Here is a 58,242-nt window from a genome sequence, read left to right on the forward strand (position 1 = left end):
TAGCGATACGCGCATATCGTGGACATTCTGCGAGAATGGGAAATCGTTTCTGTTTTGTTATTTTTTGTTATAGGGGTGAGAAGACATGAGCCCCCTGACCGCTGGCGTACTGATGGGGGGTGTATTTTTTATTCGATACCAGTGATTTACAAATGTTGCTGTTATGACATGATTTTCCGGTATTTTGTCTCCATTTTTATGTAAGTCATACCTTTTCATGCGTTTGTTGGAAAATAAGAAATTCCCAAATTACAGTCGGGCGGAAAATACGCTTATTTAGAAGCCTTTATGTCATGGTCTGCAAAGTGGCTTGGCTCGAGCCCCCCCCCCCCCCCTCACTTTTTGAAAAAGTATGTTAAAGAGAAAAAGAAAGAAAGATGGAGAGAAAAAAATAAGTTACCTGCCAATGTCACAAATAAGGTATAAAAAATGCTCATCTGACCGTAATTAAATGCCTAAAACCACAGAGCTTATGGGGGCTCCGCCCCCGAGCCCAACCAAGGGCCCTAAGGCGGTCCGCTGGATGCTCATCTGACCGTAATTAAATACCTAAAACCCCTGAGCTACCGGGGGCTCTGCCCCCTGGATGCTCATCTGACCGTAAATAAATACCTAAAACCCCTGAGCTTCCGAGGGCTCTGCCCCCTGGATGCTCATCTGACCGTTACTAAATACCTAAAACCCCTGAGCTTCCGGGGGCTCTGCCCCCTGGATGCTCATCTGACCGTAATTAAATACCTTAAACCCCTGAGCTCCCGGGGGCTCTGCCCCCTGGATGCTCATCTGACCGTAATTAAATACCTTAAAAAAACGAGCTTCCGGGGGTTATGCCCCCTGGAACCCCACCAAGGGCCCTAAGGCGGACCCTTGATGCTCATCTGACCGTAATTAAATACCCAAAACCCCTGAGCTTCCGGGGGCTCTGCCCCCTGGATGCTCATCTGACCGTAGTTAGGTATTAAAATCTCTGGCTTCTGGGGGCTCCCCCCTCTCCCCCCGGAACACGTTAATGACATTAAAGAGGGCCACTGGATGCTCATCTAACCGTTATTAAATACTTAAAACCCCAGAGCTTCGAGGGGCTCATGCCCTGGACCCCACGCCAATTTACGTTTTACCTGATCGTTAATACTCCACTTTGAAAAACGTTCCTCGGGACCTGCATGTAATGTGCAAGACTGGTGGTGATGCAGATTTTTCGTCTGCCCCCCCCCCCCGTTCCGAACGTTTTTTTCTCATTACGTCACTGTCCCTGGAAGGTGAACCCCTGGAATGTTTGCCCCCCCCCCCCCCTCTAATCCCAAACTGCTTCCGGCGCGCCTGATGACCATTACTGGTCTTTATCTTTAACGTGACATTGCTTCTTCTACCCCTGCAAACGAAAAAGAAAACAAGGTTATTGAATAAACAGATTTTGCGACAAAATAATCATTGTGATTCAAATTGATGCAAAGATTTTTTTTTTGGAATAAGCAATGCTTTTTACTAGAATCTTCTTTGTAAAAACGACTTTTACAAATCTCAGCCATGCAATTCTGCCACTGTGCTATTGCTGTAAGATCACTTTCAGATTAAGAGAAGTGTATTCTTTAATGAGTACTTTAAATTGAATGGAACGTCTCAACTCAGTAAGCATGGCTGAGATTTGTAAAAGTTGTTTTAACAAAGAAGATTCTGGTGAATAGCAGTGCGAATTAAAACGAAAAATATTTGCATCAATTTGAATCATTATTTGTCGCTTAGTCCCTTTTAATGATCTTGTTTTCTTTCTCGTTTGCAAGGGCAGAAGAAGCTATATGTCACGTTAAAGACATCATAAAGATCAGTGTTTTATGCGTATGTATTATACACAGGTCCCGCGAAACGTTTATCAAAATGGGAAGGCTGAAGTATTTACGATCAGGTAGAGGGTAGCGAGCGAAGCGTAAATTGGTGTGGGAAGTTCGGGGGCGGAGCCCCCTGAAGCTCAGGAGCTTTAGGTATTTAATTACGGTCAGAGAAGCACAAATATTTTGATGCCGCATTTGTGTCACTGGCAGTTCACAATATTTGTGTTGAATGACGTAAATCATGGCCTGAAGCAATATTTAATTCAATTGAGACACTTGCTAAAGGCTTTTGTTTTAAAAAGGTAACATTTACGTTACTATCCCATTTTTTAAACCGGTTGAAGGGGGCAAGGGGGGCCGGGCCGGTAGAATCGGCCCGTGGATCCGCGCCGGTGGTGTAGAGTGGGCTTACCCGGAAACGAAACCTTTCACATGGAACGCTTTGAAAATTCATCATCTTTAAACACATATTTATTTCTTAATCAGTGGGAGAAAAGCTAATTGTGATGCAAATCATATATTTGGCCCTAGCTGCCTATCTAGGAGTACTGCAGATACTGGGAAGCTTAACAGCGACACATAAAACGTGCTATTGGGAAAGAGAAGAGAAAACGGGGATGGGGGCAACGCAGGCATGTGAACATCTGATCCAAGTTATTGGTAATTTGCCGTCCACAACATTACAAATGAATATTACATAAAAATGGGCATCGTGGATGCCAATGGTTCTTTTGTCTTATCCAGCGTGCTCTTGCAGGTCTGTTAACTTGATAGAATCTAGCTAAAATCTGTTGTGAGGTCGGTAGCATATAATCTGGAAGCACATACTCAAATTAGACACTTTACCACAATTCTTAAAGCCTTGAACAGAGCCTAGATATGCCAGTCTCTTGCTGTGTCTAACAGCAGCTAAAGTACAGTGCCTAGTGTAGTCTCAGTTTGCAGACACTGCTACGTTGTGTAATGTTTAATAGATAATATAACAAAACAATACAATAAATACATATACAATTAGTATAATTCTTGTTATCATATCCATTCTACTTAAACTCATCAGATTATACGGTATCTATACTTCGAAGCCGAATGAAGATGGCAACGACGATGAATGAGAGATAAGATGAGACATAATATCATACAGATTATAATCAATTTATCGCGATTAATCATCATATTTCACCATTGGACCCAGTAGATTGTTCTGAAATCTTCTCTTCTAAGCATGTGAACCTGCTTCAGGAGAAAATTGTAAAAGAAACACTTAATCATTCATTTAAATGTGTAACTAAAGATTAAAAAGTCGAAAGGAAAATTGTCACAATATTTTCTCCTTCTTCTTCTTCTTCCGGCTCCTTTTATCCCTTATTGCTGATTTTTAGAATCCGTTAAAAGGGGATGGTAATTGTCGGATAGTTCAGAGCATCACGTCTATTAGATGAATGTGATGTAGTTAAAATACGTAGTTTTAGGACCTAGCCTTAAAGGCAGAGTATCCCTTTTGCAGCCAACATCAAATAGATAACTTTGCAGGAATTATGCATATGTCACGTGTGTCCTACCTGTGAAATCTAAATGTTCACATTCTCCTAGTATTCAAATTATGCAAGGAAACCCGTTCATTGTCTAGATTTCACTTTTAGACACTATATAGTGAGTGAGTGACTTCTTCTTTTCTTTGGTAATAACATACATAAAATGTGCTGTAAAAGATACATGAGCATTTGTACACAATCAATAACCCACTTCTTGTAATGGCCAAAATTAAGCTGATTGAATCTTTGCGCAGCACAAAACTGCAAAAGGGACCCACCACATTTAAAGAGAAGCTTAAGTTCCGGAAAGGAAATTAACAATTCATGAACTTTTTCATTCTTTTTACATTAGTGTGGAAAAGTATCACAGAAAATGTCCGCTGAAAAGGATGGCTCTTGTACTCGAGGTTGTGGAGCACACACGTGTTTTTTATAGTCCTCTATGCACATTTTTGTTTACAGCGAATATGGCTGTTAGCAAGATGGGGCTATTTTGTGTTATCATTTTGGTGTTTCAAAAACCTCACAGTATAAACCAATACGTATGTAATATATGGCCAACCCTTTTCCATCGCTTTTACAACGTTTCTTTCACGCTGCAATCGCCTGACCAGAACTGTATTTATCTTTAAGATGTAGGGACACTATACCCCCCCCCCCCCCCCCTCTTTCTTGTTTCATGTTTTACTGCATCTGGGAGTAATTTATTGTTATATTTTCGTTTAATTAATTGCAGCAAGCGTGTGATCAATCCACTTTAGAGTCTTTACTAATTGAAGTTAATAATATCACGTTTCGCTTTCAAATATTATACATGTCTGCACTATTATTCACTGTGAATGTGAAGTGATATTAATGATCTAATTGAACCAAAGAGTCAAGACGACTTTGGATTTCTTTGTTAAAGAACGAAACTCTGCCAGTTCACTTAACTATAATGAAGTGATAAAGAGTTCAATGCAATTTTAGGACTTCTCTGCAAGTGAAATGAATCATAAAAACAATAGTTTTCTCTGCTTCTTTAAATACAAATATATATGTATGCATAAACAATTGCCTATTAATACACATGTCAGACTTATACTTGAAAAACATATCGTACACAAAATAAAAGTTCAAAGAAGTGCACCTCGGTACAAGCTGGAAGTTTACTTCTTTCTAATCTCTGTCGGCACCACACATAATTATAAAGAGTATATTTATACACTGTATATATATATATATATATATATATATATAAGCAAGTTTATATATATATATAAAAGTGCGAGAATTCTCAACTCTGACATGACAACGGGTGGTTGACTATGATTGAGTGATATTAAGCATTAAGTTTGTACGCCGTGTATATTTGTTTATATACAATGTATTTGTTTTTGTATGTGTTTTTACTTCAGAACCTGAAGAAGGCCTCACAAGCCGAAAGCTCGTAATAAACTTGTAAAGTACAGCTACGCTTCACGTTCCTAGACAATTTTCTGCACGCCTATATGTTATATATATAGACGCATAGCATTTTTCAAAGTCAAATCAAATCATTATTGGACAAAGCCCTAAGAGCATAAATAGAGAGGGGAAATGAGAGAATAACGGTGTGATATATCAATGATCCTCCTTTACGGTAGTCCTATTGGGAAAACTGACAATATTGAAATATATGAAACGTAATGTTTGTACCTAACACAATATTGTTAAACATGAACCCCTTAGAAATCAATTTTCGATTGTGCACTGCTCCTTAATTACATAAAGTACAATCCTGCGCATCAGTGAAATATGGTTATCGTTATATCCTTGGACACGATGGAATAATAATGAAATTGAGTATACAAAAATGAAGGAGGCATGAGCCCCTTCCCTTCATTCTTTCAGTTTGTAGTACGAAGAATTCATGTTCAACTCTTCCTTTTATTACCAGGTGATACACATCAGCAGAGTTATGACGGTTATTTAGAGCACATCTTGCTGAATATCATGTTCTTGTATTTGATAAGTTCTTTCCTTGCACGTTGGTTCATGAAGGCGTAGATGACAGGATCGATGACTGTGATGCAATAGGCTAACCACATGGCGAACACATAGACAGAATCCTTAATGTCAGGTTGTAAGGTTCGAAGTATCACATACGGTGTCCAGCACAATGTTATTACCAGTACTAGAAGCCCTCCTGCAAATAAATCACAAAAATTGGCATATAAAGCATAGCAAACTAAATGATAGAATGAAAATAAAGTTCATTTACACCCCAAATAAATAGAAATAGTCGTTATGTAGTATTGTATTACTTTCCAGAGTCTGCATCTTGTGATGATGAATGTACACTTCCCAAAAAGTTGACGGTAATATTAATAATATTGATAATAATAAGAACAACAATAATAATAATAATAATCATTATTATAATTATAATGATAATAATAATAATAATGATAATTGTTTCTTATAAAGCGCTTCATCAGTTACAACGTAACCGACGAAAGCTCGTACATTACCCTTGTCACTGGATTATGTTAAGATCCTGTACTTTACAGGGCACACTCTCCACTCCCTGGAGAGCATTCCAGCCAGTCCCCTCTTACGAGAGTGCACATGCTTATCCAACCACTTTGATATTCGCATCCTACCGGGTACAAATCTAGGACCTCGGTGGAAAGGAGAAATGAAGATAGAATGCCTTGCTAAAAGACATAAGTCGCGTGTCTGGGATCGAACTCAAGACCTTTGCATTCCCAGTCGAGTAATTAGACCTCTTGACAAACGACACCCCTTATATTCTATTTTTTTAATTTAGATTCTGTGTTAAAGACATTTTTAAACGTAATTCCGTACACGATTTTTTAATTTATGGCAAGTACTATTAGAAATTTCTCTCAGTATAATTTCGATCTCATTGACTTAAAGATAAACCCAAATGACTAAACCCAGGTTTGTCGTGAAGAAATCTTACCCATAATTGAAACCCTTCTCTGGATGATGTAGTTCCTCTTCTTTACTCTCAACGAACGTTTTTCTTTCTTGGTCTGCTTAGCAAGGGCTTTCCTATCCGTCTGGTTGTATCGCTCTGGCTTTGACACTTCCAAGGAATTGCTGGCCAGAGATGTGGAGCTTTCTTTGCGATTATGGAACACCACCCGATCCTTATTCCCTGCTTCTCTAGGGAACGACACGTGCGGACGTTCTTTTTCACCTTTCTCAAAAGCATCATCATGAATGCCCTTGTCTAAAGCGTCAAGGGATTCGCCGTCAGACTGATCCAGGCTCTTGTCGTTGTATTCACCTGATAGATTACTAGCCGAGTTTGGTTTGCTTTCAGTGTACATACTGGTTTCAATCCCTTCACCCTTTGAATCACTGCATGCACTCCGCCCTCGTCTTCCGGATATCTGACACTCCTTCAGGTTCTGATTCTGCCTCCAAAGAGTGTAGACAACTACTGAGTAGCTTGCTACCAGCGTAGGAATCATGAAACCAAACAAAAAGATGCTGAAAACTACACGAAATTTCAACACTTCCAATTTAATTGTGCAATGCCGGATTTCACTGATGTAACCAATGCTAGATAGGACGTCTGTAGCGGGTGCAAGAGATATCAATGTCCCGATGAACCACGCTATGGCGACCATGACGTAGACCCTTAGGAGACCATCTGGGAGTGCCTTCGATGACGTCACAATGAGAACTCGATCAACAGCTATGGCGACTACTGTCATTAGGTGGGCGAAGGAGAATATGTTGGAAAAGAAACCAGTCACCTACAGAGAAGAAGAGTTGAAATTCAAATGATAAATGATAATGATATTGAATCTGGATTTATAATACGAAATACTGTCTCTAAGCGCTTTACAGATATAATCATTACCCCACTCATCCCATTTATTCACACGTAATGTGCACTTACTCTACTCCTTAAAGTGTTAAACTATTATTTCGCAAGCTTTTTTAAAATCAAATGTAGGAAAAATGAAAAGCGTTTCAATTTGTTTTGGGGTTGATCCTTTCGATCACATCTTGACTAGACTGACCCATTTACACCTGGGTGGAGAGTGAGAAATATGGATTAATGCCTACGCAAAAGACGTTAGTGCCAGGCTAGGATTCAAACCCTCAACCCTTGAATTAAGAGTCAAGTAAAATTAACCACTACACCACGACACATCCTCTTTCATTACTAGAGTTAATGGTAAACCTTTCTATCTGAATCGATGTATCCTTTGGGTTTCTTCATTGTTCAAATGCTGTTGTTTATGATGTTGTTGTAGTTGTTGTTGCCGCTGCTTGATTGGTTAGATCATGTGGTTGTTTGTTTGTTTGTTTTAGGGTGGGTTTTCTTTTTTGTTTTGTCTTCTCGTTAAAGCTATCTCTATCTATCTATGTATCTTCTCCCGGTTCGGAGGTTGATTGAACATCTCTCCATTTCACTCTATCTTCTGCCATTCTGGTGCACTCTTGCAGTTTTAGTCCACTCCAGTTCTTTACATTCTCTTCGAAAGTTCGAAGTTGATTATGGGTCTCCCTCTCGGTCTAGTTCCTTCCACTCTTCCCTCCAACACATCCTTTAAGAGGCTTTGGTGCCTAGCGACTGATTAAAAAGCGCTTCATGAAATGTCATAATCATTTTCACAATTTTTCAACTCTATCCTGACTCACCTTGCACGCCACTTCATGATGTTGAAGAAACCGTCCCCCATCAAGGACGGATACCAGTGAGAAGGTCATACCGGTAAGGGCCACGCCCAAATCCGCCACCGATAGGTTGAGTATTAACAGGTTATGAGGGTTCTGTCTCAGACTACGCACGCGGAGGATGATGGTGATGGCAATGATATTTTCTATCAGAGCGCCGGTCATAATTAAGATGAGGCTACAGGACGATACAATTATATATTTGCATGTTATGAACAGTTTAAATTATACCATCCTTTTATTATTTAAGTTATGAAAATGAGATAGAAGAGAGAGATGTAAAGAAATAGGCACTTGGCATTAATTTAAATTCTCCAACGCATACCAAATGTACTTATTTCAATGTTCTACTGGCTCTCAAAAATTAAGCCTTTTTACTTAAGCTTGGGGATCAAGCTCTTGTTCCTATGATAGTGGACATATTCCAAAGTTTAGATGCATATAGAACTATCAAGATGTTAACGTAGCTAAAGCAGAGTTGTGAAGTCTTATGAACTATACATGACAGAACAACTTGTAACGACTTCCACTGTAATAGGAATAGTATACACAGGAACACACATACAGCACACCTACTAGGTGGAAATAATCATTAGCTATACACCTTAAACCTTGAAGAAGAAGAATATTTTTAAAAAAACATTAGTTGAAAATCTTATTCAAAACTGTCAGCCACTTACAGCTATCTTGAAATTACCCTATTTGATTACATAGCAAAGAAAACTATCCCTCAAAATGTTTCACTTTCCTTTTAAACCATTTTTCCATGAGAGCTGCCATTTTGATTTATACTGTGATGTCAGAGTACTACATTATCAATGACCTGAATCGAATGTACAGGGTGTTGCATACTGACTGGGTAGTGTATATCCAGAGCCATAGATGCAAACAGCAGCTATCTTGTTACTCTGGCACCTCAAACAAATCATTTCTTCGAGCAGTTCTACGAATGTCTTTGTCACTCTTTTAAAAGGGGAAGTCCTTCCCGATATTGAATTAGTTTTACTAGAAGCACAAAAATGAAAAGAACTGGTCAGTGAAAGTTTGAGTAAAATCCGATTTTAAAAAAAAAGCTATGAATTTTGGAAGTTGCGATTAATCAAACACAAATATGTGACGTATCTTTCGAGGTTATCTCCTTATTAAAAATATCAGAACTTTCTATTTTCCCTAAAGAAAACGTTCAATCATACATGCATCCTATATATAATTGTTGCAAATATGTTCCTGTACAATCCCTGTGAGGCTGTGAGAAACAAATATTTTCCGTCATCAACGACTAAGAAAATGGAAGTTTATGAAGTTTTCTGTACATAGCAAATTGGAGAGGACCTCGCACGATACCTCACCGAGTTGCCAATGTGTGTTTGATTGAATCGAAACTTCGAAATTTTCACTTTCTTAATTTCAATCGGATTTCGCTCAAACTTCCATTGACTAATCCTACTGCCTGTCATGACTTAATACCATGGTGGACTTCCCCTATAGTAATTGACTGAACTTGGGCTGACCACAGCTCATGCATGCTAACTATATTGCTTAACAAAAGAAACTGCTCAATTGTTTGTCTGAACCAAAAAGTCGTGAATAAGCATCCAGTCATTTGACAGTTTAGTGTCCTACATTGTAACTAAGATAAAGGTCAGCTGGTATATCACAAGTTGTACTACTCTGACATCACTATTTTAATCCACAAGGCGACTCCCATTGAAGAATGGCTAGCAAGGAAATTACAAACTGTGGAGAGATGGTTTTCCTTGCTAAGTAATTTAAAAAGGAGTAATTTCAAGACACTTTTATCTGGCTCAAAAGGAGATAAGCCTTTTGCTAAACAAATTTGTGAGGTTTAAAACATTCCTTTATAAAAAATCAAAGTATTCAAAATATTTTGAAGGACCCATCGTAGACTGAGGGAAAGAAAATATAATGATATTTGATAAGTCCACTTGCCTGGTTGCCTCTAAAGCTGTAGAACTGTCAGCCATACTCTGTCAAACTAACGGAGCTGTGTGATGTGATGTACCAAACGCATATGCGTTAGCTCAATCCGAAATCGATGGAAGAAGTTCCTTTTATATCTGTAAGCAGTCACTTATTCATACTATGATACAGCTTTGGTAGAGCAGGCAAAATTCCATTGTAAGATAAAGGATGTCAAATATTCAGTTTCCAATCACACAATACCCTCTTTAAACAACCCATCGTCAGGATACATCGCATACTTGAACTCTTTCTTGCCAAACGAAAGGAATATTTCTTGCATGTACAACTATCAAGTAGTCGATATTAGATTAATATGACACTGTTTCATCGATCACAATCCATTTAAACCCGGTTTACTATGCATGCTTTATTAATATTTTTATGTTCTGTCCTGACAAAAGACGATCGCAAGAAGCTTTCGGTTTTCCCTTGAGTAGCCTCATCAATCATGAGTTTTTATCTATCTTGCAATGATCTATCATTCAGTTTCGGTCGCATTATAAAGCAGACCGCAGGCCAATGTGAATATTCAACTAATTGTATTAAACTATCAACTATCTATTTAAGTATCAACATTGCACGCGAATTAGTTGTATCATGAGGATAAAACATTCAAGTAGCCTGTGAATGCAAGTTGCCAATCGGAGCCAGAAGGGCGTTAACTCTGTGTTAAAGCATATGAGTTATCGCCCGCCTGGCTCCAGTATACTTTTCTTTCAGAGTTTAAACAGGGAAGCTATAGTGACGATAGATGATACAAGACAAACCATCGCTTCTTCTTTTTTGTTAATTATGGATTTATAAGTATACATATTTTCACTCCCTACTTACAGATTAATCTATTAATTTTATTTTTTTCTTCTTTTTCCCCCTATTCTTAGATGTATTTCTAAAAAATCATTATTTATTATCATTATTTGAGGGATTCACATTCTGCAAGCCCTGCTTCTCAGTAGGCCCTTTCATTTCCACAGTTTTTACTTACAAAAGAAACATGGATAATTTACAGCGAATGTTTACATTCTCTTTTGTAATTCAATTAATGATTTGCAGAATGCATTATGTTAATATACAATGGTTTTGTGATTGATTTTTGTTTTGGGTCATAATTGTTTACATCGATTGCTCTGGTACAAATTAGAATAAAACTGAAACTGAAAATGACAAACGCTTTTAATGTATCACTTTCATTTGCCAAATATACATACCTTTGTTTTATTTCTTTTATTACAGCCGATTACACGTGTGTAAAAGTATTCCATATTGTGTGGGCTCAACGAAAGTATCCATCACATGATACAACGAAATCAGTAACAATAAAAACTAAAACAGTCACCTTCTTCGTGTTTAGGTATTATGGTTTTAAATTTGTGTTGAATCTATCAACAATCAAATAATACAATTTCTGTCGAGAATTTTCACTGCGCAATCGAAGCTTCTTCTTTAAAACATCATTTTACTCATCACACTTGCATAACAAAGGAGACATAATAGCCCATGAAAAATACAAATTACTGGTAGATGTAGGGCATAAAAGCGACATCTTGAAGAAAACTACAACGTAACGCAAATATTGTTAAGATTAAAATGATTTTAAAAAGAATAATCATTTATAGAATAAATTATGTCCAACTAATCACTTTCGTATAAGGCCTCACACTCTTTGTTAACATATGTAACAGTATTGAAACTTGAGATGGGGAGCTGTAAAAAGAGGAGGAGACGTTAAAAAAAGCTTTCCATTAGGATGCCATGTAATTGAAATAGAAAATTGCAAATAGGAGGAATACTATACACTTATACTAGATGTGCGGTGAATAGAGTAGATGCGAATAAAAAGGAATAATAGTGAGAGTGGTTTCTATTTAAATGTATTCTATTATCAAATACATAAATTGCAGTTATTACATATACAATATGATAGTTAAAAAATAGGAAGGACAAAGATTTTGAATATTTAAAGTTATCCAACCTCCCCGGATTGTTAGACATGAACCACTTTCCCTTCAAATTAAACTAAAGAGAGGTTGTTTTTTTCCTTGTAAAAAGTGAACTACAATGCCTCGCTCCATCTAGGTGAGATCGTGAAAGCCTAAACTCCGTTTGTATGCACACACATATCATTAGCCTCATCGGACAAACATATCAGACTTGGTTATGAAAATGAAAACGTTTCAAGAAATGTGCAAAATACAATTCATTACTTGACGCTCCATCTTGGTGTGATCAGGAAAGCCTAAACGCCCTCTGTAGGTGGGTCATTCACACACATATCATTAGCCTTTTCAGGGAAACGTATCAGAATTGTTTATGAAAAAGTTACAAGAAAGATGCAAAATACAATTCATTGGAGCGATCGTGAAAGCCTAAACGCCCTCTGTAGGTGGGTCATTTACATACAGATCATTAGTCTCATCAGGCAAACGTATCAGAATTATTTATGAAAGCGTTACAAGAAATGTGCAAAATACAATCCATTAGTTGACGCTCCATTTTGGCGAGATCGTGAGGGCCTAAACGCCCTCTGTATAGGAGTCATTCGTACAAAGATAACGAGCCTCGCCAGGCAAACGTATTAGAATTGTTCATGAAAACGTTTCAAAAAATGTGCAAAATACAATCCATTAATTGACGCTCCATCTTGGCGAGATCGTGAGGGCCTAAACGACCTCTGTATAGGAGTCATTCATACAAAGATAACGAGCCTCGCCAGGCAAACGTATTAGAATTGTTCATGAAAACGTTTCACGAAATATACAAAATACAATTCTTTGATTGACGCTCCATCTTTTTTGTTTTAAATGATATTTTATTTCCTTCCTCATAATTTCACATAACAAGAAATTATCAAAATAAGCAATATAAAACAAGATTTTTGATACAAGACTCTTCATGAGTTACATCAATCAATGGACATAGACAAAATGTCAGATTCTACATGATTCTACACCCACCCACACCACACCCCCTTTCACACACACACACACACACACACAAACACTGCATGCAACCTGTTCCGGAGATTTCCTTCTTCATAAAATTCACATTACAAAAGAATTATCACAGTATGTAATACAAAGCAAGATCTATGTACGATACTGTGGCGGCAACGGATTCGCCACCTTGGCTTGACACGGAATATTTGTCAGGATGCCCCGTGTCGGCCAGGCGCTCTCCGTCCGTTTGGACAAAATATATGCCCGCAGCTTGATGGCTGGTGTTCTTTCACTACTCACGTCACAGGGCGTATTAACAATCATGCATCCGTCGACTGCAATCGGTCACCCCAATCGTTGTGCACAGCAACAGTCAATTGAACATCCTTCGAGCAATCAATCAATCAATCACCAATCAGTCTCCATGCTTTGTCAACTCCTGTCACTGATTCTCGATCTCATTGTCTTACTACTGTTTCACTGTTCTAAGAAATCAGACCAATCATGAGTTGCATGTCGAATTCCTTTCATGCGAACCAACCAACATTCGGGATAACCTCGATCAACACAAGTACAAGTGCAGACTAGATGTTAGACTTAACTAAGGGTTGGGCCAGCCTCAGTGAGGCTGGCCCGTATCGGATACAGTGAAGTGGAAAACCCTAAACACACAATCCTAAGCATCCTAATAATTTCCCTATACATACCCGTATAAAAGGGCAATTATGTCCTCGTTAGTAAAACAACACTTCAACACAATATTTCTGCTAATCCCATTAAATCTTCACATATAATCTTCAGTATAACCCCTTATTCCTGATTAGATAACTACTATACAAATAATATCCCCAAAAGAAACATGATAATTGCACCAACATGATTGTTATATGTAATTTATGCTCATTTTCCTTCAGTTTGGTAATTGCTAAATCAACGATGCGCCATATTGCTATAGCGCATGCGCGTACAACAGAAAATGCTTAACCTTCGTCCAATACTAAAACCCTGATTTGTTACAATACAATGAATTACAATGAACATAGAAAAATCTCAGATCATACATGTTTGTACATTTGTTCTTTCATGTAACAGTTAATAATCAAAATAACCATAGGGGAAGGTATGAATTTTACCTAGCCCGACCCGATCAACATACTCGCACACCCTCAACTCACACCACACAAACTCTTCACCCCCCCCCCCCCCTAGCCCACCCACCTCACACCCCATTCACGCTGACACACACACTGCATGCAACCTGTTTCGGTTTGTCCACCTGTACAAGAGAGAGAATTAATAATAATAATAATAATAATAATATCCACATCCATTAAAGTAAACATGCATCGATTTGTTCCCATTTCTGTAAGTACATCCCCAGTTTCCCCTTTTAATTTAAAGAGCTCTCTTTTCGTATATACAGCCCTTTGTAATTGCTTGTATTGAAACTCTCTTTGTTTATTACATAGCATTGCACATTTCATCCTTGTGAATGTTTCTTTCAACTCCGTCATTCCGAGATCAAATTGACAGTTACCCTCTGTCACATGTAATGTATACTCTTTTTGAAGTTCTTCAATGAAGTAATCATATAACCGCCTAGGCTTTATATCACATAGTTTCTGTAAACGTCCAAATATCATCAATTCTATTTCAAAATTGTCAGTGTCCACTTCCATAAAAATCACTTTGTATCCATTCTTTTCTGATTGCTGAAAAGATCTTTTGAATTCTAAGCAAGCTTTCAGTTGCAAAACCCAAATTAAAAAAATGTAAGATCGGTTTTAAATGACCTCTGACAATTATATATGATGATTGAGGTATACCTTTCTGAAATAGTTCGACATCTAAAAATGTTTTATTGCTGAGACATATACACTTATTGCTAAATATAATCGGATTATTCTTATTTTCTCCAAAGTGTCTGCATTTATCTAATTCTTGCCATCTTGGTGCGATAGTAAGAGCCTAAACGCCCTCTTCAGATCAGTTTATCGGACAAACATATCAGAATTGTTTATGCAAACGTTACAAGAAAGATGCAAAATACAATTCATTAATTGACGCTCCCTCTATTTTTTTTAATGCTTTTTTGCCTATATTCAGATTTTTATAATTATACAAAATGATTTAGAGGAACATAACTGTTCTTATAATATAAACATAGTACTTGGTCTCATACATTATAAAACACATTCATATTTATAAAAATATTTTCCGTATGTATTCAAACTAGTACATATCCAATCAAATATACAAATTGTGATACAATTCTGCAATTTGGGAGACAAAATAGATTTTTCAATAAAAAAGGAAAAGGTGACGGTAATACTTCATATCAATATTTTCGGTTACAAAAGTATAAAAAGGAACAACTTTACAGTATAGACTTATATTCTTTTTTGTTTTAGTGTTTTTATTTAAATGAAAAACTGAACACAACACAATATAGAGATTAGGTAGCCGATGAATACATATATATCGAAGAAAAAGTGCGTCATACGCAAATAAGGGAGTTTACAGATAGCACATGGTACAAATGACCCCAAATATCCACAGATCTTTTACACATGGAGAAGTCATCCACTTTGAGCATCTTAGAATAATAACTGCCAAAGTCGTAGATGTGCTTCATGAATACCTTTTGTTTGCCCTCTTGAAAAGAATACTTCCACCTGCGTATCTTAGAACGTACCGTTGGTGCATAAATGAATAATGTTACATAACTTCATTGAGCGCATATCCAGTATTCATCTCTGTGGGTTTACCTTTTTGGTACAAATGACCTTTATCTGCTCATTCTCATGCTCAGACTGCAACCGTAAACTGGCTTATTACTTAGTTCTTGATGTGATCATGAAAGCCTAAGCGCCCTCTGTAGGCGAGTCATTCACACACCGATAATTAGCCTCATTTGGGAAAGGTATCGGAATTTGTTTATGAAAACTCTACAAGAAAGATGAATGCAGTCAAGACTGTCGAGCCACGAACTATCTACCGTTTCATGTCCTGAAATTGTCGGTCTCTATTAGTAGCATTCATCTTTTCTCTCTCTTGGGGGGGGGGCGGGGGCTTGAGCCTTGAGGAGGGGGCTTCTGCACTAAAGTGTCCCCCCCCCCCAACATGCTAGTGTAATATATTACACCATTTCTCAGCTGAACTTCCGTACTAATATTTAAACAAAATGTCGAAGCAAGACTATGTGGGGAAACCCTGAACTCTCTCTAGTTGGAATGTTTATCGTGCAAATTACTTCTGCGGTGGCAAACAGCGCAAGCTGATCGAAAGAAACTCTTGATCTCTTTTCTGACGCGATAATTCATGAATGAGTAGATCAGTGGATCGAGAAGTGCGTTACAGTATCCCAGCCACATGGTGAATACACCAAACCAATGACCCTCTGGTAGGCCCAGGTACTTGGAGTGGTGCAGGGCGTATGGGGTCCAGCATAGCATGGTGGTCAGAACCAGCAAAGCTCCTGAAAAAGAAAAAACGCTGTCAAATATACATACGTAGTGAGAGAAGGAGAGAAAGAAAGACAGAGAGAGGGGAAGAGCGTTTTCCATTTCGATGTATTATTGTGTAGTTTTTTCAGGTGAGCTTCTGTCCAGCTCTGGTTAGTAACCACTGCAGTAGAGGAAAGCAGTTTCTGAAATGAGGATTTCGGTTGTAGTATTACTGGTGCAACGCCATGATAGAGAAAAAAAGAGAGAAGAGAGGGAGAAGACGGAGAGGGAGAAAGCGAAAGAGAAAGACGGATAAGAAAAGAGGAAGAAAAATAAAGAGAGAGAGAACAGGATAAAAAGGCGTTACTTCTTTCATGCAGTACCAGATTGTCAAACAAAGGCTTTCAATTTCATGACTCACGTCATGGCAAGTTCACAGAGCAGAACTGCCAAATACATCATTCATTGTTGGCTATCGACATGTCTGAATTGTCCCTTTTTCTATTTTTCAATGTCTTTCAGATTCTTTCTTTCTTTTGACATGAAAAAAATGTGTGGGAAACTTTTAAATGTTGCTATACCTTAACTGTTGAGAACCGTCGTCAACAGGGTCACAAAAGTCGGTCATGGTTCATTGGACCATGGCTATGAACATCATTTGGATAAGAACGCAATGTACAGTGCGTCCCAGAAAAAACGAAACCGAGAATTATCGTAGTTTTGTAATAACGTAGTCCCATTTATAATTACTAAATGACACATATTTGGAAAGCTTAGATCCTCCTCTTTCATTTGCTGAAAAGCCTGCAACTCATATGATACATTTTTCACGCATGAGTGATTAAAATTAATTTGAAGAGAGGAAACCAAAAAGTCATTTGGCGGACGGTATCTGAATTTCAAAGAGAAAAATCGCATTTCTAGAAAGTTGAGGTTCTGTCCCTTTCATATGACACCTTAATCATGAGCAAGGAATGACAAAGTTCTGTTTGTTTAAAATAGTGCTTGCATTTCCATAATTTTATCAAACGAATTCGTTTTCATTGGGTGCCTGCCAGAGCAACATGCAGAATTGACAACAGACTTAACTCCGTTTCGTTGACAATCAGCCATGCATGAAGTCTTTCGTCTACGGCTTTTTGTCAACGAAATGGAGTTAAGTCTTTTGTCAACTCTGTTTGTTGCTACATAGCAACATGCAGAATTGACAACAGACTTAACTCCGTTTCGTTGACAATCAGCCATGCATGAAGTCTTTCGTCTACGGCTTTTTGTCAACGAAATGGAGTTAAGTCTTTTGTCAACTCTGTTTGTTGCTACGGTAGGCACCCATTGAAAACGATTTCGTTTGATAAAATTATGGAAATGCAAGCACTACTTTAAACAAACAGAACTTTGTTATTCCTTGCTCATTTTTCCTGATTGAGGTATCATAATAAAAGGGCAGAACCTCAACTTTTTAGAAATGTGATTTTCTCCTTGAAAATCAGATACCGTCCGCCAAATGACTTTTTGGTTTCCTCTCTTCAAATACATTTTAATCACTCATGCGTGAAATATGTATTATATGAGTTGCATCAAATGAAAGAGGAGGATCTAAGTTTTCCAGATATGTGTCATTTATCAATTATAAATGTGATTAAGTTATGATAAAACATCGATAATTCTCGGTTTCGTTTTTTTCTGGGACGCAATGTATATATGGAAAGTGGAGGAGTTTAGTTCATGATTATCTTTACCCATTATTGCTACTCTTTTCTCGGCTCTGAACTTCTTTCTATTAGCTCTCACTTTCTTCTTCCCGTCTCCTTTCCCTTCCTTCTCAGAGTCGTACCCTTGACTTGTTCTCGTTTCTGATACTGAGTAAAACTCCCTTTCTAAATGGTTTTTACCACCCTCTGTCTTCTTGGTCATGCCGGTAGACCCTTGATCTATTGGTGCAGCATATACAGTTTCCAATAGAAAAGTTGGGTTGGAAGGGGACTGTTTGTCTTCCCTCAGCGTTTGTTCTTCTCCGTATGCATATTTTTCCTTAAGAGTGTGGTTGTCTCCCTCCTCCTCATCCTCCTCCTCTTCCTCCTCCTCCTTCCCCTTCTTCCTTCCTCTGAGAGCGATGGTCAGTTGTAGGTGATGAAAGTGACGATTGGGCTTGAGAAGCATTTGTAGGATCTGATGCGAGATGCATTCCAGAAGCCTTTGAAACTGCAGAGGATGGTACCAACGACTCAGGACTCTCGTCTTCTGAGGTTAGTGTCTCTTCGGTCGATGAAGTCCGAGACGCTTTGACGCTTGGTGGCTCAGCTGACAGGGTTAATGACTCAGACTCTCGCTGTATTTCAGATGGTTTGGCAATCCAAGAGGGCAACTCGGATGGCTCAGGATGCTGACCCAAAGAATTTGGTGGCTCTTTGTTGGATGACGCCTTCGACGCTTGAGGATCAGACCCTGTGGTCTCGGGAGAGGGGTGTTGGATATCAGATGATGAAAGTGTCGTCAGTTGTCCAGTGTCTTTCATCTCCGTCGGCACAGGTGACTGGTGGGATAACACTGATGTACTCAGGCCTCGTATTTTAACTGAAGAATTATTGTGGCTGCGAAGTTTCTTTCCCTTCTTCCGCAGATGATATGTGATGATGATGTAGCAGGTTGTCAAGATGATGATCACCACTCCGTAGTTGATTATTGCGTAGAGGATTCGAAAGATACGATTGGGCCATACCGGTGAGCAATGCAGAGTATCCGGGAGATAGACGAACCCGGCCTGGTACAGGTTGTTGGTAGGGAACATGACATTGGTAAGAGCGATGATCCAGGAACAAGCGATCATGCTGTAAGCTCTGGCACGGCTGAGTGGTAACTTTTTGGTGACTATCAACAACCGATCAACTGCAATGCAGATGATGGTTGGAAAGTTGACGTATGAGAAGATCATCGCGAAGAATGCATGAGCCTGCAGTGGTCAAAAATAAAGAGAGAGTGTGAGAGAGAGAGAGAGAGAGAGAGAGAGAGATGAGAGAAGTTTACACGACATTATACATGCAGTATGTGATTCATGGGAAAGTATTTCAATGTACAGAATACAATTTAAATATTAATAATTATTCTATCCAAAACTTCTTTTCAATTAATAGGGTCAGCGACCTGCGAATCCAAAGAGATTGCCCGAGAGCCATTGATTAGGAGAGATTAGAATATGGTGAACACGGCTTTGTTGGACAAACACAAACAATGAATATACACCATGTTATGAGCAACTGAACTTGGCCAAACTATATATATAAATGACTCTGAAGGTTACAAGAGGGGCAATCCCTTGAATTTGAATTCCTAACCCGCCACTGTTGCAGTTTTAATATGGCTAACCACAACTTTTGTTGATAAGAGGGAAGGAATTCGGCACTTGTAAATATATATCATTTTGCATAATTATCCTCATGGTCGTAATAATAAAAAGGATCGCAACAAGAAAGTCTCACTTTGACAGTTCCTTTGCATAGTTTCGATCAGTAGTGTATGTTATGACAGCAAGTTTTGAATGGGCCTACGTATACTGTCAGGAGGAGAAAATCAAGTTGATTCGTGGCGTATTCAGGCCTTGGCTGCAGGAGGGTCAAATCATGTCTGCTGAATAACGTGATCCATATAATTTACCAAGGAAACAACTCTTGGAGGGCCCTATCCTTCTTTGGGCTTGTATAGTCTTGCTTGTGTTTATAAGAGCAATTTGACAATTCTGTCACCAAAATCACCTCTGTGTTATGACACCTTCGGCAATGTAGGTCTATAGATCGCTTATGTTATCCATTAATAAACGCATAAAATAAGGTATAACAACTTATACGCTGTATTTTTTTGTTAAGGAACGAGAAAGTAGCATGAACATGATGAATGCTTATCGGGTCTGATACCTTTAAACATATGAAAACTTTGACTGGTTAAAAAGAATAAACAACTTTTAAAAGTTAGATATAAAGCTAATAGCTCACTAAAATGTAAAGCAAATGTATGAATGGAAAGAATGAGTATAAAATACATAGCAGTTCCTTACATAAGTCTTTCATTTAAAAGGTACTCTACTTCTGCAGGCCCGTAGCCCCGGGGGCACGGGGGGGGGGGGGCACGTGCCCCCACCCCCCCCCCCCCCACCCTCAAAAAAAAATCCAAGATCGGTTGAACTTTTCTAGACCCCTCCCCAGGACGTCGATCAATTACATGTATGTGCCCCCCCCCCCCCCCCGAAACATCAAACTCTGGCTACGGCTCTGTACCTCTGACGCAAGTGATGGATTTGAATAGAGAGGTTCAGTCTTAGTCTTAAGTCAATATTACTTTGCAAAACTAGATATCTCACCACATTATTAGGATATCAGCATAATGCAAGGTCGTCAAAAGCCGTTCATGATTATATGTCTATTGATTGAACATGAGTATAGCGTGCTGTGGTCAAGAATTGAAGGGGGAATTCCGGTTTAAGGGAGGTCATTACTAGCTGTCATCGTGTGGATTGTTTCGATTTCAATTTCATATCATCAACCGCGACTCCTTTCGATTTCATCCTGAACACTTGACCACATAATTGGTGTCATATTTACCAACATGGCACTGAGCCATAAGTCTAAGGTACATAATATCGATACGTGAAGGCTTGTTCTTGTTGTTGTTGTTCATTTGTTTGTTTGTTTGTAAATGTTATCTTCTTTGTTTTCTTTTGAAGTAAGCGTTAGTAAACGGAAGACTCCAAATAATGTAATTTGCTTTTGTTCTGTATGTTTGTAACAAAAATTCTTCATTCTATTTTCTTTAATTTTGAAAGTAGAAGTATCAAAAAGTCAATTTAAACAATACTAATTACTTTTGTTTGCGAAAGCAAAACAAAAATTTAACTGAGTTTGACCACACTGCGTTTGTCAATAAAACCGGCAGATAACCCATGTACACATTTATTTCCAAATATACTCATTCAGCTTCTACAGGAAAGGGTGACTAAAACTTTTCTTATAATGATCTGAATTTATATAGAGCTAAATACGAAATACCGTCTCTAAACGGTTTACAGATATTATTACCCCGGTCATTGGATTCATTCATGCACAATGTGCACCCTCTTACACGCTCTTGGGAGAATAACTAGCATGTTATGGTCACCGTGGGGGCTTAGGCAATTACTAACACAAAGGCTTTCGTCATTCTAACAGGTCCCCATCTCTCTCCTGGGTATGGAGTGGCAAATATAGATTAATGCCTTGCCAAAGGTTATTAGGGCTGTGTCGGGGTCGAATCCACGACCTTCACATTTTAATTCAATTGCCTAAACCACTCGACTACGTGACGTCTAATTCATATCATAAAGTAATTGTTTCAACTATTATTGGCAGCTATCGTTACACTGTAACAAAGTGTATATTATTACTTGTTTCTATTGGCAATTAATCAAACAATTCAAGGTTAATAATGACATAGGCCTAATATTGATTATGAAAAAATGATTTATTGGCAACCGGTGGATCAGACAATCTCGAAGCTTTTCTGTGACTTTTCACCTTCTTGAAGGTCGCTTGTGTAACATTATTTTCTCCTTTTTGCCTTTTTGAAGAAGAAAAAAAGATGTACATGTCAATGATGTTAAATGATTTAAATTCAGTTTAATTAATCAAAAATACTGAAACCTTTAATGATTGGAAAACAGTGTTTGATAATACATAACATACAGACAGTGTAGATGATTCCAACGAATAGTAAGTAATGATGTTACATAAATCATATATATCAAATAATAAGTAGCTTGTCACCACAACTATATGTTTTGCATTTGAAATATTTATTCACGTTTTAGTCTTATCAATTCAATTGTTAATATTGTAACAAGGTAGTCTTATTTCAAGTCCCATTAGAAATCTGCTAAACCGGGGAGCCCTGCATACCGCATACTTACTTATACATAACATTACATGATGAATAAATAACACATACACATTTTAAAAATAGATTAATGTATAAATGAATAATTGGAAGACAAAATCATTCATAGGATTCTTAAAACCACAATTATTATGAAACACCCATTACAAAAAACATGAGAAAATGTGTGATACGGATATGATAACTGACAATTGATGATGATGATGATGATGATGATGATGATGATGATGATGATGATGATGCACATGATGGTGATGATTACACAGCAAGAGCTATTAATAGCAATCATTAATTCACATTGTCTTGTTTTTGTAAAGATTCTAAGGGAACATGTTCATTGTCTTGGAATAGAACAAGGAAATGTATTTAGAATCACTTTAAAGGGCAATTCAATCCTATTTATAAATTTATTTAATAACTTCACTAATTGGGAAAATGTGTTTAGATACGGGTCAGATAAAATAGAGGGTTTGCCACTTTGTTGACAGTTCAATTTTAATATAAAAGATATGAATTTATTATGCACTTAAAGATAAACTTGAGTTCCGGTAAAAAAAAAAGAAAATTAATTCTCATAAAATCAAACGAAACTTACACTGAATGTCCAAGATTGCAAATGAATGTAATTTGCCAAACAATTTTGGTAGAAAATGTATACTGGCTGAGTAATGAGCATAGCAAGATAGGGAAATCAAGGTAAGTAAGCCCGACGCCATTTGTGTAGTCCCATATACATATTTCTGTGTACAGTGCTTGTTACTTTACCATGGCTGGGCCAAATTTATTGTGATTTTGATGACTCCAGAACCTTGCAATACACACCAATACTTACATACTACATGATCAACTTTTTCTGATCCATTCCACACCCGGCTTTCTTTCACAATGCAAACCCATGACCATAATTCAACTTTGTTCTTAACACAATTAGCCAGAATTTTATGTAGATCTGTTTTGGACTAAGATTCATTGATATGTTTAAAGTAAGAAACATTCGAAATGAAATTATTTTGAAAAATAGTAACATTACCTTCTAGAACAAAAATATTGTTTTGTCGAGAATTTGATTACAAACGCTATCAGGAATGGCTTTACATTAAATTAATGAGAAAGTGAACGCACATCAGCTCTTATTGATTTTAAATATACACATTAATTGAAGAAAGCATTTCCGCAGTGTTGGTTAGATATATTAAGTGATGTCAATGATTTTGAAGATGAACGAGATATTTTCAATGTTATAGATATAAAAACAAGGGATAGAGGATATGTTGTTATGAAAGTGAAAGATAGCTATCGTTTGTTAAAGCGAAGAAGCCAAGCGAACCACTTATTATTTATTTTTGGAATTACTTTCTAGATTTAGATCATGACCTTGTTTGGAAGTATGTATTTTCATTTAAATTTAATTTCAAGATGATTCACATAGTTATTGCCTCAAAAGAAAATGAATATAAATGGCAAGTTGTGAATAATAATTTATGCAACACTTTTGGAAAAGTTGATTCAACGTTTCACTTTTTGTTGTATTGCAAGGATGTGATTATGTTTTGGATAAAATGCAATTTGATATTGCACCTATTCCAAGTAGGACTACAAATACACCAAAAGATATTAGTTGCAGGTAAGGACATAGGAAACAAGAAATATATTCTCCATAATATTATTTTAAATTATGCGTAATATGCAATTTAATGTCACGGTATATAAACGGTTTTGTTATTTACCCGCATGCTTTGTTTTTCTTAATTCAAGTCGTTGCTAAAATTGAAATTGAATGAAGTAAGCAGAGAAAATAATACTAAACTGGAAGAATTGTTGAATATACTTTATTTTTAAGCCAAAGTTGTTTTTCATTCAATCATTGAGTAATTAATGTAAATATTTATTGAATTTAAATTCCACATCAGGAACATGAAATCGCCTTGATAATAGAAAATATGAATAATTTGAATCAACATTTTATGCCTTTTAAAATAACTTTTACAAAATATTTTCAAGGATGCTAAAGGCTTTCCATAATTGTTAAGTCCAACTTAGAGATAAGTTCAACTTAGGATCTTTGTGAAACACCCCTAAGGGTGGAGAGTGGCATGTAACAGAGAAAATCTAACTTACCAGGCACACTTTGTGGTATCTCAGGAGAAGATGGCCGCCATCAAAGACGGATACCAGTGAGAAGGTCATACTGGTAAGGGCCACGCCCAAATCCGCCACCGAGAGATTGAGGATTAACAGGTTATGAGGGTTCTGTCTCAGACTACGCACGCGGAGGATGATGGTGATGGCGGTGATATTCGCTGCCATGGCGACCAAGGTGATGATCAAAAGACTGTTCCATTAGACAAAAGAGACAATAATTAGTTACACCATAAGTTAGTATATGTAGTATATTTTGAATTAAAGAAAATGGACAAGTAGATAGGATCCTAAGTATGTAGGGGAGAGAGGAGTTGGGAGATTGGACATGGAACGCTGAAGTGAAAGAGCGAGATGAATGAGTGAGAGGGTGAGGGAGAGAATTGGGAGGGGAGGAAGGCAGTCAAATAAGAAGCTAACTGATAGCAGAGATGGAGAGAGAAAGAGTAAAGCCTTGTAGTTTAACAATTTTCAATCACCTGCGATGGCTGAGTGAAGGAGCAGTGGTCTCGTAACCGGGAGATCCCGGGTTCTTAATTTCTAATTTGACCTATTCCCTTTCTTATGAATGACCTTTATCTTTGACCTTTTTCTTTGTTTTTTTACGTTGCCAAATTGGGTATCATTTTGATGTCTTTATTATCATTATGCTGATATATATATTTTCGTGTTGATGTATTCGTGTTGCTTTTATTTGTGAAATTTCAGTACAACGGCTGCAAGACAGATTTTTAATAGATAATATTTTTTGTTTTCATATTTGTTTTTATTCTCTTCTCTCATAAAGAAAATTGTACATATTTTATAACATTTTATTTAAAAAGAAACAAATAATCTTCATATAGGCCTTAAAAGATTTGTTAGTAAACTGTTCATTTCCATAAAAGGTTACAAATAATTACCATAAATAAATAGATATCGAAATGATCATGATACTACAAGAGATTGGCTATTCGATCCTTTAATGAGCGTGATGAGTTAATAATATCTTTATTTTCTGGCAAAGATCCTCCCCTTTTCCTTCCTGTTCTTTCTCCTTCCTGAATCTGCAAATCTTCAGTTTGTGTTTCTTGCTCGTTTATTGTTTTTTATGTGGTGGGTTTTTTGTTAAACTTTTTTTTTTTGTATTTATCATCAGTTTTTTTAATTATGATTATTCATTTTTTTTTTTTTTTTTTTTTTTTTTTGAGGGGGGCGCTTTAAATCTGGAGATTACACTCGCCTTCTTAATCTTCCTCTACTTTCTGGTACTAGATGTGTTATAATCGAGAGGGATACTAGTTACTATGATACTGACTGCAGATGGGGAGGTCATGGGTTTGAGCTCCGGCACGACACTCATAATTATCATCAATAAACATTTGGTACATTTAACCGAGGTGTGGGACATGAAAGTGAGTTTCTGGTAGAATTTACTCCTTGAAATGCACTGTGCGCTAATAAAATTGTTCCTGGAGCCATTTCAAAGCTTGTGTAGATTGTGGTTTTCTGGCTTGTTTGCCATATGGAAACGTTGTATCATCCGCTCAATCTGACTTGCGTGCATGGAACAAATAAGCATTTTTCCATTAAAAAGTGAAGTTTTCTAGAATGTGCGTTTCTTTCCAGCATTGGGGCGCCCGGAAGTCACTCGGGTAACATTTCATAAAGTATAATATAAAAAGACCATATGCAAATTTTCTGTACTTTTGTCGGAAAAAATACATTTATCCAGCACAATGTCGTCTCTTTTTGCATTGGAGAAGAGCAAATAGCGAGTTTCAATCACACTTTGGCCGCTCTCGCAAGCTCTCACTCGTTTCACTGTGGTCAAGCGACTTTGGGGCAAGCGGTTAATGAAAATACTAATCGTTAGCTTTCTTCTGGTATTAAACTTGTTTTGATTGATTGTATAATTTTGTCGGAATAAAGGAAACAAAAGGCTTTACCAATAACTTATCAGCGTCTGAATTGACTTTTTGACCTTGAATTCCCTGTTGCAAGCGCACTAATAACATCATCTTCGCTAAATCGGTGTCTTTTTTCGTAAAATGCTACACTTTCACAATGTTTATAAATTTTGTTTAATTATTAGTAAGATATTTTGTCTGATATCACTGACGTTTTGGGTTTTATTCAACGAGCAATTTTTAAATAAGAGCCATTTTACTGTTTTATTTTACTGGATAGAAAGATGCATTTTCCAACCGCGCCAAATTTAATTTACGTTCCGACATTCTGTTATCAAAATGGATTCGTGTTGTTAAGAATCCACTGCTTTCTGCTCCACCAAACGTCCACATTCGGAGTCGTTTATCAACTATTCAAATTTATGGATGCTTCCTTCCCAGGTGTTTGTGTTGTTGAAGCATTTCATTCACCTGCTATCATTCTTTGTACTCCAATTGCCAGAACGCAAATTACATTTTGGTTTTATAGTTTCATCGGAGTCGTTTATCAACTAAATTATTCAAACTTATGTGTGCTTCCTCCCCAGGTGTTTGTGGTGTTTATGCATTTCATTCACCTGTTATTATTCTTTGTACTCTAATTGTTAGAATACAAAATGCATTTTGGTTTTATAGTTTCATGCAATAATTAAGTAAATAAAAGAGTATGTTCTGCACAATAAAAACAATGTGTGTCCCTATTGTACAATGTAATGTGTCCCCTCATTTTATAATAGTTAATTTACCCATTCATATAATGGAACTACCTGCCCGATGAAGCCAGTGGCCCGTGACCCCTGAGCACTCAACATCGTGTGGGAGTCAGTTTGTGGTCAACTTCTTTTATGAGACACTAAGGTTCCAGGTTCAAGGTTAATTTTATTTCTTTCTTTCACAACATTTTTACATATAATAATCGAACAAAAAACAGCATAAGAAAAAACAATTTAAGTGCAATTTTAAGTCGATATATAATCCAAATGAAAGAAAGTGGAGACCTTAGAAAAGCTGGGCTTGTAAGAGCAAGGTCCCCATATAAAATAATCCATCCACGTTTCACTTTTAACAAATGTTTCAAAGTTATCAAAACTACACATGATTAAATATGGGGGAAATATTTATAAAAGGGATAGCTTGAAATTTGAAAAGGAGAGGATGAAAATATATACAAAGGAATCGAGAGGAAAAAAGCAAACTGGAACGAGAAAAACAACAAAACAGAGAAAAACAGAGAAAGAAGAAAGTTATATGTATATAGGGGAAAATGATATTTGGTGTAAAGAAAAAGAAAAATAGAAGAGAGGAGGGGGGGGGTGGGGGGGGGGAGAGAGAGAGAAAGTGAAATGCTGACATTTATATTGAATAATCAAACATAACAAAAACAAAAAGATAATGCACGTTATCAATAACAATCGACAAATTATTACCTAATATCATTTCTGGTGATATAATTTTTACGTTAATTGTCGACATAGTTACTCAATAAATGTAATTTCAATTTGCGTTTAAAAACAAAGACACTGACAGATCTAGTTACATTGATAGGAAGTGAGTTCCAAAATTTGGGACCAGTACAAGCCAGCGTCTTCAGAGCAAAAGCAGTTCTTACACGTGGAATATGAAGTGCAGTTGCCTGCCTTGTAATATAGCTATGAATTTGATTGTTCTTTCGAAATATTTGTACTAACGCATTTGGGAGAGTACCATTTTCAAAACCATACATAATTGCGCCTAACTGTATAAAGTAAATGTCTTCAACCTTCAAAAGCTTATTACTGTAGAACAAAACATTAGTATGAGCACGATAGCTCGCATTAAAAACAACTCTAACCACCCTCTTTTGGGCAACAAAAATCTTATCTAATTGTGTTTTCAATGACTTCCCCCATGCCAGCACTCCATAATTGAGATAAGGCAAAATTAAAGTAGAATACAAAATAAGCAAAATTTCTTGTGGGACAAAAGAACTTAATTTATAAATTACACCAGTATTTCTAGACACGACTTTAACAAATATTAGTACAATGAGATGCCCAAGACAGCTTCTCATCAATATGTAGCCCAAGAAACTTGGTGGAAGTTACTCTCACAACGTTAACATCATCAAAAAATACATTTCCAGGTACATCCTTTAGGGAGTTACTAAAAAACATATAGTTTGTCTTTTGAAGATTCAAGGACAACTTATTTGCATGAATCCATAAAATAACTTTCTTTAATTCAATATTAACTGTATCTAACAAAACTTCAGGGTTTTTATGAGAAAAAAATACACTTGAATCATCTGCAAAAAATATGAAAGATAGTACATCAGATGAAAGATAAAAATCATTAATATATAATATAAAAAGAAGGGGGGGGGCAAGAAGGGTGCCAGGTAAAAATGTCAGAGGAAAAAATGTCAGAGGTAAAAATGTCAGAGGTAAAAATGTCAGAGGAAAAAATGTCAGAGGTAAAAATGTTAGAGGTAAAAATGTCAGAGGTAAAAATGTCAGAGGAAAAAATGTCAGAGGTAAAAATGTCAGAGTTTAAAATGTCAGAGGTAAAAATGTCAGAGGTAAAAATGTCAGAGGTAAAAATGTCAGAGGTAAAAATGTCAGAGGTAAAAATGTCAGAGGTAAAAATGTCAGAGGAAAAAATGTCAGAGGTAAAAATGTCAGAGGTAAAAATGTCAGAGGTAAAAATGTCAGAGGTAAAAATGTCAGAGGTAAAATTGTCAGAGGAAAAAATGTCAGAGGTAAAAATGTCAGAGGTACAAGCAAAACAAATGAGTGCCGTCATAATATCTCAGCACTTTTATCACTCAGAATGTCGAGACGTACAGCTACTGCATGGGCTAGTCTATTATATTCCTTTCTAAATGGATGTGTTGTATATCGTACATGTCCTGAGGATAATATAATGTGGAAAATAGATTTTGAAATTTATTTGTTTGTGGAAGCAATCAGAGAAGGTTAATCATCTAGCATAAACATGTAAGTATTGGTGTGTAGTGCAAGGTTTTGGAGTCATCAAAATGATAAAAAATTTGGCCCAGTCTTGGTAAAGTAACAAGCACTGTACACAGAAAGATATTGATATGGGACTACACAAACATATGGCATACAAATCGGGCAGGCATACAAAGATGTTACTTGTTATATCTGGGATATGAAGTCATTTGAAATAGATTTTCAGGGAATAACTTTTTTCTTTGATGTTCTATCACACTTGCATTGAACGCTCACAAATAATTTGTTTTACCTTTCCCCAGAACTCAACCTTCTCTTTAATTGATGTAACATGGGCGGCTTTCTGCTTTGTATCGGAGTAACAAAGCTGCTTATTGATTTTCTCCCAGACTATTTTATACCGCAATAGTAATCGACAATATTTTATTGCAACGCGCGCACTTCGGGAATGTGATGGTGCGGTTAGCATTGATAACATGGCTTTCTGCTTGTTTCAGAATATCAAAATACCAAGCCCTCAAGAAAGTGGAATTGTCGGAAATATGCATTTATTGAAAATTACATATAAAAGTAGACATTGCCACGCAGTTAAAATGTCCAACAATCTTCAAATATGAAGGAGAAGTAGGAGGGGGAAGTTTCAGAGATATCTGATCCTATTTTGGGGGCTGTACTGACTTTTCTTTTTATTTAATGATTACACCATGGAGCGACAACTCAGCCTATAAAACATGGCCAAACTTCTCGATTTTAGAAATCTTTTTCCCCAGAAGTTTGCTCAGTGTACCAGTACCATTTGCTTATACAAAAACATAATTACCGGTATATAAATATTGAATAAGGCAGAATAATGGGACATGGATGGTGTACTCCGAGTTTCACGCCTTGCAAGCGGTCATCAGACAACTGATAGCATTCTTCAAAGTACATGATTCCTCTACAACCAGGGCTCAAATTAATTTTTTGTCCACGGGGGCTCTTCCCCCCCCCCCCAAAAAAAAAGAGCCCCCGTGAGCCTTCTCACGGGGACTCTTTTATTACTGACGGGGGCTCTTTTTTATACAAATATCCATTGAATAGGTACCTATGATACTCCTCAATTATTTGCTATTTCATCATTATCATTTCAATCAGCATTTTCCCTCTTACAAATTTACAAGCTACATAGCTGTTACTGGCCTGTGTATATAATACATGTATATACGCATACAACACTGATCTTTATGATGTCTTTAACGTGACATATCTTCTTCTCCCCTTGCAAACGAGAAAGAAAACAAGGTCATTAAAAGGGATTAAGCGACAAATAATGATTGTGATTCAAATTGATGCGAATATTTGTTTGAATAGGCACTGCTATTCACCCGAATCTTCTTTGTAAAAACTATTTTTACAAATCTCAGCCATGCTTACTGAGTTGAGACGTTCCATTCAATGTAAAATACTCATTACAGAATACACTTCTCCTAATCTGAAAGTGATCTTACAACACAGTGGCAGATTTGCATGGCTGAGATTTGTAAAAGTCGTTTTTACAAAGAAGATTCTGGTGAAAAGCATTGTTTATTCAAAAAAAATCCTTGCATCAATTTGAATCACAATGATTATTTGTCGCATGATCCTTTTATTAAATAACCTTGTTTTTGTTTTTTTAATGATTACACCATGGAGCGACAGCTCAGCCTATAAAACATGGCCAAACTTCTCGATTTTAGAAATCTTAGAAGTTTGCTCAGTGTACCAGTACCATTTGCTTATACAAAAACATAATATACCGGTATATAAATATTGAATAAGGCAGACTAATGGGACATGGATGGTGTACTCCGAGTTTCACGCCTTGCAAGCGGTCATCAGACAACTGATAGCATTCTTCAAAGTACATGATTCCTCTACAAGTCTTATTTTGAGCGTATACCAAGGTGTACCCTTGGTATACGCTCAAAATAAGACTTGACTAATACAATAAGACAGCGGTGAAATAACGACTGCAGAATATCCCTCGCTGTTCTTTTTCGATAAGCCTGATATATAACCCGGGTGTAAACATAACAAACTTGTCACATGCTTTTGTTTTTATTTTATACCTCTAACATTTTTACCTCTGACATTTTAAACTCTGACATTTTTACCTCTGACATTTTTTCCACTGACATTTTTACCTCTGCCATTTTAAACTCTGACATTTTTACCTCTGCCATTTTTTCCTCTGACATTTTTACCTCCGACATTTTTACCTCTGACATTTTTACCTCTGACATTTTTTCCTCTGACATTTTTACCTCTGACATTTTTACCTCTGACATTTTTTCCTCTGACATTTTTACCTCTGACATTTTTTCCTCTGACATTTTTACCTCTGACATTTTTTCCTCTGACATTTTTACCTCCGACATTTTTACCTCTGACATTTTTACCTCTGACATTTTTTCCTCTGACATTTTTACCTCTGACATTTTTACCTCTGACATTTTTACCTCTGACATTTTTACCTCTGACATTTTTTCCACTGACATTTTTACACCGAGCCGCTCCTGAACCAGCTAAGAGCGATGCCACTCACTCCATAATATGACAATTTACTTATCAAAATTTCATGATCAACCGTATCAAACGCCTTAGAGAAATCCAAAAATAAACCAATTGTATGAAGGTGACCATCTAGTGCTTGAGCTATTTTATCAACAAAGTGTAAAATTGCATGTGTAGTGGTGTGCTTTTCACGAAAGCCAAACTGGAATTTTGAAAATATTTTAGTCTTTTTTAAAAATATCACTGTTCTATCATATATAAGCTTTTCTAAAAGCTTTGAAAAGGATGTCAATAATGAAATGGGTCTATAATTACTCAATGTTTGAGGATCACCCTTTTTAAATATTGGCACTACCTTAGCAATTTTCATTTGTCTTGGTACAATACCAGATAAGAAAGACAAATTATAAATATGAACTGTGGTATCACAATTCCATGTATAATATCCTTAATTAATTCATTTTTTATGCCATCAAAGCCAGGACTCTTATTACTTTTAAGCGAGCTCACAAGCTTAAACAATTCTATTTCATTTGTGGGCATTAAAAACAGGCTATCTATATTGGGTTCTTGCATAAACTCAATAAAGCTTTTCTGACATCTAGGAATAGAGTCCTGAAGTTTCAGCCCGACATTACAAAAATAATCATTAAGATTGTCCACAATAATTTGTCTATCTTCTACGGAACAACCATTCACATTTATACATTTGATATTTGTAGTTTTTACTGATTGTTTAAAAAAACTTCTAATTACTTTCCATGTATTCTTAATATCATTAAATGTCATTTGAAATTGAGCAGAGTAATATTTTTTCTTATCATCACGCAATACAGAAGTAAGAGTATTTCTATAATTAGAATACTTCCTCCACAAAAAATCAGAGCTTCTCTTTTTATATTGATAATACAACTTATTTTTCTTAGTAATTGACCTTAATATTGATTTAGTTATCCATGGCATACGAGGAACTTTATTATAATAAAGCAAACGTTTCCATATGCGACAGATAAGAACACATGTATAGCCTATGAATGTAAGTAAGCATATATGTCGGACCGCCAGCTTTAACTTCTCTCCGAGGGACTTGGTAATGAGGAATAATGTCGTACAAAAGGATAGTAGCACTTGAATTCGATTTAGAACCCGGGACGCCTACAAGACCCCCACTCTTTACCTTTGAGCCGTCGCACATCATTTCCTAGCAGTAAAGTACTTTACTGTGCGGACCACTGTGAAAAACAGATATCTCGTAAAAAGGCGAGAATGTGTGTACATTTCAATTCATTTCTTTTCCCCAAAAGATATCATCACCTCATACATGCCATACCCGAAATTACAGCTTTATATAGGCCACAATTTCTATTCTATACTTCGTTGGTATTTATAGTAGACAATATAATTTCAGATAATAGCGATTTATAGCAATTGAACAATCATCCTGATCGTGACAAAAAGGGGAACCGGGAAGTTAAAATCGCTTCTGCAAGAAATGAGGAAGTTTGTAAGCAATATTTTTTCCGAATGCGATGAAAAGTAATTAAATCTCGAGAGCTTTGTTATTCAATGTTGTGACAATTTTCCTCATCATTTTCATACAGATTTCAAAAAGAAGAAAGCATATGGAGAGGTGATACGGGGAAAGAAAATTTTCAAGTCCCCGAAGGCAAGAAGCTTGTGTGGGCTACACCTGTTCAAATTACATAGGAAAGGAAGAACAGTGATTAAGAAACAAATTCATGTTAAATATGATGATAAAGGAGGGAACACAAAACAAACAATCAGTGACGTATCCAGACATTTCATTTCCTCAAATCCCACTCGCCTATTCCATATATGGAAGATGCCAAATGGGGGGGGGGGGGGGGAGGGGAGGGGGGGGGGTCAGGGCAAGAGAGGATGAACTCAAATATGGCTATAATATCAATAGCGTATTTGAAGGGGAAAGGGGGACAGTTTGTATCATCTCCCCCCCCCCCCCCCTCCTCCCATTTCCGAAAAATTTCTGACCAAGAAATAATAGTGACAACTGACTTTTCAGTTACAGCAGGAACTATTGTGAGGTAAATAGCCATCAAATTGCTGTTAAAACCTCGAAGCTCATAAATCGCGCTTAAATATTTGATCAAAAAGTTTCTGCCCAAAGGATGATTTGAGACAATCAAGCAAAACTAATATGTGTATATTATAACAGACTCAGAGTAAAACTTGAATTCGTTAATACTATGATTTGAAATAAATATGAAATATCCTCAAGCATAAAAATCAATAGAAATTATGCACTGGTCATTCGATAGAAGATGTGAGCCAAGTTTGTATCAAATTTTCTTGATAATGATAATAATAATAATGATGATAATAATAATAATTATTATAATAACAAGAACAACAACAACAATAATAATAGCAATACTGTTACTAATACTACTACTACTTCTATCACTACTTCTACTAATGATAATAAAAATATAAATAATGATATAAAAAATAACAATAATATTAACAACAATGATAATGATAACACTGAAATATAACAACAATAAAAGTAATAATAATAATAACAATAATATAATGACAGTAACTTAAGTTATCAAAATTGCAATGGTCAATATCAGGAAAACTACATAATGCAAGTTTCTTCTGGATTTCCTCGCTTTGAAATTCGAGATTAGTTTACATACGTAAAACCTTCAACAGCAACCAAAGCGATTGGTTTCTCTTGTTCCCGCTCTCCACTGCTCTCGTTTGTCCGTTCCGTGAAAATCTCAGTAACTCCTTGTCCAAATGTTTCCATCGTCTTTGATGCTTCGAAATACACGATTTAGTTGGTAATCGACGTGAAAATTAAATAAATTATGAAAATGTCATCACCCTCGCAGCCGGTTTTGTCTTCCAAATTTGAAACCCCAAAGACAACTGTATCAGAAAATGAATAACACGGAATGAATTGTTTAGCGAATTATAGCGGCACTGTTCACATTCCGTCTAAAATGCATTACTTGTTGCAGCTCGCAAAAGGAAGAAGAATCGCATGATTATATTGTCCCTGTTGTTTGCTCTGCACATTCTGAATGTTTTGACGGAATATTATTGGTAGCAGTCCGCCTGCTGATGAAAAATGTAAACAAAATGAGAATTTATGTTTTCATATATTTTTGCGATGCGCGCGCATTAGGAGCCTGATTGATTAACAGCATAGCACAAGGACCAGGAGCGGCGATCCGGGGGACTTGGGACACGTCCCCCTCCCCTCTCAATTTTGTTTAGGGCAGAGGGTCGTCCGTCCCCCCCCCCCCCCCCCTCCGGCGGAAAATTTGAAAAGTTCAAAAGAAAAATGTATAGCAAATACTGATTGAAGACTGCAACACACTTTTAAGCTCTGTCCGGGCCCAAGAGTGCAGCGTTTAGACTAACAGAAATCCAAAAATCTTCTCGTTCGGTCGTTACGCTCTCTTGCATTCCTTTAACCAAACAGAACTTAAATATTCCTAGCCCATTTTTCCTAATTGAGGTGTCATATGAAAGGGCAGAAAATGGGCTTTCTAGAAATGTGTTCTTTTTTTGATTGCCTCTCTTCAAATTGATTTCAATCACTCATGCGTGAAATATGCATCATATGAGATGGATTAAATTAAAGAGGAGGATCTAAGCCTTACAAATATGTGTCATTTATTGATTACAATTGTGATTAAGTTATGATAAAACATCGATAGTTCTCGGTTTCGTTTTTTCGAGGACGTACGCACTGCATATAAACCGTGAAAAATGTATGTAAGAACCTAAATAAGAGGAGGAGTAAATACAGCAAGCCCTAACCCAGTTCCTGATTATTCCCCCATTATTTTTAATCGCTCTGTAATTTAGCGATTTAAAAAAAAAGTTTGATGCAAGAATTTCAAATCGAAACTTTTAAGTTAAATCATATTGACGTGACATCGCTATTATTATCTTTAAATTGGCAGCATAACGCAAAGGCTCAAAATATTAACCTTCTAACTTCAGTCAATCTAAGTTGAGTAATAATCTGTGGAAATTACAATTTGCACGTGTGTACTGTATGCAGCTGAGTTGTCGACTCTGAACGCACTGAACTTCAAAATTATCATCATGGACATGAATTCTTTCGGATCACCAGGTGGGGCTGGGAAGATGGATAGCGCCAAAAAGGGCCAGATAATGGAGGAAGTAAGGACACAAATCGCATTAGCGAATGCACAAGAATTATTACAGGTGAGTAGTGTAAAACGATCATGAAACATGACTTTGAAACTTTGTAAAAAAATAAATACACGTTCATGCACAATCAATGGGGTGGGACTGAGGCTGAGCTGAGCTGAGCACACATAGCAGCATTACTTTAAACTATCCTGGCTGTGTTTAACTTTAGATAAGGCCAAAAAAAAATTGTTTGGTTGTCCTCGATTGCTTTTCTGGAGTAGGGGCAGGCGGGCGGATTTTTTATTTTTTATTTTTTTTTAAATTCATTTTTTGTGTGTCTTTTTTTTTTTCTTTTCTTTTCTTTTTCCCCCATTTTTTTTTTTTTTTTATAATAATTTTTTTTTCCATGAAAAAAAAAAATCATTGGGATTGTCAAGCATTTGAACAAAAGTCTATCAAACACTTTAATATGGTAAAAGACTAGTTTAATGTACAATGAATATCAACGACCTGCCAGACAAGCTCACCTATCCAGTACGTCTCTTCGCAGACGACGTCATCATCTACCTAGCGATCAAGGGCAAACAAGACCCTCTTGAACTACAGGAGGACTTTAAAGGTACTATGTCTCTTTTGCAGCCAACCTCAAATTCTGTAGAACTTTTCAGGAATTATGAATATGGCATGTATGTCCTATCTGTGAAATTTAAACGTTAGCAGTGTCCTCATATTCAAATTATGCAAGGAAACCCGTTTACTTGCTAGACTTCACTGTCAGACACTATTGAGTGACTGACTGGCTTTTTTTCTTCTTTGGTAATAACATACATGAAAAGAGTTGTAAAGGGTACATGAGCATTTGTCTACATCAATAACCCACTTCTTGTGATGGCCAAGATTAAACTGATTGAATCTTTGCGCAGCATAAAACGTATGACCATTCCGTACAATTGTCTGAAAATCAAGACTATTACTTTTGGGCTCTATAGCCCTAAAGTCGATTTGACAACTAATCGTCATTATTTTCCTACTTGAAGACATTTTCAAGCCCCACCTTTTTTAGGGAAGTTCTAAATTAAAATTATCTTTCAAATGCAGTTGGAATTTAACCTTTTCATTTTTTTGGCCTGCAAATGGGACATAGTACCTTTAATAAGCTTGCTGAATGGTCCTCTGAATGGATGATGGAGCTCAATACGGACAAGTGCAAGACCATCACAGTGTCCAGGAAGAGCCAGGAACGACACCAGTACATCCTGAACAACACGCCACTGGAAGCAGTCTCATCAACCAGGTACCTTTGCATCACAATCACATCTGACTTGAAATGGGACAAACACATCACAAGCATATGCCAGAAAGCAAACACCCTTGCCTTCCTCAGACAAAATCTCTGGATCAACTCACCAAAACTGAAGAGTACTGCCTACAAAGCTCTAGTAAGACCACTCATTGAGTACAGTTCTACAGTTTGGGATCCCTCCTCTGCAAACCACATCCATCAAATAGAAATGGTACAAAGACGGGCCGCTAGATTCACCCTCAATCGGTACCATAACACCTCTAGTGTGACCTCCATGCTCCAACAACTTGACTGGACCACACTCGAGCAACGTAGAGAAAATTACAGACTGGTGATGCTGTACAAGCTCCACAACAACCTGGTAGCACTCGACAAAGCATCCTACATCAACCCTGTCACAAGATTCTCCATGACTGCCCATGCGCATAGCTACCAAGTCCCCCGTTCAAAATCTGAGCAACATAAGCAGTCCTTCTTCCCCAGGACTGTGAGGAGTTGGTATGTGCCTCATCCGTCAATGCCTTCCGTCAATGCCTGACGGGAGGCAGCAACTAAGTCCGGGAACTTTTTACTTGCACCTTGTAAATAGCTTTGCACCATTCACCTTGTTTTCGTAAGCACACACACACTCATCAGTCTGCAAGAATCTTCAACTGTGAAGGAGGTAGACTTAACCCAAAGAAGAAGAAGAAGAAAGTATTTTGGGCTTTGAAATACAGCACCTTTTAAATCTCCATTGTACTAGATCTACTTACTTGCGCCCTTTTATGTAGCAAACAATGCCTAATCGGTGACCATTGGTCCCCCATGATCCTCTTTATCTTGTATTAACTGAGAGCTGATTTTATCTGTCCAGTGACCTTGCAGGGTGGTCTAATCCCTCCTGTAAACTAGTACATATGGGCTTTAAAATGAGTTTAAGAATGCTCAGAACCTGATTTGAATGAATGGCATTTTGACATTGAAAAATAAAAATGGCAATTTTAAGAAATACCTAATTGCGTACTGAAAAGACCAAACTGGCAACGGGACGCATTTTGATCCTTGCAAATTCATAAAATGGTATGTTTGGCATTAAAGATTGCTACGAGCGGCCCGAAAATGACGAGCGGGTGGTCGAAGACAACCAAATGTTTTTTTTGTTTGGCCTAATTTAAGATGGGCAACACGTACTGCACTGTTCTGCAGTACATTCACGCAATATTTTGTAAAAAGCTGCTGTAGATCTACGCTACTTTCAAGTGATATGATAAACATTTTAATGAAACATTGTTGATATTAATTATTAAAAATAAGTAACGAATGGAATGGAATTTCCTGCGCTTGTTCAGAAACCTTTCCAAAATTTGACCCGTAACTCCGGCGTAGAGATAACGTACCCAAAATGAAGTAAATATTCATTAAATGTCCAAATAAAGATCATGAGTTAAAAGTCGTTTATTACCTGTTTCATGTCAATTTTCTTGTTATTTTTGCAGTATTTTTCAGGAAAACGTTGATATTAGTAGACACTTTTCACAGGTTTCACGGCAAACTGCTGCACAATACAAGTGCATACTGATGGTGGGTTGCGGGCGAGCGTGCGCCTGTGTGAAGTTATATCTATCTTAATGTCTGGGAGACTCTGATCCTCATTACGGTAGATAACTTCACACAGGCGCTCGCCCGCCCGCAAACCACCATAGGTATGCACTTGAATTGTGCAGTGGTTTGCCAACCTGGCCCCGGTGGCCGTGTTCAGCTACGTTCCGCCATTTTTTAAAGGTAGACCTCAGTGCACAAAAATATTGCAGTTGTTGTTTATCGTTCCGATCGGTTGTAATTAACACAGCTCAGGTCAGCGGCAGGAGATACTACAGCAAGACGCTAAATTCACCGAACTCCGTGCATATGAGATTTTGATACTGGGGTGATTGCGATTTTGCTTACCTTCCAAGTGTTCCTGATGATAACTAGTCTAGTTAAGGTGCAATTTACATTACAAAAACGCTGACCTCTTAGTCTTACGAGAGATTGCGATTTTGGTTACGGCTGAAATGCAGAGACGCCATTTGAACATGAAAAATAAACTGTTTTACCGTTGCCTTTTTGACACTTTATTAGCAATTAGTTTAGTAAATGAAGGCACACGCAGAGAGTTCACTAAATTTAGCAAACTCCCTGAGCTTGTGTGTCTTTTACACTAATCTTATTGTCTTGCAAGAAACAAATTTCTGCTGATATTCATAATTTATTTATAATATTGAAAATTGAAATGCTTTCGATCTGATAATGCAATTCACTGTTTTTCCCCTTTTCTTTGATGTCTACAGAAAATGACTGATAAATGCTTCAAGAAGTGTGTGAATAAACCAGGCACAACACTAGATAGCTCAGAGCAGGTAGATATCATTAGTTTTTTTTCCATAATGATGCAATTTAGAGATTCCCAGCTATCGAAATGGTCAGGGGAAAACTTTGAAAAAAAACTTTAAATAGCTCCTTTTTGAGGCACGGACAAGTGAGGAACTTTAAAAAAAATCACTCAAATCAGAGAAATTGTTTTAATACAACCTGGAAGAGAAGACCTTTGAAACTTTTTCAAAGACATTTTGCAGATGTTCAAACTGGGAGTAGGTTGACTGAAATTAATTCAGGAGAGAAAACTGGGGGGGGGGGGGGGGGGGGGGGGGGGGGAATCTGGATATTTTTTATTTCATGAAATGCTACATGTATGAACTCTGGTCATCTTTTATAGGCAAACCTGGGCCCTGTTTCATAAAACTTTATTACGTTGTATCTGAACAAACCTTATGACCTAAGTTTTTCTTTGTGCTGTCAAGATTATGTTTTGTAACTGACTATTAAATGTTTTATATCTTTGTTACAGAATAATGATACAGTAAAGGAAATAAAATTCATCCCTGTTTTTCTAACTTACATTTGCATTGGTTCTCGTACTTTCTCTGTTCTGTCTCTCAGAAATGCATCGCAATGTGCATGGATAGGTACATGGACTCCTGGAATACAGTTTCAAAGGCATACAATGCAAGACTTCAACGGGAGCACAATAAACATTAATCAAACAACCTTCCAAGATTAGATAGTTAGTAGTTTTGTACATCAGCTCAGTCTTCAGTGATGATCAGACGTGGCGGCCTACCTCACAATCATTGAGAAGTTGCCAGGAAAGCACTGCAGCACTAAGAGGAAAATCACAATTTGGACGGTTTGGAGCAAGAATGGCATTGATTAATTCTAATACACACACAGTTACTGCCGTTCTGACTCTGAACAGATCATTTTTGAATTTTTACTTTATTTTACTTGAAAATCAGTCTCATGGTTTTAGCATCCTATGAAAAAAGACAGGCAGTCATAAGATCATGATAGTAAAGGGCCTACCATGACTCGTAGATTGCCTTAAAGCCCCACTGTACTACTTGTAGCTACTTGCTCCCTCTATATAGGAAACTTCCCCAATCGGTGCCTGTTGTTCCCCCGTGATCCTCTTTTTCTTATGTTAATTAAGAGCTGAGTTGAAGAGATAGCCACCTGTCAATGACCACGCTGAGTGGTCTAATCCCTTCTGGCCTAACGGCCTTTAAACTAAAGGTTGTCAAGATTGTGAGATTTTAATCTGCTGGTCAATCTTACAATTGCTAGACTGCTGTGCAAGAGTGAACATTTCCTCCCAAGATACTTTTATGCCTGGATAGATACATGGGTATTTTAACTATTTTTTAAAGAGTGAAACTTCTTTTAACACCCATTATTTTTAAGTTATGATCTTGTTTCATAGAATTTAATGAAGTGTTGAAAAATAAATATGTGGTACCCAATCTATAGAAACTCATGAAATTTATAAGTTAATACAGGTGTACTGTAGCTGGCAAAAATTATAATGTCCATCACTTGGTGGAGGGCACTTTAAAAGCCTGTATGGAATAATTTGTGTACTTGTGAGAAATTTGTTATGATATTCTACCAAAGAAAGAGAAACGATTCTACACATTTGATGTGTATGTTAGTACACATGATATTCTGGGATGTGAGTTTATTCAGCAAAACCATGCAATCATCATTTGCGTGTATACTGGGTAGCTTATTTTGTGTCATTGTTTAGCTATCATTTGGACATTTCTATAATCATAGCGGGTCACTGAAATGAACTAGGGGTGTATTAAAAAGCTGTGTTACAAGCAATTTGAATTTTGCTATGCGAGTAGTCTGGCTGTTTTCTATCTCTTCAGACATATGTTGAGGTGTATCACTGTAAGGCATGAACTTAATTTCTTATAGAATGACATTTTGAATGAACTACTCATTTATTATGAGTTGGTTATAGAGTTGGTTTGAATAACAAGGTGAAGATTTACAGTTAACTCTGCTTAAGTCAAATCTGTTGGGACCACAAAAAGTGGTCTGACTTCTGCAAAATTTGACATTGGAAGTGTAAACAACACTTACTTTGCATAGTTTAGTCAGAAAATCCATTCAACTTAGGGGAAATTAGACTTGTGCAACTTCAAGTTATGCAGAGTTAGCTGTACATGTATTCACATTTTTTATTGCAGTGGCCTGTTATGTGTATTCCATTTGCTGGTCATGAAGATCAATGTTTCAGTACCAAGGAACTATTAAAAAGGAAGAATGCTGAAGAAAAAGGAAATGTTGTCAGATGAGAGCCAGAGGGGCGTTAATGCTGTGTTAAAGTATGTGAGTTAATGCCTTTCTGGCTCCAAATAGATGAGTTATCAGATAAGTGAGGTAAAAATTGATTTTAGAAAAGATAATGACTTACCCGGTAGTATAATTCCATTTTACTTGCAAGGCTTTTACAGTTTGTGGGACATTTGTTACGCTCACTGTTTCTATTTTCCACAAAGCGGGCAATGAGTATGTATGATGGAAGTGTATTATAACCATAGCACTGCATGATATACATGTAGAGTCAGTGTAGCGTTTTCATAATGTTCAGCCCTACATGATTACAGGTGGTTTTTTTGCAACTGGCCAGTGTACATGTGATGTACATGTACTATGTAGTATGTTTCACTCAGTGTATTTATGATCATATTGTATGTACAATGGGACTCCACTCTTCCCTTTTTTGCCACGGGGGTCCAAAGTTGAATATTTTATACTGTAGCCCAGTCACACGAACGAGATCGACACCAGATCGAGCAAAATATTATATTACCCCGACAATATAGCCAAGAAGCGTACAATATGGAGTTGATTTGATGGTGGGACTGTGGTATAGTGAAACCTGTACAGAAAGACTGCTCAAGGGAGAATAGGCAGGTGGTCTTTATGTACAGGTTCCTTTGGTACACTTTTAAATAAGAAACACTATTCAAGGGAAACGGAAAATGTGGTCTTTAACTCTTTATAGACGGATGGTCTTTCTATGCAGGTGGTTGCTAAAGCAGGTTTGATTGTATTAGTGTTGAGTCCTGTGTGTGTAACACAGACGAGGACTAGACTGATGTTTGTGAATTAGATTGATTGATTGATTCACCTTTACCAAATTTGTACATGTATATTAAAAAAAAAAGTCTTAAATTATACAGTCTTGCGTTCATTGCATCTTTCTTCTGCATCTTTGTGTTTTTGCTGATTACTGGTACAGGGACAGTAATATGATAATTGAGAGTGAATTCTTATTGGATTATTGTACTTGTAATTTATGTAGATTCCCTCATTATCAAGTTACAAATAAAAATATCCATGTAAAATTGACTCCATTTACATTGTTTATAGGCAAATGACCAATCAAGAAAAAAAAATTGTCTTGCACTCAACAACTAAATCGCAATGGAATGGAAAGTCAAAAGCGGACAATTTCAGCCCTTTATTCAATAAAGAGAAATAGCATTAGTATGCCCATATTCACTGCTTTTCTTAAAATATTTTAATCAGGACCCTCCCCCCCCCCCCCCTCAAAAAAAAAAAAAACACCTGTAGACTCTCTCTCTCTCTCTCTCTCCGTCTCTCTCTCAATTCTACCCCGCTATATGCATCTCTCATACTCTCTCCTATCCCAAAAGTGATCTCTTTCTCCCCCTCTCATCCAGGCCTGAATCTTTATTTCATTCTTCATCTCTCCAGTCTTTCTCTCACCCCCCCCCCCCCACCCCCTTCTCCAATTTCTCTTTCTCTTTCTCTCTTGACCATATTACATGTACTTATCTGTCCTTTCTCTTCTCTGTCTTTCTTTTTGTATGTCCCCTTCTCTCTCAATCATTTTATGTATGAGTGTCCTCCCCCCCCCCCCCCCCCCTGTTTCTATCTGTCTTCTGTCTATTTCCTCTTTTTCAAATATCCTCAACAATTATTCAAACAAGGTATTGTTTTATCTCCAAGTCTTTGTATCCTACATTGTAGTTCTCCTGAGCCCTGATATATAAACAAGGCAATATATATCATCCAAAGGTTTTTAAAAGATTCCACTGTACTTTCCTATTTTTGCCATATAGTACATGTATTTGTATGTACATGTACATATATGTGTATATGGCAGTTTTAAACTGTTGGAATTTCTTATCTCTTTTTTGGGGGTAATGATTGGGAGTTTGGGACAATATGATTTATTCTTGATAAAAGGTATATCTTCACACAACTCTATTGATCAATCTCTATGACCCTTTGGTTTGATTAATAAAGTTATGAGAAAACCTCTATCGAGAAGAAATTTATATATCAAGAATAAATTGTCACAACCACTTCATCAAAAGAGAACCACAAATGGGCAGCAGTGTACATGTAGTCATCTGTTTTGTGTTAGGGACTTTTAGATTTCCATGTCGACATAGTGGACTGCTAAGTGTGAGTTCTTTTAAAGGCCCACTGTACTACTTGTAGCTACTTGCTCCCTCTATATAGAAAACAATGTCTAATCGGTGACCATTGGTCCCCCATGATCCTCTTTTTCTTATGTTAATTGAGAACTGAGTTGATGAGATAGCCACCTGTCAGTGACCTTCCTGTGTGGTCTAATCCCTCCTAGCCAAACTAGTACAGATAAGTTGTACGGCACTGGCAGTGCCTTAAAAGGACGTTGCCCGTAGCAGTCCACTATGTCGACATGAAAATCTAAAAGTCCCTAATATATCATGGACCATACCACATTTGTTTGATTTGTTGACAACTGTGAATTACTAAACAGGTCCACATCTGAATGATTTCATGGCATAGAATTTTCCTTTAATACAATAAACACACATCACATCAAAGATATAAAGTTATCTATAAAAACAAAACATGCATTTCCGAGGGGAGGGAGATGGGAGGGTGATTTTACAATAAAGAGCAAAAGAGTTATTTAAAGTATAAAATAGGTTTAAAACGCCTTCTTCCCATCACAGTATATTTATATACATGCTTGTCATAAATTACTGATAACATGTCAACACATAAAACATGCAATTATTTCATGCCTTAGTTGGACAATGAGGGGGCTATATAAGGTGTAAAGAATTTGCACCTTGCTGGCTTTACAGCTGATGATCCCAAATAAATGCAATGCAAAATTATAGTACACACAGCAGGATGAAGAGGAAACTTGCTCTGTGAAGTACAACGTAATTTCTGTCTAGAAGACAGTCGGTGGAAAATAACTCATAAAGGTGATGAAAATAGAACAGCTGCAAATTAATTTTATTAAACTCTTAAATCATAAGTGCATAGTGGGAGAGAGGTAGGAACAGGAATTTTTTTAGTAAGTGTGAGTTAAAAGGAAATCAAAGCAAATATCATCAGACCAGTTAACTGCACTGCTACAAAGAGTGATTGGTTAGATCTGCAACACATGTACACAAGTCTCAATTATGGATCGCAGAGAAAGGAAATAAAATATGATAATGCCAACAAAAATATGTTCAAGAAGAAAGTATTTACATATGTCTTGTACATTTGCATTATTACAGTTAATAATAATTTTGCATCATGGACATGTTATGTACAATTAATAACTATCTATAAACTGCTAAGGCTCTACAACCTATCATACATTTTTATGTTTAGATGTATGAAATTATGGTTAAATTAGATAACTGAAATTAGTTTTTATCAACATTAAATTCTGGTCTTTAATTTTCCAGTAATATGTAATATGTTGACTCATTAAACTGTGAACAAAACGGTGAGTCATATATGATTTAATACACTGTCATCTGGGTAAGAAATTAATATTGTTAGCTGTCTTTATTTGGGGTGGTGGGGTATGGGTAGCAATTTTCAATTTTCAAATTGAAATATAAAGGAACTTGGGTTATTTCTCACATTCAACCTCCCATTAATGTGCCCTTTGTATCATGCTATATTAAGTAGATGTATACATGTATGTACATTATTAAGATTATGAAACTGAAAGAATATTGCTACTACGGATAACATGAAGGGTCTTCGCAAACTTCCTGCAAAATGGACAACCTTCACACTCCGAGCATGAGCAGATGATTTCATGACGTTCAACAAGGGGCAAGCGACAGGGGAGATTCCTAAAGAAAACATCACCAACTACCTTGATAATAAATAATCTATTTCTTTCCACTGTCTCTACTTTTCTCTACTTCCCTTGACTTATCATGGTTGCCCCACATAAAGCAAGTCTGACCCGAGAGCAGACGCACATCTAAACATCGCACACTGATATCAATGTTTTGGTTCTGAATATGTCGAATCTGGAATGCTTCTGGTGTTATTCAAGCATACTAATACTTGCTCGTTTAGTTTTGGCCATTTCTGAAAACAAAAATAAAATTTAACCTTGAGATAATACTGCAAAACAAATACCTTTCTGAAAATGATATAAATGGAGAACACACATTATCTCTAGTGAAGGAAACAAGGTGGAAATCAAAAGAGATACAAGTACATTAATAGAATGATACGATACATGTACGTCAACTCAAGACAACATTGGGAAGTGGAATCATCATTGCTGTATTAAAGCACTCAATTGTCCATTGGTCAAATCCTTGCATTGGTCACAGACCATTCTCTGTCGACAGATGACCGCCATGGGTGGTAAACTTTAGATGGCCAATCCGAAGACGCTAACGATACAGTACATGGTCTTGTTTTCCCATCTGACCGTACAGCTGCCGTCCGTGGAGTTATCCCAGAAACAGGAACTAGCTGTGTGGAGGCCTGCACCGTTCTTCTGCATGATCACGCATGTAACTGAGAAGAGGAAAGCATAGATAGATAGAAATGGTTTATTAAAAAGATCATCACAGCCAACGGCTGAATTGCGATCCATTTCACAAAGATACAATATACCATTGCAATTCAAATTCAAATAACACAAAATATGACATAAATAAAAAATCAAACATACATGTATAGACACATTTCAACAACAAAAATTGATCAAAATCAAATTTTTGTTTAAAAAGAAAAAGAAAGGGATAGGTGTAGGAGAGGGAGAGGGAGACAGAGAGAGAGAGAGAGAGAGAGAGAGAGAGATAAAGGGGGAAAGAGACAGACAAAGGGGGGTCCTTATATTACAGATGAGGGGAAAACATACAAGACAAAAATTAAGAACCTCAATGTAGTGCTGTAGTCAAACGTTTAACCGTCCGGTATCCAACCACCCATGGCGGATTCCGTTTTCAATTGGACGGTTTCGTTTTCCCGTTTTTTTTTTTTTTTTTTTTTAAAGTTTCGATTTATGCCCCTCCACCTGGCACTATGCCTGGCAATGTCTCCCAGCTCAGTAATCGGTGTGATGACTTGCCACTTGGAAACTAGAACAACACTCCAATTTGTCTGTCATCTTGGTTTGAAAGTAATCTTTGTAATAGATCTCAATATATATTCATCCAAGTTTAACACATGGTGTACCACAAGGTTCTATCCTAGGTCCTCTACTGTTTTTAATTTACTTTAATGATCTTACACATTATTCTAAAACGACATTGTTACTATTATTTGTGACTAGTTCACAAGCACAAATCGGCGCCTTCAGTTAAATCACCTTCCTGCTTTTTCACACGGCTAAAAAAAAATTTAAAAAAAACGATTTTTTTTTTTTTTTTTATTTATTTATTTATTTTTTTATTTTTTTTTTTTTTTTTTTTTAATTTTTTTTTATATTTTTTTTTTCTTAATAAATCGTTTAACCGAAAACCGTCCGGTTTTGACAGGCGGTTAAACGGAATTGGAGATATCCGTGATGTTACAGCACTACCTCAATGCAATGATTTCCTATTTCATTATTCAATAAATGACTGTCCTTTGCAGCCTTTAGGCTTGGTCAGATATAACACTGTATTCCATCAGAAGAAAAAAAAAGAGCTGCTTTTTATTGTTTAAATATGTTAATGAATGGTATAAACTGGTCACAACAAAGGTGCTACTCCAATTGATTGAGAACTGTGTTATAAGAGACAGAAATTTGAAGCATATTGGCAATATGCTTGCACTTTATTTTTCATGAATAAAAAAGAACAGTTTTGCACTAATTTAGGGGAGCCTTCCAAAGTTGCGACTGTGCCCGGACGCGTCGGGGCGCGATGAATAGAACAGTCGCGTCCCAAGAGACGCATTGAGGCGCAAAGGGGCGCGAAGGGGCGCAATAGTCACCCTCACCTGATTCTTGCATATGAAAAGAAACTGTCTATTGTTAGTATAAACCCGCTCTATTCTTCTTGCGCCCTTTTGCGCCCCACCAGGCGATGGAAGCTTATCTCTCCCGTCATTGTTCTCGCTCGTGATGCGCGGTACAGCTTTAACTTGATATACAGAAAGTATTTGTCGGCCAAAGCCTGTCTTCCCCTCCTCCGGTTTTCGTTCTGATAAACTTTCCATTGTTTGTAAAAAAAAAATGATGTATTCTTCTCGCGTCGCGATCTATTCTTCTCGCGCCGTTTTGCGTCGTAACGGGCGGGGTATTACCTTTCCAATCATTGTGGCGAAGCTTTGCGATGTACATTACTACAGCACAGCATGAACTTGTCTGGTGGGATCGTCTTTGTTTTGGGGGGCAATCAACACACTCGTTCATCTTGATCAGAATAAATTATGATTTATTTTTGTTGGGTTTAATACGCCTCCTTTTAATTTTTGTGACGACTGTATGAAATGTGAAATAAAGATGACTATGTACGATTAATGGTTGGTTAATTGCGAGCTTAATTGTCCCCAACAACAAAAAATTAAAGAGGAATGATGTGAATGACTACATGTATGCGGTTATAGTCGGCAAATTGATTACTGTTTGGGTCGCTTGTGTATGTTTGTAATTTGAATGATTATTAACATATTTGTATAATTCCCACATCGCGATATGATTCTAGCGTCGTATAATGGACAAAGGAATTATCTTTCTCTCCCGTCATTCATATTCACGCTACGCGTTGCACATCGCCACAGCCTGAGCTTGGAAGAATTTATATTTTGTCAGTCAAATCCTTTTTTGTTCTCCTCCCATGACTTGGTTCTAATAAATTGAAGGTTTGCTTATTAGGGATAAGAAGGATAACATCAAACAAACTATTTACTCAAGATGACGCTCTTTTCATTTCACCTCGCTGTTTGATAAAGCAGAGTTTTACGGAGCGAATACAAAAGAAAAGTTCGCTCTAAGGCCAAATAAAAAAATGTTTTATTAGTGTCCTGTTTTTTCGAAAACTAGGAAGGAGGAGGCCCTCTCTTTTCTTTTCTTTTTTTCTTTCAAAATGGCCGCTCAAAATGGCCGCTCGGTACATTTTCCCTGACAGTCGGGCTATTTTTCAAGATAGCCGCCGACATTTTTTAACTTTTAAACAAAATCAGTAATAGATCCATTTTAGTATTGTTTTTCATGTTTTTTTTTCAAAAATTATTTTTAAAAAAAATTAAATAAAAAAAAAAAAAAAAAAAAATTCCCCGAAAATAAAAAAAATAGGAGGCTGCCCCAAAAAAGGAAGCGGGCGGGGACGCTAAACATGTTTATTTTGTTAAGTGGCCTCAGGGGAAAAAAAACATAAAACGCCGTGGCAGGATTTCAAGCCCGAGATTTGCCTTCGAAAATTGCCCGTCCAAAAGGCGTTTTAAATCATAATAATTCCATAGCTCTTTTTAAAAGTGGAATAAATAGAAAAAAGAGTCCGGGAACTATATCGAGATTATAAAACATGTGTGTCATGAAGATGTAAACAAAAAAGCGTAGCCTGATGATGATAAAGTTGAGCAGCAATTGGAAATGCAATACAAAACATTAATCAGTTCATGATGATCATTTATCATTCGACTTCTACTTTGCGCTACATGTACTAAATGATCGCAAAACGGGCAGGGACACAAATACAAACATTGATTTCTGCTCTAACACTATTCGAAACATTTATTCGTAGATTTGTATAATTAAGTGGCGAAAGTGATATTTTGAAATATTAATGCACAGATACAAAAACATACCAAACATGTTTCGATTCTTATTCTAAAAAAAAAAAAAAACGGCAAATTTTAAAAGATCTTTTTAAAAGGAGGGAGGCGCTATAGCCCAGTGGTAGAGCAGAGCAGCTCGTAACCGGGAGCTCCCTGGTTAGAAACCAAGTCGATATGCTATGGTAAGGCATAACTCAACATTACATTTCGTTCGGAGAGGATCTTAAACCCGCCGGTCCCCTGTTTGCCTAATTCAGAGCATACACATGCTTCATATAGCAGTCAGGAAAAAAAAGCGAACGGTACAGAAAGCTACCTTTTATGGATAGGCCTAAATTGAAGGTTTGGCTTAACTAGGGAGAAGAAGGATAACATCAAACAATAGATCTACTCATGATGACGCTCTTTTCATTTCACCTCGCTGTAAGATAAAGTAGAGTTCTATGGAGCGAATACAAAAGAAAAGTTTGCTCTAAAGGTAAAAGCATAGAATGCCGTGGCAGGATTTCATGCGGCCGAGCAAGGCTATTGTTTGATCGCTATAATTGTCCAACTTGCTATAGATTCTTGTTTAGCTACACATTAAGGTTGCGTATTATGTGTGTGTGTGTGTGAGGGAGGGGGCGGCGAAGTGAACGGCCGGACCAAAATGGCAGAGGCCAATCAAGAGGGCTCCGCTCGCTAGTTATAAGGACCGCTATTCATTGGACAACTATTCATGAAGACCGCTATTCGTAATTTGAGAACATGGTCATTATGTATAAGGGTCATGAATTCGTAATACGACATCCCCCCTCCCCAAAACTAAATAAATAAATAGAAAACATGAATAGATTAATAAACTTAACTAATGATACAATAACAAATAATGCCCGGTAATTGGGAATAGCCGCCTAAGAGCGGAACAATGGGCGCAACAACTATTAGCTGCTCAAAGAGCTGTCTTTTGTCATTGCGTTGCAAAAACAAAGTGCTTTTAAAAGTTACATGTACTATAATATCCGTATGCTATATAACACCCAATGTGAACATGACGTGTTCAGGCCTTATAACTATATACAGTGCACGTTAAAACAAAAGACTTTACTAGCGCTAGCTAACAATTATGAAACGTCAAAACGTCACGAACATTGACGATAACAAATTGTTACGACAAATGCCACCACCAATACAGTTTCTTCGCGAAGAAATATTCGATCGGATTTCATGTTTGGAACAGATAGGCGATTTCGAATTGTTCCATCTACCGAAACGTTTTGATGATGCTGGCTCCCGACAATACGATTATCATTTTTGTAATATCTTTAATTTGCAGATGTTTGTTTGTTTTGTATGACATATTTATAAACGCCCTATAATCTTATTTCAAGCAGAATCTTTCAATCTCTTTGATTATAAGTATCATTTTTAAATCACGGGTATTTAAATACAATAGCTGATTTTGCGAAGATTTAGAGAACCTACGTTTCTATTCTTTAAATCGATTTTGCATGAGAAAGAACAGAGTGATGATATAGATATATGACCTATTTTGATCGGATGACAGAACAAAATGAATGTAATATGAAACAAATAATGTGTCAAAACATACAGAAGGAATACAATTATACATATCGTTTTTGTTTTGTTCGTGAAGAAATTAATATAATACAAGTATTGAACACATGAATGAACAGAAATGAGCAATCATAACAACGTCAACGCCTACACAACTTCGATGTTTGGGAGGAAAATAACAATCAGAACAACAATCTAAATCAATGTCTTGTACGTAAAATAATAATAAAACATATCAGTAGCCAAAGTGAAAATTTTAGAGTCAAATCTTTCAAGACGAGAGCGGACACACACGCGGGGATTACATGAATAACTAATGCGTAGGAACGGGCGCGAAAGCTTTTCAAATTCACAAATTCACAATTCACAAAAAGCGCTTCGCCTTTAAGCGCAGCCCCCCCCCCCCCATCCCCAATGAGTGTTATGTAGGGTACGCATATGCATTTTCCCTCCTTTTGAAAACAGTTCCTTAAGTCCAGTGTGTAAAGTCAATACGGGCCGGATTTGTGTGTACTAGACGAGCCGGACTTTGGTGCGTGAAAAGTACCCCTTTACCAGACAGTAACAATGAGTCTCCAAACAATAGCCAGATTTGATATTCATATTGTGAGCATGTGCTTAGTTATATCGGGATTCCCTGGTTATATTGAAGACGTGGGCTAATATCTGTTTGCCCAGTATTTCTCGCTGATTGTTTGGCCAACATTAAATTGCTATTGTCCAGCTGACTTTTCTAAAGGCTTTTCTACCCTCGGCGCTAAAGGGATTGCGGAAAATTTCAACACTATTTGTGTTTCTTGATGAACCAGTAGAAGAAGAATAAGGGCTACCCCCCCCCCCGAAAAAAAAAATGTCCCAAAACAACGCAATCATTATTAATTCCGTTTACTACTTGATACCAACACGTGCATGATGGATCCCCAGGATGGATCCTTATTTAGACAGTGAGACAGTTCTGTTACGAGAAGCAATTCAACGAATTGCCATGGCTTGTATTTGTTCTAGAACGCACTACACTCTTTCGATAACACGTGGCCCCTATTCAGCACAATATATACGTATTTTAGTTCTTCTTAACAATGACCTAGATCTAAAACTGGCCGCGGATGTAACCCCCCCCCCCCCCCCCTTCGTCACAAAGAAATATTCGATAAAATTCTTTGACACAGAATGATAAACTAATTTCTTCTTGAGATATGTTCGGGGTGAAATTTCAAACATCATTTCCTGGTAACTCTCTTCTTTTTTAATGCATGCTCTATTCTTACGATTTAGGCATAATTTACTATGTTGATTTGCAATTGATAATCTCCCTGGGAGTTTTGCGATATCCCCGATGATACGGGTACAGTGTATTTAATTTTTTTCGTAACATTAGTGTTTTGCAAAGAAAGAACATTCTGAAAATGAGCGTCTTCCTTCTAACGAAACATATTGATCATGTTCCCGACAAAACGGATATCATTTGCATTAACAAAATTTTAATACAGATAAAACGCTTTTTAAATCCAATTCAAACTACGACATTCTTGATTAAGTATCATTTTCAACATCACGGATTTAAAAATACGTTCTCTTATTTTAAGAAGATTCAAAGGATCTGTGTATCGAAATAACAGACTGATGATATAATTATATGATTTATAATGATCATACGACAGAACTGTTTACAAGATGCAACAAAAATTGTTTTAAAAAAAACAAGAAAATCGAAACATGCGATAACATCGCTATATAAGGAAATATAAAATTACAATTAAAGTGTCAAAACATGCACGAGAAAAACAATGTCAGAGAGAGTGGGGTATTAAAGTATAAAATAAATTTGTTTTTTTCGTGAACAAATCAATTTGTATTAAAATTGATACAGTATATTGAACACAAACATGAACAGAACAGGAGGAGATGAAAAAATGAACAATCATGCCAACGTTAACGCCTACAGAACTCCGATGTTGAGAGGAAAATAAACAAACATTGTAACCAATGTCATGTACGTAAAATAATATTAAAACAAATCAGTAGCCAAAGTAATGCTTTTCAGAGTCAAATCTCGCAAGACGAGAGCGACACACAAGCGGGCACTACATGAATAACTAATGCGCCGGACAGGGCGCGAAAGGGCGCGAAAGCTATTCAAAGTTTAAGCTCCCATTCACAAATGTCAAGTGCTTCACCGGGGCGCGCCCCGGCGGGGTAATTTCGTAACAATGAGACTCCAAACAATAGCCAGATTTTAATGAGCTGGCAACCAACTGAAGTCCTCTCCTATCCGACGCAAAAAGGCGCTAATGGGCGCATAAAGGCGCCTCCTTTGTTCTCATATCCTGCTCTGCGCCCCGACGCGTCGCGGCACAGTCGCAACTTTGGAAGGCTCCCCTTACAGCATCTTACCTGAACAAGGCTTTACAATGCTTATCACTCCGTACTGTTACAATTGCATTCGGAAGGTCAATATTAATCTTAAACAACTTTAACAAATGAGCTCCATAGGAGTTTTCAATACCGAGGTTCTGGCCAGTGGATAATGCATTTGGAGTTCTTACAAAGTATAGGTTTTTTTCTTTCTCCCTAAGGGTAATATACATTTACACACAGATTGACAATGCATACTTAAATGTGATGCATTGGTCCTCCAAAAGCATTTTTCCTAAATACTGCACAGCTATTTCACTAAGGATGGTGGGTTTTTTTTTTTTAATTTAAAAAAAGAAATCGTCTTTTCATAACAAACGAAAATCTGAAAACTCTGACCAAAATTATTTCTTCTGGGCAGCTGGGCCCTTCTAGCAAAAAGAGTACCTATAATTGCTAAGTCTACCCTGAAATCTAAAGCCAGGATTCTTACCAATATATTTGAAAGGCTTTCCTAGTTTGGTGAGTTGATTTAGGCACTGCTCTACTACATTTGATGTCCATTGGTTGACCTTGTTGTGTTGGTATGCACTGCCTCCTATAGTCCCTTCCACTGCTTCCTTGATAATGTTGCTCACCTCATCCACAACAAATGTTGTCTGGGTGTGAAAAAAGTAATTAGAATAGAAAAATATATATAATAATAAATATTGAATATTTAGGAGTGCTAACAACAATAAGTACGATAGCGCTTACAAATACAAATATATGAAAAGAGGACAAAAAATGTCTCACATGAAGTAAATCACATACATGTAGATCACTGGGGGAAAAGGTAAGTTTTGAGGGATCTTTTGAAGGTGGCAAGACAGGTAATTTCCCTTATGGAAAGAGGGATGCTGTTGCAAGTCTTTGATGCAGCTACTAGTACTGCAAAACGTTTTTCAGCTGCTGAGAGTCTAGATTTGGGAATGATAAGTTTACATGTATCGGTTGCTGAGCGAAGATTACGAGATGGTGTATATATATATGGAGGGTGTCATTAAGATATTCAGAGACTGCAGAAGGTGGCGAGGAGAGCTTGAGCACCCAAAATTTCTACGGAAAAAACATTAAAAATGCAGTGGCTCAGCCAGATAGATAACCCTGAGTCCCTGATATATGTTTTTCTCAAAGGTAAATCAAGATACACAGATGCATAAAGAACACTATTTTGCAGCATACTGGTAGCCACAACTTCAAAAAGCAAAATGAAATACATATGGGGACCAAAAATTTGATTTGGTTGTGAGAACAACAGTCCTCGAAAAGGGGAAAAAATAGTTTGAATTAAAAAAGGGGGGAACAGTGGAAATTGAAGAATAAATCAATAAAGCATGAGAAGGTAATGATTTTATTTTGTCATGGACTACATTAGTTAGATGGGTCAAATAGTTCTGTGAAAGATTTGTCCAAAAAATTTTGACTACACTTTGTGTGATTGATTTATTAAGATAAGTTCCAATAGGTTTGACTTCTGACATATCTGAATAATTCCATTGGCATGGTGTCACTGCTTTGCTTGCGCTTACTTGCTGATCGGCGAGTTTGACAATAGACTTACAATTTGAATTTTTAAATCATTTCTTTTCAACATCTGGAAGTTGAACAAATTGTATTTTACTGCTATTTACATGTAGGTGTCATTAATTGTCACTAAAGTACCAATTTTTAGTGAAATCAGTTGGGTTTTGTACAGTGGTGTTTGAAATTTTGAGAATCAATAGCACAGCTACATGTATTAATACACAGCCAGGATAGTAATGCAGAGCTACATGTATGTGTGCTGTAAGGTAGGTACAGTGTATGTGTGAGAAGAGATTTATGCACATGCGATGAGCTGTTGCTTGTGAATGTAGCTGCCTCATGAATTATGCATTATGGATTTTGCGCATGCGGTGTAGCTGCTAGGGACATCATGTAGAACTGTTAAACTCTGTACATATAGGGCAGGGGAAGCAAACCTTTGTGTGACGCATGACGAATGTGAATTTAACAACACATCATCATCGATTTTAAATTAAGAATAGTCTAGTCTAGATCTGAAAAAGAGTAAGACTGCAGATTTATTTGTTGTAGTCTAGTCTAGTTGGCAGTAGTAAGAAGATAAGTAGAACTTTAGAATATCCCACCAATAGGGTTAATGTACATGAACATCAAAGACCTAGGGCTAGGAATAGGGTTAGATTTGGGGTTAGGATTAGGTTTAGTGTTACTTAAAGTTAAAAAGCTTAAGTCTTGAGATTTAGCTTCATTGGTATTTGGTCATTTTGAATTTGGTGCCCTACGAACATACGTTTGGTCAATTTTAGTGGCGGGGTACCATATTCTAAAGTTGCTCCAATAAGTACAGAGCTACCAAGTATCACGCATTAGGCGTGACATCACGCATTTCGAGGGTCTGGAAATGCTCTCACGCATGACGCGCGCGCTAGATTTTGAAAAAAACGCTATACCTATTACATGTAGTTATACGTGTTTTATACCCTCGCCTGCGCGCTCGCGCGCCAAATCATGCAAATGTCACGCATTGCCATTGCTGATCTTTGTTTGAACTTGGAGTCTCTGTAAGAAAATTTTGTCATTCACATTATTATTACTCCAACTTCCATCCCTGCCCTGGGCCTGGCCTTGGCCTTGGCATCTTCTTTGACAAAGTTTGAATCTTTCCCCCTCCGCGCGCAGACTCCGCGACTTGTTCAGTTCACGACTGCATGCAAACTGCAATGGCAATGCAAATGCAAGTGTGTGCGGGCAAATCATGACAAGAGTGGTTTCCACAACAAGACATAGCCTTAATATTTATGATACAACAGAAGGTATTATCAAGAAACATTAAGTTTTTCAGACAAGGCAACATTGCTGTGTATTGCCATTGGCATTTAAATTTAGCTCGACATTGCTCAGCAACTGCCGCATAGCCATAGGCATAGCCTACTTTACACAAATATAATTCACAACCATCCACACATGAATCGCACAGAGACGGGCGAGGGCAACAAGCGAGCGCACGTCGAATCTTTCGCAAACAAGACATTGCATTCATTTTCCGCTCCTTCGTTTCGAAAATACGTTTAAACTTGTGATATTTACCTCTTCAGCAGTTTGAAAGTCATCCATATTGCTCTATTTGTTGTTCTCAAAGTTTAAATTATATTGGTTTATGTTCGACTGCTGGGATTGGAGTTTTTTCTATTTACAAGTTGACCCTTGAAGTGACCTCTCGTTGGCAAGAGGTTTTTGGGCGAATCGATTTTTTCATTCACAAATTGACAAAGTTTAACAATGAATAAAGTTTGATTAGTTATTCAATGTTAATATTAAGTGCTAAATATTAAGAATATAATCTATTTGTTTCATTTTTAATACCACTGGTTGAAAGTAAGAGCAAATTCCCACTTTATAAATGTTTTATTTCCACTAATTTCCCCTATAAATTAATGAACTAATCTAACTGTAGTTGAAATAAGTAGCCAAATGCTTTGTAGCCAATTTGACAATTAGACACCCGGTAGTGATCACACTCAAAAATGACTTGCATGGGACCGACACGGACAACCCTGTACGTAGTGCTTTCGGGATTTATAAAAAAGATGGGCAAGCACAAAAGGAGGAAATTAGATTTTGAGGTTGCTCTTACAAACTCATCTAACTAACTAGACCAACCCCCCCCCCCCCAAAAAAAAATAAATAAATAAATAAATATAAAAAAATATCAATGTATTAGAAAAAGGAGTGCACCTCTGAAGGATTGATATTTCGGAGTTGTCTAATATAAAGATATGCCACTTTGGTTTCAAAAGGAGACAAGAGCTGCCCCTTAAAAGTTCTGCCAATACGCATGCATCCACTGGCGTGCTGATGGGGGGGGGGGGGCAGTTGACCCCCAGATACGATTCGAACGTTGCTTATTTCTAATACGATACCAGTGATTTACAATTGTTGCTAAAAGTGACATGATTTTCCGGGTATAAGTTTCTCACTTTTTCCCATTATGCCAGTGCCCCCACTTTTTCTTGTACCCCTAAAGTGCCCCCTTTACGGAGGAAAAGTGCCCCTTTTCTTTTCTAATAACTGATTCTTTTCTCTCTTTTCATTTCTGGTGAAAACCTCTTTTCAGGTGCGAGAAATTTCCCTTTTCACCTTTTATATTTTCCCCCTTTTTGTTAACTTTGACTCGTGCTCCTTTTCCTTTAAAGTGCACTCTTTCCTTCGTAAAAACAACCCCCTTCCACTTTTCACCTCTGATCAGTGCCTCTTTTATTTTGACACGTGCCCCTTTTCCGTTCTGATAAGTAGGCCTAGCATATTTCCTTCGGATATTTGCCCCTTTTCCTTTTTTATATGAGCCCCTCCCCCTTCCAAATACCTCTTTTAACATCTGATAAATGTCCCTATTTAGATAACAGATGCTCCATTTCCATTCTCACAAATGCCCTTTTTTTCACTCTGTTAACTGCCTTTTTACTCTGACACGGAGCACCTTTTCTTTTTTATTAACTGTGTTTTTCCCTTCTGATAAGTGCCTATTTTTCCTTTCTCCATAACATGTATTCCTAATTCAAGGCGACTTAAGGCCCCAAGTTTTCTTTAAT

At 37.0% G+C, this 58,242-nt stretch overlaps 5 protein-coding genes across 5 annotated transcripts; 1 reads left to right on the forward strand and 4 right to left on the reverse strand.

The window, feature by feature from the left end:
- Nucleotides 1–4,628: 4,628 nt before the first annotated feature.
- On the reverse strand, nt 4,629–7,101 carry LOC592644 (alpha-2C adrenergic receptor-like). Its single transcript, XM_030995241.1, has 2 exons — nt 6,309–7,101; nt 4,629–5,528 (listed from the first exon to the last, which is right to left on the reverse strand). The coding sequence occupies exons 1-2, from the start codon at nt 7,069–7,071 to the stop codon at nt 5,308–5,310; spliced, it is 984 nt and encodes a 327-aa protein (XP_030851101.1). The 5' UTR covers nt 7,072–7,101; the 3' UTR covers nt 4,629–5,307.
- Nucleotides 7,102–15,737: 8,636 nt separating this feature from the next.
- Nucleotides 15,738–18,456, reverse strand: LOC115928064 (melanocortin receptor 5-like). The gene is made up of 2 exons (XM_030994700.1): nt 18,149–18,456; nt 15,738–16,441 (listed from the first exon to the last, which is right to left on the reverse strand). Exons 1-2 carry the CDS (start codon nt 18,321–18,323, stop codon nt 16,188–16,190), a joined length of 429 nt encoding a protein of 142 aa, XP_030850560.1. The 5' UTR covers nt 18,324–18,456; the 3' UTR covers nt 15,738–16,187.
- Nucleotides 18,457–18,468: 12 nt separating this feature from the next.
- Nucleotides 18,469–35,000, reverse strand: LOC100891987 (5-hydroxytryptamine receptor 5A). Its single transcript, XM_030994375.1, has 3 exons — nt 34,560–35,000; nt 24,447–24,660; nt 18,469–19,359 (listed from the first exon to the last, which is right to left on the reverse strand). Exons 1-3 carry the CDS (start codon nt 34,670–34,672, stop codon nt 18,469–18,471), a joined length of 1,218 nt encoding a protein of 405 aa, XP_030850235.1. The 5' UTR covers nt 34,673–35,000.
- Nucleotides 35,001–35,893: 893 nt separating this feature from the next.
- On the forward strand, nt 35,894–42,891 carry LOC115928065 (mitochondrial import inner membrane translocase subunit Tim13-like). Its single transcript, XM_030994701.1, has 3 exons — nt 35,894–36,108; nt 39,652–39,720; nt 40,301–42,891. The coding sequence occupies exons 1-3, from the start codon at nt 35,986–35,988 to the stop codon at nt 40,397–40,399; spliced, it is 291 nt and encodes a 96-aa protein (XP_030850561.1). The 5' UTR covers nt 35,894–35,985; the 3' UTR covers nt 40,400–42,891.
- A 1,614-nt stretch (nt 42,892–44,505) lies between these two features.
- LOC578467 (dynein light chain Tctex-type 1) lies at nt 44,506–57,096 on the reverse strand. The gene is made up of 3 exons (XM_030994702.1): nt 56,741–57,096; nt 54,102–54,267; nt 44,506–46,507 (listed from the first exon to the last, which is right to left on the reverse strand). The coding sequence occupies exons 1-3, from the start codon at nt 56,765–56,767 to the stop codon at nt 46,359–46,361; spliced, it is 342 nt and encodes a 113-aa protein (XP_030850562.1). The 5' UTR covers nt 56,768–57,096; the 3' UTR covers nt 44,506–46,358.
- Between the last annotated feature and the right edge of the window lie 1,146 nt (nt 57,097–58,242).

This window comes from Strongylocentrotus purpuratus, unplaced genomic scaffold (assembly GCF_000002235.5).
Source record: "Strongylocentrotus purpuratus isolate Spur 01 unplaced genomic scaffold, Spur_5.0 spur5_scaffold_21, whole genome shotgun sequence".
Lineage (NCBI taxonomy): Eukaryota > Metazoa > Echinodermata > Echinoidea > Camarodonta > Strongylocentrotidae > Strongylocentrotus > Strongylocentrotus purpuratus.

Bases quoted from the DNA above. Each gene is read 5' to 3' on its own strand.
- LOC115928065 (XM_030994701.1), top strand. From the start codon at position 35,986: ATGGACATGAATTCTTTCGGATCACCAGGTGGGGCTGGGAAGATGGAT. The intron at 36,109-39,651 runs GTGAGTAGTGTA...TGATGTCTACAG, and splicing joins ATGCACAAGAATTATTACAG to AAAATGACTGATAAATGCTT. The intron at 39,721-40,300 runs GTAGATATCATT...TCTGTCTCTCAG, and splicing joins CACTAGATAGCTCAGAGCAG to AAATGCATCGCAATGTGCAT.
- LOC592644 (XM_030995241.1), bottom strand. From the start codon at position 7,071: ATGACAGTAGTCGCCATAGCTGTTGATCGAGTTCTCATTGTGACGTCA. The intron at 5,529-6,308 runs GTAAGATTTCTT...ATTTATTTGCAG, and splicing joins GAGAAGGGTTTCAATTATGG to GAGGGCTTCTAGTACTGGTA.
- LOC100891987 (XM_030994375.1), bottom strand. From the start codon at position 34,672: ATGGAAACATTTGGACAAGGAGTTACTGAGATTTTCACGGAACGGACA. The intron at 24,661-34,559 runs GTATGTAAACTA...CTAATGGAACAG, and splicing joins GTTGCTGTTGAAGGTTTTAC to TCTTTTGATCATCACCTTGG. The intron at 19,360-24,446 runs GTAAGTTAGATT...TGACCACTGCAG, and splicing joins GATACCACAAAGTGTGCCTG to GCTCATGCATTCTTCGCGAT.
- LOC115928064 (XM_030994700.1), bottom strand. From the start codon at position 18,323: ATGACCAAGAAGACAGAGGGTGGTAAAAACCATTTAGAAAGGGAGTTT. The intron at 16,442-18,148 runs GTAAAGATAATC...TTTCTTTTTCAG, and splicing joins GAAAAGAGTAGCAATAATGG to GAGCTTTGCTGGTTCTGACC.
- LOC578467 (XM_030994702.1), bottom strand. From the start codon at position 56,767: ATGGATGACTTTCAAACTGCTGAAGAG. The intron at 54,268-56,740 runs GTAAATATCACA...TTTCACACCCAG, and splicing joins ACTTTCAAACTGCTGAAGAG to ACAACATTTGTTGTGGATGA. The intron at 46,508-54,101 runs GTAAGAATCCTG...TCCTCTTCTCAG, and splicing joins AAAGCCTTTCAAATATATTG to TTACATGCGTGATCATGCAG.